This window comes from Curcuma longa, chromosome 20 (genome assembly GCF_044706935.1).
Source record: "Curcuma longa cultivar G26 ecotype Majalengka, Jawa Barat chromosome 20, ITB_CL_G26_1.1, whole genome shotgun sequence".
Lineage (NCBI taxonomy): Eukaryota > Viridiplantae > Streptophyta > Magnoliopsida > Zingiberales > Zingiberaceae > Curcuma > Curcuma longa.
Window position 1 is genome coordinate 7,545,788 of NC_133880.1, and position 72,089 is coordinate 7,617,876.

Genomic DNA, 72,089 nt, shown 5'->3' on the forward strand with positions numbered 1-72,089 from the left:
AAATAAAATAAAATTGGAAGTATTTTTCATCAACTCTTTCATTATCATATATACCTTTGAACTCTATAGGTGAATGATACAAATTATACTATTTTAACAAAATGAAAAGCAAAACTAGAAAATCTTTTGATGAATAGTGCAACAATTGTAGATTCATCAATATATTTTTGATCGTTTGATCTACCATACATTTCTACTAAATGAAAAAGATTTTAGAATAAAAATAGATTCTTCAAATATGAATGCAACATTTAGGGTTTCAGGTGAGCATACATTTTTGTATAATTAGAAATAAAATTAGAAATTATAATCACTTAATTTTCATTCAATATTTATTAAATTTCCTTTTATTTAATAAGTCAATCTATATATATATATATATATATATAGTTACCCTGTAAATAATTAATGATGTACGTAGATAAAATAAATATAAATTCAGTTATTTTTTCAAATGAATGATGTCGTTTTGAGTAATTCAAGTAAATCTTATTTAAGGATAAGAGCAAGCCAAATCAGAAATAAGTCAAACAAATCAATCTCTTTTGCTGCTAAAAGTTAGCATGATATTTTCGATATAGAAGATAATCCATGGACTTATTGAATTATTATCATTAATTTGAAACATATATGCCAAATACAACAACAACAACCAAGCCTTATCCCACTAAGTGGGGTCGGCTATATGGATCTATATGGATCTTTTTACGCCATTGAGCTCTATCTCCTATTATATCATCATTTATATTTAAATAAATTTTATCTTGTTTTATTGTTGCTAACCAAGTCTTTTTTGGTCTACCTCGCCCTCGTTTGATATGCGTATTTGTTATAGTTTCACACCGCCTAACTGGAGCATTTATCGGTCGTCTAAGTACATGTCCGTACCACCTTAAACGTGTCTCACGGAGTTTTCCCTCAATAGATGCAACTCCAACTTTCTCTCTAATGCTCTCATTTCTTATTCTGTCCATCTTCGTATGTCCACACATCCATCTTAACATCCTCATCTCCGCAACTCTCATCTTTTGCTCATGTGCTCGAGTCATAGCCCAACATTCAGCGCCATATAACATGGCAGGTCTAATTGCCGTTTTATAGAACTTTCCTTTAAGTTTTAGAGGCACTTTACGATCACATAAAACACCTGATGCTCTCCTCCACTTCAACCATCCTGTTTGTATTCTATGTAAGACATCTCTCTCAATCCCTCCATCGGCTTGCAAAAATGATCCTAAATATTTAAAACTCTCAGTTTCAGACAACTCATCATCTCCTATTTTAATACTTGTCTCACTACGTTCAATATTGCTAAACTTAAATTCCATATATTCTGTCTTTACTCTACTAAGCCTAAAACCTTTCTCTTCTAGTGTTTCTCGCCAAGATTCTAATTTAGCATTTACTCCCTCACGTGTCTCATCTACCAATACAATATCATCTGCAAACAACATGCACCATGGTACGGTATCTTGAATATGTCCAGTAAGTTCATCCATGATTAGTGTAAAAAGATAAGGACTTAGAGCTGACCCTTGATGTAACCCTATCTTTATTGGAAATGCTTCAGTTAATCCGCCTGAAGTCTTCACTCTAGTCGTTACTTCCTCATACATATCCTTAATTAGGTCAATATATACTACGCTAACACCCCTCTTTTCTAGAATTCTCCATATAATTTCCCTTGGGACTCTATCATAAGCTTTTTCTAAATCAACAAATATCATATGTAGATCTTGCTTTTGCCCCCGATACTTTTCAATTAGTTGCCTGAGAAGATGTATAGCTTCTATTGTCGACCTACCAGGCATAAACCCAAATTGATTTTCGGTGACCATAGTCTCTTTCCTTAATCGTTTTTCTATTACTCTTTCCCAAAGTTTCATGGTATGACTCATTAATTTAATGCCCCTATAATTTGCACAATTTTGTACGTCCCCCTTATTCTTATATAAGGGAATTAGAGTACTTACTCTCCATTGATCTGGCATTTTCTTTGTTTTTAATATCATGTTAAATAATTTTGTAAGCCATTCAATACCTTGTTTCCCTAAGCACTTCCATACCTCTATCGGGATATCATCTGGTCCAACGGCTTTTCCATTTTTCATTCCGTTTAAAGCTTGTTCTACTTCTGAAATTTGAATTCTACGGTAAAAATTTAAATTTCTATACTCATTTGACCTGCTTAAATTACCTAAGTTAAGTTGATCACCTACACCTTCATTAAAAAGTTGATGAAAATACCTCTTCCACCGCTCTTTTATTTCTCCATCATTTACTAATACCCTATTGCATTCATCTTTAATACATCTTATTTGGCTAATATCTTTTGTCTTCCTCTCTCTCACTTTAGCTATTTTATAAATGTCTTTTTCTCCTTCTTTTGTATCCAATTTTCGATATAACTGCTCAAAAGTTGTATTTTTAGCTTCATTCACTGCTTTTTTAGCCTCTTTCTTAGCTAATGTATATTTTTTTAAATTTTCTTCATTCTTACAAATATATAATTTCTTATAGGCTATTCGTTTTTCCTTCACTTTTTCCTGTACTTTCTCATTCCACCACCAAGATTCTTTACTTGGTGGTACATGCCCCTTTGACTCGCCGAGTATACTCTTGGCTATTATTTTCAACTTTGATACCATTTTATCCCATGTCGTAGTAGGGTCACCGTATACTTCACCTAATACTTGTCCTTCTACCTTCTCCTTAAATATGTTTTGTTTCTCATCCTTCAACTTCCACCACTTAATTCTAGGAGTAGTGGATATTTTCTTTTTATGGATATTATGCTTAAGACGTATATCCAATACTACTAACCTATGTTGGGTAGTTAAACTTTCTCCAGGAATGACCTTACAATCTTTACAAATCTTTCTATCCCTCTTCCTAACCATAAGAAAGTCAATTTGCGATTTATTATTCCCGCTTTTAAATGTGATCAAGTGTTCTTCTCTTTTCTTAAAAAACGTATTAGCTAGTATAAGATCATATGCTATCGCAAAATCCAGTATAGTTTTACCTTCCTCATTTCTTGTTCCAAACCCATAATCCCCATGCACCCTCTCATATTCCTCATTTTTCACTCCAACATGTCCATTTAGATCACCTCCTATTAAAACCATTTCATTTGATGGAATATTTTGTAATACTTCATCTAGGTCATCCCAAAACCTTGATTTGGTATTTTCATCTAATCCTGCTTGAGGTGCATATACACTAATTACATTTATAGTGTCTTTCTCCACTACTATTTTGAGAGCTATAATTCTATCCCCCTTTCTATTTACTCCTACAACTTCATCCTTTAACGAACTATCTACAATAACACCAACTCCATTTCTTGTTTTACTCTTCCCTGTGTACCATAACTTATAACCCGAGTTCTCTATTAACTTTGCCTTTTCGCCTACCCATTTTGTCTCTTGTACACACAAAATACTAATTCTTCTCCTAATCATCGTATCTACTACCTCCATTGTTTTACCAGTAAGGGTTCCTATATTCCATGTTCCAAATCTTAGACTATTAATTTTCCTATAATTTTTATTCTTACCCAACCTATGGTGTGAGAACTTTTGCTCATTTAACACTACACCCAAGTTCTCATGGAGATGTAGCGGTCCTTGCCGAGACGTTACAGTCGGACCCTGCAACGCGTTCCTTCCGGGGAACATCCTAGCATTAGCACAATAGTTTAATGGATCCATTCATGAGTGTTTGCCTTAGTTTAACGCTGGCTGGCAACCTAACGCAACCCTCCTCCTTTATCCGGGCTTGGGACCGGCAATGATAAGGTAAACTTATCACAGGCGGAGTTATCTTAGGTTTTTTTTTTTAAATTTGAGTTTCATCATACAGGAAGATATTGACATTATGAAGGAGCATAATTTTGATGCTGATCGATTCTCAATCTCTTGGACTAGAATTTTCTAGCAATGGAAGCTATAATTCCTTCGTAATAGCTTGCACATTAGCTTAACTTTTAAAATACTAATATTTTTTTTCCCTTTGATATTGTAGATGGAACCGGAGCTATTAATTGGGAAGGTGTAGATTATTATGATAGGCTAATTGATTATTTAATACTCAAAGGTAACTTGTGCTTTTTCTTCTAACTAATAAATAAACAATTTTTTTCATATTTGCATATTTGTTTTAATATTCTATTTCAATTTTCTATTAGGTATTACGCTCAATATGTCAATCTCTATCACTACGATCTTTGTGTAAGTAGTTAAGTAGAATAATTACTCATATTGTCAAAATTGACTATGCTTATTGTATATCTAAGAATTTCTAATGTAACCAACCGAAAGATGTCATAAATATTTAATTTAGTTTACGATCATTTTGTTTAGGGATGCATTTGCAGACTATATATGTTGACTTTTGCTTTGAGAGATATGGTGATAGAGTGAAAAATTTATTCACATTCAATGAGCCAAGAGTGGTGGTAGCTCTAGGTAATGATACTGGTTTTCATGCCCCTTGAAGAGCCACTGTAGCAAATTTAGAGAAAACTCAACTACGGAGCCTTATATTGTAGCTCATAATCTCATCTTATCTCATGATGCAATAGTAAATAGATATCGTGAGAAGTATCAAGTAATGCATTCTCTGTTAAAATTGATGGAATTAAAATATCTCCACGATGGTATGATATTGTCCACTTTGGGACTAAGTCCTCATGCCTTTATTCTTGGGCTCTCCCCAAAAGGTCTCATACCAGTGGAGATATTTTCTATCCTTTTAACTCCATGATCTTTTCCATGTACTTTAGATGTGGGACTATGTTTGCACCCTTGCAACCCAACATTCTCAACAAGTTTTATATATTGGTGTATTTCATTATCACATAGCAGTTAATTCAAAAAATGTCTTATCAAGTATATTAAACTCATTTAAAAATTGTAATAACATAGCTTGTATATAACAAATTAACAAAACTTATCTCATGATAGATTTTGGTATATGTACATTGTAAATGCAAATAATACTAAAAAATATTTTCTTTTCTTATTTAGAAGGAGCAACAAGGGAAAATTGGAATTCCTCTACATTTTATTTGGTACGAGCCTCACATTTACTCTGACAAAGATAAAATTGCTACTCAAAGAGCTATAGATTTTCACATCGGATGGTAATTATAGATGCAAGTTTGGTTTTCAAAACCTAACTATTACTATGGTTACCTTTTCCGACCTAATTTAATTTACCTTTTTTCAAATTCATTCACCCTCTAACATATGAATGCTATCCTGAATCCATTCAAGACATAGTTAAAGAAAGACTATCAGAGTTTACTAATGATAAAAGGAGCTGGTTAAAGGTCCATATGACTATTTGGGAGTCAATCAATACACAATCTATTATGTTAAGGATAATATATGCTACAATCAATACTAAACCCATTAGTTATCAAGATGATTGGCACATTGAATTTAAATGTGAGACATATACAATCATTTCTTTCTTGACAATGTTAAACTTAATAAAATGATCTATTAGTAATATAGTTTGCTCTATTATTTTTGCAGATGATCAAAATAGTGGTCCAATTGGACCAAGGGTAAGAAATTAGCATCTTATGATTATGCTATGAAATTTTAGATTTTGACTTAATGTGGACTCATAATTGATAGAAGGTAATTGTTTATATGTCATTAGGCTCACTCGAATTGGCTCTACATAGTTCCATGGGGTTTGTACAAGACAGTGACATATGTTAATGAAAATTATGGCAACCTAATCATCTTTCTATCTGAAATGATAAATATTTGTATAATAGATTATATTTATTCTCTAAACTCAAAATTAATTGATTATAATCTTAGGTATGGATCAACTTGACAATGTCACACTTCCACGAGGCTTGCTCAGAGGCAGAGGAAGGTGATCCGTCAAAATCAGATTCATGAGGAGCAAATGGGAGTGACGTAGAGTTCAACCGGATTTAGTTCGCAGAGTGAGAGGGACGCCCAGGGATCCCCAAAAACTATCCAATGCCAAAGAGAGAGAATGACTTAACCAAGGCAGAGAACAAGAGTAGGGAAGAGAAGGCAGAGCATAGAAAGAGAGCAAGATACTCAAAGGAGACATTATTATCAAAATTACATTATTGAGTTAAAAAGAGTCATTGATGATGGTGCTTCACTGATTGGATACTTTGCATGATCTCTTCTTGATAACTTTGAATGGAGACTAAGATATTCATCAAGGTTTGGTATTGTATATGTCGACTTCAAGAATAATAAGCGCTACCCAAAAGAATCAGCTCGTAGGTTGGCTCCACCATTGCATGAAATGGCTCTGCCCTTGGGTGTTTTCCCTTTGATATGGTGCAACTGCAACAGGATATCTAAACATTCATAGTTTGAATCCTAACTACGATACATGACAAACTATTTTACTTTGTTTATTGAGTGAGAAATTATTCACACTTTTAAATTTATCTGATAGACAAACTAAGAGAAAGTTACCTGCCTCTAGGACTAGTTGAGTCCAAGCTCATATACCTGAATTATCACAAAAATAATAATTATTGATGTTTTTCTCAATTAGACGAGGATACTAGGATTTTGTACATGATTAAATTTTGTGTAAAGTCGTTAATGCAAGCTTAATTTCTTAAATAAATAAACATAGTATGAACGCATGATTCAATCAAATCAAACTTATGCGAGTTCAGAGTTAACTTTGGCAAAAAGAAAAAGGAAAAGGAAAGAAAAATAGTTAGTAGGTTCAAAAGTAACGTTAACGGAGCATATGATTCTTGATTTCTTAATTTCTATATAATAATTGAATTAATTATATACATTAAAAGGCACTTTTAGTGAAAACATATATGTTGGCATGTAATGCCAGTAGTAGGCAAAGGAAATCATATTAGCTAGTTGGTGAGATTTAGTTGCCACATCAAATAACAATACAGCTCACTTTATCTGTTTATTTGATGGATTATTTCGGTCCTTGTAATGTTTGTGGCAAGCAAATCAAAGATTAGTCAAGGATTTGGGATTTTTTAAATAATTATTTCAACTTAAAGATATGATGGATGACCTACTTGTGGGACAATATGAACACTTTATTCTTTTTGTCCTATATATATTCTTCTTGTCTTGAAGGAATAAGTAGGAATATTAGTTCATCAAATCATTTCTCAAACTTTAGAAGAAATAATGTCACTTATGCCGGGATATTGAAAGGGTTGATAGATTTGGCATTTCTTTGATTTTGGTTGATTTTGTCTAATTCAAGAGTATCCTTTAAATAATAGATCATATCTTCAAATATCCAAATTGAAAAGAAGTTTTGGATTTTATTATTGAGAATTTGACATCCATTACAAATTCCTAGTTATGTGTCAATATATAAGCCCTCTATATAAGAGTTTGTAGGGGATATGTAGAGATCGGGACGGAACTAGGAATTTCATAATAGGGGCGAAAATATGTATTTACATTGAAGGGGGTAGTCGAGTCTTCGCTCCCCATTCATCTTCATTTCTATACCTCTTGCATTAAAAAAATCGAGAGGGGCAGTTGTCATTATCGCCCCAACTTCGTCCCTTGGGTATATCTTTAAAAGTCAAGGATATTGGGATACAATCAAAGTTTCACATTGGAAATACATAAAAAAATTATGAGTTTATAAAACCATGAGAGCTTAGGTCCAAAGTGGACAATATCATACCATTATGAAGATAGATATTGGTTAATATGATTTCATTGGTACTAACAAGTGGTATCAGAGTCATGGTCTATGTAGAACCATGTGAGGACCCTCATTTTTGAGAAAAACCCCTCGGTCCACCCGACCTACTAGGACTTCTCACATGGTGTCTGGTTCTCTTGATTCAGACACGGGAGTACCCACTTCCTTTGTTTAAGGTTCAAACCACATGGTTAGATCTAGATCATGGCTCATTCGGCGGTTAGTCCGGTGAAGAGCGGCCTCACTCTGATACCACTTGTTAAAATCGATAGAATCAAAATATCTCCACAATGGCATGATATTGTCCACTTTGAGGCTAACCCTCATGGCTTTGTTCTTGGGCTCTCCCCAAAAGGTCTCATACCAATGGAGATACTTTCCATCCTTTTAAACTCATGATCTTTTCCATGTGTTTTAGATGTGGGACTATGTTTGCACCCTTGCAACCCAACACAAAGGAGGTAAGGGAGGCTCGGATCACGGAGATAATGGTAGGGGAGCTCCCAGTAAGGGGATTTCGGACCCGGACCATAGGGATAATGGTGGGGGAGGAGGGCTAACCCTCATGGCTTTGTTCTTGGGCTCTCTCAGACCATGGGGATAATGGTAGGGGAGCTCCCAGTAAGGGGATTTCGGACCCGGACCATAGGGATAATGGTGGGGGGAGGGAGGGCTCCCAGTAGAAGGAGTTCGGACCATGAAGATAATGATAGGGGAGACTCCCAGTAGGAAGAGTTTGGATCCGGACAATGAGGATAATTGTAGGGAAACTCTCAGTGGGGAAGTTCAGATCCAGACCATGAAGATAATGGTAGGGGGGCTCCCAGTGGTCCTTTATTTGAGGGAAGGATTGTTAGGATACAATTAAAGTTTCACATTGAAAATACATAGAAAAGATTATGAATTTATAAAATAGAAGATATTTCCATTGGTATAAGGTCTTTTGGATTGAAGCTAAAAAATAAAACATATGAGGATTTAGATCCAAAATGGATAATATCATATCATTATAAAGATATTTTGATTCCATAGATTAATAATGAATTTAGTGCTTAGAAGGTGGCAACGTATATATAAGATTCCTACAATTTTTTACTATCTCTAGCTATAATAGTTTAGTATATTAAAATCCATTAGCCATCATACTCACATGATATGCATTTAGTGCTTAATCCTTATGCATCTTCTCACTCTACAAATTAAATAAACTTGTACTTTGCATCATTTTAATATTTTTTAATATACCTAATATTAAAATAATACCAAATTGAACCTTTAAATAACTAACTCAATCTATCATAAACCAAATATATATAAAAGAATATACTAAATATCCGAAACTCATTCACATTAATCCAAGTATACTTGCAATTTTTATTTATGATCTAATTAATTTTAAAAATAATCTAGCTTAATCTCATAGATCGATCACTGTGTAAATTCGAGACTTGGAGATTTAGAAAGTGGAGGTCCACACAGATAGATGCCCCAACTAGCGGTTCGAGCACCACGAGAACATTACATTGTGATAATGCCCAATAGGTGTCTCCAACCGTGGCCGCCCTCGAAGTATATATCCGTCTTACTGCTGACCATCCCACCTAGCGCCGGGGAGGAGGGCACACAAATATCTATAAATATACACCACGTTGGCATATCTATCATTTCACATAAAATTTGTCGGATGTCCATTTACGAATCTAAATTTAATTGATTAACAGATTTGATAGTTATGCCCACCAAAAAAGTGGGTCGTTAATCGTCAGTGCCCCTAAAGGTCAAGAGAACTTGAAAAAATCATGTCAGAAGTGGGTCCCATAAATTTTTTTATTATTTTTTTATGTGTTATAACGGGGCAGCATTGCAGATTAATTAAAAATTCATGTATTTCATGTAATTTCATTGTATGACTTGAGTATGAAATTGATGTTCCGGGACATAGCTGAGTTGGTTATGACAGAGCAGATTTATAGAAGAAGGCAAAGATTCGAATCTCGATAAAGCCGAACAATACCCTCCTCCGTCGTAACCAACTATAGTTTCTTGATTTTAATTATTGTTAACTACGTGGAACCGCTGGGATAGTCCACCTTTTACAGAAGAGTATGAAATTAATTATTGTTATTGTAGATTGTTTATAAGAATTGTTATAAAAAGGGAACAATTCTTTTTTTTTACTAGGTCAATTTTTTCAGAATTTTTCTCTTTTATTTTATTTGCTTCACTGCTATGATCTAGAATATTAATGTATCGTACGTGTTTATTATGTTATGGAGAAGAATTCTTATTCATTGTAGGTCTTCTAATCATTATATATATATATATATATATATATATATATATATTATATATATATATATATATATATATATATATATATATTTGGCTCAGTTTTATTCTAAATTGTTATTGTTAACAATATAAGCCCAAAAAAAAATCAATAGAATAGTCATCATGTTAAATAAAGTTATTATCGATTCATAATATTTTAAATATTTTCAAGTTTTTTATAAATGTTTTTAAGTGATAAAGACTTTATATATGGGAGAGATATTCCCCCTAAGCGAAGGTCAGTACATGAAGTAGAGCCCTACCACAATTAGTACATACCTTCAAAAAATAGTCTCTTGCAATGCCATACAAATAGTTAGATGGTTCCATCATTACTTTCAATTAGAGATCGAGAAGAATAGGTCGATATCCAAAGTGTCTCTCAAGAATTATATTTATGCTAAGAGTTCTCTTTTACTGTTTTTTTTTAAATTTTCTACGACAAGAAACTTCAACTACAAGATTTGTCTCTTCGGCTAAATAATTGATAGGTATCCTCCCCAAATTGTACACTAGCAACATCTTGATCGAATTGCAATATAAACGAAAGCTCGCTTCTACCAACTCACTTTGAATTTTGAATATAAATAAAGTTATTCTAATAATTATTTTTTATATTAGAGTAAGTTTTAGTAGAATTATTATTGGGAGCCTATATCTATATAAGGCTGTCTAAATTCACACATTATAAATACTCCATGCATAAGATTAAATCATATCTCACATAGATTAAAATTTGGCTTATAATTATATGTAAGCACACCAAATATTGTTCCTAAAATACAATGATTGAACCAATTCACATAAAGATTCCATGTCAAACTATAATCCATGAAATTGTTAAAGCTACAAAGATAGCTCAATCCAAATTAAAATATCAAAGCATTTAGATTAGACTCTCTCTCTCTCTCTCTCTCTCTCTCTCTTTTTGAATTTAAGCATATTTTAAGATCTCTCAATTAGAGATGTTAGAGTTTATTCTCTACTTTAATGTTCCCCTTCAAATCCAACATCATTTGTTTAGATGTGAAGGTTTGGTTTAAGATTATGTTAAAACTTAAGAGATAATTCAATTGAACCATCACTCTAATGAGGGATAAACTTTTTAAACCCGAAATTCAAAATACACGTGTGTGTATATGCGGCGGCGGCGGCTAGGAGGGGATTATATTGAGAGGTTAATTACTAAATATTTATATGTTTATCTATTAACTAATTTTTCGATGTTAGAATTGATCCTAAAGAAATATCAATTCCTTATGAATTTATCTTAAATTCTAATCTTTTGACTCAATTTTATCCTAGTTTTTCCATGGGAGCAATCCCGTTTTCACCTTGAATTGATCAAAATACATAGAATTTTTTACTTTCATAGAGGAGTAGATCCAATAACAAGTGATCTATGACTAACCGATATTGTTCACCATCATTTAGCTATTGTTATTCTTCAGGATGTGAGATTAAAGTATACAATTTTTCTCACCGTCTCATTTCCTATCCTTTTAGCATTCCTCCCATATCTAATATCGTTTAAATGGGGTAAAAGTTTACTGTGTTAAAGTTCAAAAGGTTCAATCCAACTTAAAATTTTAAGGAAATTACGTAGAATGCCTCTTATTGTTTAAATATATTCTCAAATTACTTAATTATTGAAATATTAGTATTTCTTTTATTATAATTCATTCATCCATTAATATTGGATTCAAACCTAACATCAAATTTTGTTAATGTTATTTAAATCTAAATGAAAGAATTAATATTATTAATAATTTTAGCATACATTCTTAATAATATTTTTTATCATGTGATAATTATTTATTTAAATTTTGTGTTAAATTTTACATAATATTTTGATTAAAATGCTACGGATTAAATATGGATTCAATATTTTAAAAAAATAAATTTAATAATTTATAATCATCATCGTTGTTGGTGCAATCGACCTTTGGTTAAGATTGATCAAACTCGAGTTGATGTTTAAATGTTTGATCAAATGTTAGTTGGCACGAGACAGAAAGTTCAAGTAGCTCACAGTTAATTGAATATTTGGTGATCGAAAGTCCAACAGAAAATTAATAAGTGGAAAGACCAAGTGGATCATAGTTGATCAAACACTTGGCGGTCGGAAGTGTAACATAGAGATGACACAAGAAGAAAGTCTAAGTGGATCACAATTGACCGAACACTTGATGGTTGGAAGTCCAACAGGAAGTTGGCGTGAGGTGTGAAGTCATAGCAAGTTAAGGTTGATTGGATGTTAGAAAATGAGAAAGTCTAAGTAAATCAAGGTTGATCAAATGTTAAGCAATGGGAAGTCTCGAAAGGTCAAGGTTGATTGAATGTAAGACAAATAAAGTCCTGATAGGTTGAGGTCAACTGAAAATGCATGAGACAAGATAAGAATTCAATTTTGATAAGGCTGAAACAGGAATATTAGTCGATCAATGGAGTATATCAATCAACTAATGGTCCTAAAACTCTAAAAAAATATATAGTTGGTGTAGGATCGTGTAACACGCTAGAGGGGGGTAAATAGCGCAGTCGTCGCTTTTTCGTAAGTTCGTTCTATCAAAAAACTAAGCAGCGAAATATTAAAAAATAAGAAGGGACACACATTTTTTTACTTGGTTCCTAACCCCCCAGGGCTAGTACGTCCAAGACCTATGTACGGCAGGTGCTTGTCCACTAATGGTCTCCTTTCTGAAAGTTCGTTTGGAGGCAGAGAAATCCGTCTTACAATCCAATAAAGAATAACAAATAAGAACAGAAAGTAAGACAGTAAGAAATTAAACCAAATACTTGAGTCGCCGATCTGGAAGTCCTGAGCGCCGCGTACTCCTCCTGAATCTTCCCTGGTTGTAAGAATCTGTCCTCGTTCGCGTTCAAAATCAACACCAAAAGGAGAGGATGGCTTGTAGTTGATATCTCTGGTTGTGCACGTTCACCCTTCTTATATAGTCTTTTCCATGCGACTGGAACTCTTATCCGGTCGACTCCATGCAGACTACCGATCTACTATCTTTGCAGCTGACTCGGCGCTTCCGGTCGACTGGATTCCTCTTTCCGGTCAACTCCGTGTTGACGTAGATGATCTGGATGAGCTTCGACTTCCGCAACGTTTATCCAATTCTGAGTCGCCTGGATTCCACAATCCGATTGCCTAGACCATCCGGTCGACTAGAACTTAGGATAAGGTTGCCTGGATCCATCTGACTCAGGTTTGACCTGAGTTGACCCTAGGCTTGATTCAGCTGCCTTTGTTTGCTTCACTTATGCTTTCTCTATCTCGCTTCCAGCTCCTGGTTCCTGCAAGACAAGCATACAAACAAATCACCTAAACTTTACTCTGTCGGTCTAACTTTGAATTTCTATCAAAATCTTGGATTAGTTTGACGCCTACTGTTCCCACACTAGGAACGCGCCCTTACCCACTCCATTCAGGAGACTTTGTCAACAAGTTCTCCAGACTTGTTGGACTTCCCTCTTAGTTGTGGTCCTCGGCCCTTAGGAATTTGCTGTTAGGTCCCGATTCTCCTGACCACCTAGACTTTCACCAAGCCTCCGGTCCTCCTGACCCTACTCGTTTTGACTTTAGCCACGCTTTTCGGTCCTCCGACACTGCATGGACTTGCACCTGGTGCACTTGACTTTGCTAAGACTTCTGTCTGATCCTCCAAACTAGGACTTGTCTTTGTCTAGCCTACAACTAGGACTTTCCTTTGCCTAGCTTCACTCACTAGGATCACTTCCTTGCTCAATCTTCTAGATCAGGACTTTCACTATCTAGTCTAACCGACTAAGACTTCTCGCTAGTCATCTGGTCAATCTGACCTGACTAGACTTCTCACTCACATCCAAACATCAGGTCCTGTTTGGATCAACCCTTGGTCAAATTGACTAGACCTAGGTGTATTGTCAAATATCGAAATTCTAGGCAAGATCTAGTGCTTCTTGCACTAACAATTGCTACAATGTTGCTATAGTAACGATGGACAGTAATTGTGAATAGTAAATTACTATGATGAATTGCTATAGTACAATCGATTGATGATATTTTATAATGTACAAAAAATTCAATATCGATTGAAAAACTCGACTGATGAGTTTGATTAGTCGACTGATGACATTGTGACAACGAACAGAAAGTTCAAAAATCGATTGAAAAACTCAATTGATGACATTAATCGATTGATGATAATATCGGTTGACTGATACCAATCAGGAACCGAATAGAAGCACATTGATTCGACTGCGAGATTCGATTGATTAAATAACAGTCGATTGATGGTAATGAGCAGTCGATTGATGATAATGAACAATCGACTAATGATAAAATGGATGGAACCGTTAAGCTGATAGATTAAAGTAACATTCGAATCTATAGTAGATCAATCGACTAATAGGTAAGATCAGTTGATTGATTAGTGAAAATCAATCTCGACTTAACGGCTATAAAAGAAGGCTTTCGAGAAGATTTGGTGTCGATTCTTAGTGGTTTGAGAATGAAGTGCTGCTACATTTTCAGACTAACAAGAGGCAATTCAAAACAACAATAAGCATTAAGTAAAGTTCAATTGTACAAACGTGGTTGTTTCGATTTCTTTTGATTTCATTTGTATTTTTGTATTTGCATATGTTTGTTGCAAAAACATGTTATAAGAAATTTCTCTATCTTTGAAAGGTATTTGAGAATAAGAAAATTAGTGGCGATAGTCCACTAGGACTAAGTCTTGGACATAATCGCCTTGCGAGGCGATGAATCAAATAAAAAATTATTATTTTTGTATGTTTTCTTTTGTCTTGTATTGTTTTGTTTTCGTTATGTACTAACGACTTATAGACAAATATACAAATTCGAATCAGAACGATCAAAATTATTCACTTCCCCTTTAGTTCGTACGCGCCATATAACAATTGTTATTAATTTTGTCTCATCTTCTAATTAGATTGTTTTTATTAATTTTAATTTACTTTATATTTTATTTTTAGAAAAAGTAAACATATTCATAAAAAAAAACTAAATATAAGATAAAATTTCAATTGATCAATTCTAATATTTTTCTATTGAACAAAGTTCATGATCATTTTTAAAAATATTTTTTTAATATATTATTATTATTATTATTTTATATTTAATGCATGACATGCACAAGTTTATATTAATATGAAGTTGGTACTCGAATAATAAATTATCACAGTAAAATAGGAATTGAATCTTTAAATCATCATAGGACAGAAATTGAATAAATAAATATTTGATGTAATAGTAAATGTAGATTGAGAGGATTCTAGACCAATGGGCGAGAGTTTCAATATGTAAATAGCATTATTAGAGGGAATTTAACCTTTTCACTTTAATTGAGGATAAAGAATAGTTTGATAACATGTTATTGTTAAGATAAAATAAATAAATACATTTTTTTAATAAAGTATCGAGGGTACATTCTATTTTGTTCCCATAAACTAAAGTTTTATTTTATTTTCAAAATGTATTTTATGTAACTTTTAGGTATTTAGGAGTGAGCAAAATCTTAAAAAAATTAGAATGTTTTGATTTATTCTGTTCAATCTCAAATTTAAAATTTAGTTAAATTGATTAAACTGAATCGATTTAATATATCAGTCGAGTAATACGTTAGGATCAATCGACTATCAATGTAGGTATATGATAAAAAAAATCTCTAAACTAGTGTAATCATAAAGTCACAACTCCTTAAGATCAGTCGACTATTGAATTGATAAATTAGATAATAAATTTAGTAGTCAAGTGCCACAGTCCATATATAAATCAATTAATGATGGAGTAGTCTACTATCGATAATTTAGTTGGCTAACGAATTAATCGATTTTATATTGATTTACTTTATTCAATTTTAATAATAAACTTTAAGCGGTTCAATTTGTTCCAAAGAATTTAAATTAATTCGATTTTAATTAGTTCGGGTTAATCCAATTGATTTTAATTGAATGCTCAACTTCACCGTCTATTCAAATGATTTTAGATAAATTTCAATTTAAAAATTATAGAGGATGATTGAAGTCAATTAGAGAACTCAAGGAGGTGAATTGATTTTCTTTAAAAAAAATCATGGAAAGTAGTGTTGAAAAATATGAATTTTTGTGAGAGAAAGATTTAACAATTTTTTGTTGAAAAATATGAATTTTTGTGGAATTAAATTAGAAAATAATTCTAAATTTAACAACATATTTTATTTTAGGAAATAAAAGATTTATATTAGAAAATTCTAATTATTTTAGGAAAATAAAATTTCCTAAATTGAAATTTCCTTAAGGAATTTCTATAATTGAAAATTTTCTTAATTTAAATCATATATTTCTTAATATACAAACTATAATACGAAAAATATTTTCCACGTTCACTTACATAGCCTCACTCTGATACCACTGTTGGGATCGGCTAGGTGCGTTGCACGTTTTTATGCATATCAAAACATACACAGCGGAAGTAAAAACAGATAATAAACTAATTATTACAGCACTCACAACGCATGCATGCAATATACAACAAATTTGTATAATAGCAGAAAAATAAAATTTTTCAGAATAATAATTATTCTAGGTATACCTTATTGGGTTGCAAGGGTGCAAACATAATCCCACATCTAAAGTACATGGAAAAGATCATGAGATTAAAAGGATGGAAAGTATCTCCATTGGTTGAGGCCTTTTCGGGAGAGTCCAATAACAAAGCCATGAGGGCTTAGGTCCAAAGTGGACAATATCATACCATTATGGAGATATTTTGATTCCATCGGTTTTAACAAGTGGTATCAGAGCGAGACCGTTTTTCACCGGACTAACCGCCGGATGAGCCATGATCCAGATCTAACTATGTGGTTTGAACCTTAAAACAAAGGAAGTGGGTGCTCCCGTATCTGAATCAAGAGGACCTGGTCAGGTGAGAAGTCCTAGTAGGTCGGGTAGACCGAGGGGCAAAAAGTCCTAGTTGCGACTAGGTGAGAAGTTCTAGTAGATCGGGTGGACCGAGGGGTAAAAAGTCATAGCTGCAGCTAGGTGGGAAGTCCTAGTAGGTCGGGTGGACTGATGGGTAAAAAGTCCTAGTTGCGACTAGGTGGGAAATTCTAGTAGGTCGGATGGACCGAGGGACAAAAAATCCTAATTGTGGCTAGGTGGAAAGTCCTAGTAAGTCGGATGGACCGAGAGGCAAAAATTTCCTCAGTGATGATGGATGTTCTCAAAATCAGGATTTCGGTAACAATGGTTTCCACAACCAGTGATAACAAGCAACAGTAAATGCTTCCTCAGCCGGTCACAACAGTGAACAATGAATAGCTCCTTCACCGTCGGCAGCAAGCTTCAGGAAAATCGGTAGCAAGGAACAACAAGACTCCTTCACCGTGAGCAGCAGGGAACATCAAGGCCCCTTCACCGTGAACAGCAGGGAACAGCAAGGTTCCTTCACCGTGAGCAGCAAGGTTGTTTCCGGCGAGCAAACTCCAGCAAAGGCCGTGAACAGCAAGGTTGTTTCCGGCGAGGGAAGAACACAATCAGGAAAAAACAGATTAGAGGAGGAAGAAGAAGATGGAAACAGATTTTCCTTAGCCTCTTTACCGTCGGCATCTTCACCATTTAAAGAAGATGAAGCCGAAACCTAGCCTCAAATCTTGCCTTCTTTGCCACCCAATCAGTTAAGGAAGAAAATCCTATCTCCTTTCCATGTTTGTGCGCCGGTAAACAAGGCTCCTTGCCTTCTTTGCTTGTGGATGATGCACGGTAGGAGGCGGTGGACTTGCGTTTGTACGTGAGGAAGAAGAGAGTGAACCGGATGTTTTAGGTTTCTCTCTTGAAGCGGTTTAAACCTGGTTCAGCTTGAACCGGGTTTAATTCAGGTTTAATTTGGTTCATAAACAAATTCGTATAATTAAGCAACCAAACGAACTCCGATTTGACCCAAACAAATTTTGTTTGTTTCGTCTTCTCAAGACGAAGCCCGTCATGCCTTCCGTTTTGCCAAAATACCTTCCAAACTGAACCAAACCAAGTTGGTTCAATTTTGATTCAAAATTTATTTGTCTGGTTCACTAACCAGATTATTTCCGATTTTATTTAATCCATCTATATAAGATAGAATCCATCATTTGCCTTTGTCCGGTCTAACCGGATTTCTTCTGTTTTGAAAATCCAATTCTCAAACTCATTTTAAGTCATTCCAAACTTGTAATGCGTGTGACCCAATAGCTTTCCGGTTATGTTGGCCGTTCGAAATTAACTCTTAATTTTGAATCGATCATGAGTGGCACCTAGTAGTATATCATAATCTCCAATTGATCGAAAAATCAATAACTGATTCCAAAACAATTTCTAAACCCTTCAACAGCTTTAGTGAAACGTGTCTCGTTCCTTTCACCGTCTTATACCCGCTTAGTTCAGGACATGGTCTGTGTGTGTCAGTCCCCACTAGGCTGACTACGTCACACCTAGCCCAAGCTTACTTCCTTGTTCTGCGGATTCGAGTTACTCATACACGTGTTCAAGAATACGTGTTGCTTTGGCCAAAGACTTTCAGTAACAATCCAAACAAGCGGTCGTAGGGTATACGTCTCTTTTACAAAGAGTAGTGAATCCTCTGTGGGCTTTTCAAACACCTTCGAGACACTTCAATTTATATCCAATCATCTCGGGTCCACACCTCCTTGAAGATGCTTGCTTAAGATGTTAAAGTATAAACTTCTGCAACCAAGGTGACTTGAATACCGCAAGTCTAAGGAAACTCACACTTAAACTGCACTGAGAATTTCATTGACATACAAAAGGAACCACATAAAGTCTCACGGCAGGTCACTCCAATAAACTAACTACCTTTAACTAGCATACACGTTTAACTCTCAACATTTAATGTCTCCAGCTAGTGAGAGCTACTGCTTGGTAAACCAAGGAGTATAAACGTGCTAGTCTCAACAGAATCGATGACGTCCGCGTTCATCAATTCATCGACTAGGGATAGTTTCAATACTTTTATAATTACACATATAGAGAAACTCACAGTTTGTGATCGTATCATAAATTCTCTCATGCTATGAAATGTATTGTGGACATTCAGTGAACAAGTTTAAGATCCAATCAAACATATAAAATATGCACTTAAACAGTGAATTTATTTAATAACAAGTATAATTATAAGACGATTGCATTAGAACACCTCCCAAATATAACACTTTATAACTTAAACAAATTTTAACTTGAATATCAAAGTGATGGACTATTCGATACTAGTCTAATCCTCAAATATGTTTTAGGTCCTCCTCATTGTCTTTATTGGCTACTTTTATAGAATGTACACGTCAAATCTTTCCTCGATGGATAATTTAACCATCTACGATACGATATTTGACCGGATCAAATAGAAAATTATTCTTTAGATTCGGAGGGAGCAGAGCGATTTGCAACCAGCTTCTAAATTTTATTGTGTCGATGATAATGACATGATCATTGAGAAAGAAACAATAATAATAGACGGTGCAAGAAATGGCCCAAGACCGCGCAGCCACCGCCGCCATTTCCATTCTTGACGTCACTCATTACTTCTCCTCCCTTGGCCTATAAATGGGATAAATGGTGGCCGATGCAGAAGCCGGAACACACGATTTGCAAGCTCACCTCACTCTCACCTACTTGCGTTACCCATCCCTTGTTGTTCTCTTCCTTCCCCTTCCGCAGACGACAAAAATAATTCAGCTTTGGATTACGTATCCAGCAGAGGAAGCTCGCTCTGTTGAGATGGTGGTGGTGGTGACGCCGTCGGAGGAGGAGGAGAGAGCCGCAGGACTGATGGTGATGATCAGGGAGTACGAGGCGGAGCGCGACCGGGAAGCGGCGGAGAACTTAGAGCGGATGTGCGAGGTCGGGCCAAGCGACGGTGACAGTAGCGGCATGTCCCTCATCACCGACCTCCTCGGCGACCCTCTCTGCCGCGTCCGACACTCACCGCCCTTTCTCATGCTCGTTCGTCCTTCTTCCCCTTCTTCTTTCCCCTGTTTTGCTCGTGTTCTTGATCGAGTTGTATTGGTCTGTACAGGTGGCGGAGATTGCGATTGGGCCGGAGAGCAGAGAAATAGTTGGCGTCATCCGCGGTTGCGTCAAAATTGTAACTTGCGGAACCAAGAATCCTCGTCACGCCTCCGGCGATCTCGCCGGCGCTTCCCTTGTTCCCATTTATGCTAAGGTGGCCTACCTCCTAGGCCTCCGTGTCTCCCCCTTTCATCGGTAACACTCACGCCTGCTGATCTCGGACGTGATTTAGAGTAGTTTTGGAACTAATTGACTGTGTTGATTGATTGATCGCGATAGGCGAAAGGGGATTGGGTTGAAATTGGTGGAGAGAATGGAGGAATGGTGCAAGGAGAAAGGGGCGGAATACGCGTACATGGCGACGGAAAAGGACAACGAGGCGTCGATCCAGTTGTTCACCGGACGGTGCGGGTACTCCAAGTTCCGCACGCCGGCCATCCTCGTGCAACCCGTGTTCGCGCACCGCCTCTCCCTCCCCGGCGACTCCGTCGTCCTCCACCTTCCCACCGCCGACGCGGAAGCGCTCTATCGCCGCCGGTTCGCCGGCACCGAGTTCTTCCCTCGAGACATCGACGCCGTGATCCGTAATCCTCTTTCTCTCGGCACCTTCCTTGCCGTCCCCGGCGACTGCACTGCCGCGGCGAGGTGGCAGGGCGTGGAGGCTTTCCTCGCCGCCCCGCCGCCGTCGTGGGCGGTGGCGAGCGTGTGGAACTCCAAGGCGCTATTCCGGCTGGAGGTCCGCGGGGCTGCGAGGTGGCGGCGGGCGCTTGCGCAGGCGACCCGCACCATCGACCGGGCCCTACCCTGGCTCCGCATCCCGTCCGTGCCGGACATCTTCCGCCCCTTCGGGTTCTACCTCGTCTACGGCCTCGCTGGCGACGGCCCCGAGGCGCCATCACTGACGCGGGCGCTCTTCCATCACGCGCACAACATGGCACGCGCCGACGCCGGCTGCCGAGTGGTAGCGGCGGAGGTGGCCGCGTGCGAGCCGCTCCGCAGCGGGATCCCTCACTGGCGCCGCCTCTCCTGCGCCGAGGACCTCTGGTGCGTCAAGCGCCTCGCCGGAGAGTACGGCGACGGCGGAGCGATCGGCGACTGGACCAAAGCGCCGCCGCCGGCGTCCATCTTCGTCGACCCCCGGGAATTCTAATCCCATAACGTAACGGTGGACCCAGAACACGGGGGATATCCGTTATGTAAAGCGACACGAAACGACCTTTTACATAACGCTTTTTTTTTTCTCTCTTTAGATTACGATTGTAACGGTTGGGAAGGGGAGAGAAAGATACACATTCCATGGAAATGAAAAGAAAGAAGATCACAAAAGAAAGATTTGAAGGAAATATAACTTGTCCTTTTGTAATCTAATGTGAGGTGTTGAGGAGATGTAAGCTTCTTTTTTAGTCATCAACTTTTGATAAGGAATTTGGGCACATTATGTCTACATATCTTATGGCCTCTTTTGGATTAGGAATATAATCTCTTTGTTCCTTGTTCCCTTCTCTTTCTAGTTCCTAATGGTGTTTCTAGGTCCTTTGGAATTGAGATTGAAATTTCTACATTTGTTGTTGAGATTGATGTTGCACTCATATCTTGGGATTATTTTTTTTAAAAAAAAAAATTAATATGTTGCCTCAAATGATTTTTATACCATAGGGAAAAAAGTTGGCACCTCCTCAATAGAGATTTTAGCATGTGCCTATGTTCAAAAAATATCTCAAGAAACACTAAGCAATAAATACATGATCATAATAATAAAGGACCATGATTAAGATATTGTAGATATTCAACAATAGTCAAGTTCATTAAAATCTATCACTAACTTGTTTATAGAATACAGTTATACAAAGCTATATTGCACTTATAACACTATTGGAATTTAATAAGCATCGAACTAATTGTGTGAGAAATGAAAAAAAATCATCAGCAAATCTTAATGCCTCAATTATTTAAAATTAATTACCTTTTATTCATATTTAGCTTCATCTCACTATGTCATTAGTAAATTGATTAAGAACTTAAGTGATAATATATAATTTTAAAAAAAACATAGTTATCTTAAGATGAACCTTGATGATCTTATCATGTCAAAGGAAAAAAAGTTGAATGTAACAAATGCATACAAAATATAAATAAATTTGTCCAAATAAATGAATAAGTGAACATGATTCACTCTAAAATCTAGTTTTGTGTTCATCCTCATTTTTGTATTCTGCATCTCTTGTACTAAAATTTGAGAGAGGTCCTTAGCAATAACAATAATTGTGTTCCCCATTGATAACCAATATTTTGATGCGTTATTTAAACTCTTATACTTGTCGTTTCTATTCTCTCATATACTTAGATCATTCAATTTATCATATTTTATGAGTAGGATATATTTTGAGCTCATGATTATATTTCTATATATTTATGATGTTAATTCTTAAAATGTGCATTTAATTTTGTAGGAGCTCAAGAAGAGCTATGAACTCGATTAACCGGACCAATGCTAGCCCAAAGAGTTCATCAATTGGAGGCTTGGTTCAATTCAATTAACGATGATTGATTGTAGCAAAGGTGAAATCTATCACCCCAACATTCCTACATGGTTGGCCCTACGACTATCTATGAGGAGGTAAATCAAAAAACTACAGTTAACCTCTACGGGGATGATATTAATTAAAGATGATTCACATTCAAATGAAACTTGGATTAATGGGGAGTTTGGTTCATCTAACTCAATGAAAGGGTTCACCTCCTAATGGACTAAATTCCGATCAAAGAAGAAAACCCCAATTTCAAGTCCAATTTCACTCCTTATTGGATTCGGGTTTAAATCTTCTCCTCAACCCAAATATCCGGATCCACTCTTCTCCTCACCCGCATCCCAAAAACAGAATCGCGACGCTCCCTTTTCCTCACGCGACCCCGGCGCCCTCTTCCTCCTCACCGCCGACCGAGTTCTTCCCCGCCATCTCCACCACAACCAGAAGTCAAGGGGATTCCCTTCTTCCGGCCATCTTCCTCATCCATCATCCCACTTCTCAACATCTTCCCCAATCGCAACTTCCTCTCCAATCCGCGACCTCATTCCCGATCTCATTTTTCCAACTCCGAAGGCGGGGATTCCCTACCATCACTGGAGACTTCTCTTCTACCACCTACGCCATCCACTGAGGTCAAGGGGTCTCCCTTCCTCAACATCCAATTCATCTCCCATCTCAATTCCGACGCCGACCACAAAGCTCAGGAGTTTTGATCCATCGGAGGAGAAAGGGGTTTCCTCCTTTATCCGCCCAACATCAGATCCGGCCACGATCAGCCGTCATCCACAGAATCTCCATATCCGACTACAGCTTCTTCTCCGATCTCATCATCTGGCCGCATTCCTTAATTCTTCCACAGATCCGGACTGCTCCATCTTGATTCGATCCGCCAACCGCAGTTCATCCATTCCGAGATCCAACAGTAGCTACCCGTTTATGAAATAGAATTGGTTGATTTGCTTTTGTATTGGGTTGTCTACTTTGATTGTTGTTTGTAGTTGATTCGATTTCCCATATTGAAATGCTCGCAACATGTTTGATGAAATGCTTCTTTCAGTAGCTAAATTTTAGATTTGCAATAATGTTAGTTTAGTTATTTGCATTGTCATTCTTGATATATATTATATTACTTGTGCTTGTTAGTTGTGCTTTTAATTTGCGATGTAGCTTAGTTTTAATTTCATCATCATGATTAGATTAGGAATACTTTGCTTTCTGCTTCCGTAGATTAACTTGGATTATCTTCTTTGCTATCATTAGTTTTAGGATCTCAAACCTAAATCTCATGTTCGAATAATTTAATCGAATTTATCATGCAATTACTATATTCGTTGGTAGATGATCTGAATTATCTTATACTATATTAGTATAGTTAAGGGGTTCGATATTAATTTAAATTATAATCGTATCAAGATAATACGATCTATCACCCATCATGCATCTCTAGACGAAGATCACGGTCATAGCAATTGATATGAATCTTGGTCATCTTCTCTTATTCTCGGTTGTTGACAATATCCTTTCCCTCTACTACCTTTCCTTCAATAGAAGCCTGATCGTCCCATCTCTACCATTCCTAACAAGAGGAAAAAAAAATATTGTCGGTGTCTCCTAATTTCTCTTTAGTTCTATATTTTAATTAGATATTTATATCTTAATCTCTTTTTAAGTATATTTTTATTTAATATAATTATTAATATCGATATAGCATACTTCCCTAGGGTTGCGCTGAGTTGTTGACAAAGCATCCAAAAATATTCACAATGTGATGGAGAGCAATTGCTAGATTGATGAATTTTATTATCTACTTATAATTTTATGTAATGCTTGAAGTCTCCACTCCATTTGATGGGCTAATATGTGAATTAATATCGCATACTATTGTCATTAAAAATTGAATCACATTAAGTGATCTAATACATATTGTATGAAGGGAGTTTAAGTTATCGGATGTGTTGGTGCAATTAACCTCATGTTAAAGTTGATCAAACTCGATTTGATTCGAGTTGAGTTTCGATGTTTAATCAATATGTTAATTAGATGTCATACAAATCAAAGTTGATCGGATACTTGACGGTGAAGAAGAGTCAAGTAGATTAAGATTGACTAGATATTTGACGGTAGAAAAGTCTAAATGGATCACAATTGATCGGACACTTGACATATAAGAGGAAGTCAATATGGATCATGAGGACCGGACACTTAGTATGAGATGAAAAATTCAAGTGTGTTATGAAGGATAGGACATTTGACACGAGATAAGAAGTCCAAGTGGGTCATGATTGACGAGACACTTGATATGCAAAAGAAAGTCTAGTTAGATCATAGAGGATCAAACACTTGACACGAAATGGAAAATTCAAATGGATCATGGAGGATCAAACATTTGGCATGAGATGAAAATTCAGATGGATCATGGAGGATCAGACACTTAGCACGAGATGAGAAAGTTCAAGTAGGTCATAGAGGACCGGACACTTAGCATGAGACAGAAAGTCTAAGTAGATAATAGTTGACTTGATATGTAGCGACGAGAGAAGTTCTAATAAGTCATGATTGATCGGATATTAGACATGAGACAAGAAGTCTAAACAAGTTAAGGAAGATCGGATGTTTATCAATGATGAAGTCTCAATAGGTTAAGGTTCATTGGATATTGAGCAACGAAAAATCTTGACAGGTTAAGGATGATCAAATGTTAAGTAAAGGAAGATTGGTAGGGTGAGGTTAACCGAATATCAAGGAAGAGGTGAATTCAACTTTGAAAATCCTGAAATTAGGATTATCAATCGATTGCTACGAAGTAGCAATGGATTGATAAATCATTAACCTTGAATTTGGGATTTGCTGCATGATCATTCGATTGATGAGATTCATCAATCAATTGGTAAACCCTATACCTTGATTTTAGGATTTGTTGCGTGATCAATCGATTGTTAAGGCTCATTAATCGATTGGTAAGCACAACAATCGATTGCTAGGGTTTAACGATCGATTGTTCAAACTGCAGCAATGAACAGAAGCTTCCCAAATCGATTGGTCAGTTTAACTGGAAGCAAGCAATCGATTGGTGATCAAGTAAAAAGAGTTGTTTTGCAAGTTTAAACCATTGGATCTGATGTGACAATCGATTGATAAGTAAATCCTAAAGTCAGGGTTTGCTGCGTGATCAATCGATTGATAAGCACAGTAATCGATTGCTCAAACTACAGCAACAAACAATAAGCTTCCCAAATCAACTAGCTAATTTGGCTCGAAGCAAGCAATCAATTGATGTGACTCACCAATTGATTGATCAAGTAAAAAAGAGCTATTTTGCAGATTTAAACTATTGGATTCGGTATGACAATCAATTGGTAAGTAAGACCAATCAATTGAAAGGCGGAAATCAGCTCGAATGTAACCTTATAAAAGAGAGTTTTGAGGCAAATCAACAACGTCAATTCTTAGAGGTTCTGAAGCTAAGTGTTGGTACATTTCTGAATCAACAAGAGGTAAAATCAAGCGATCAATAGTAAGCAACATCGAGTTTAATTTGTGTAAACTTGTTTAGTTTAAATTGTATTTTGATTTTGATTTTATCTTTTTATTTGCTTGCATCTTGATTGAGAACAGGTTGTAAGAGATTTTTTCATCTCCAGAATGTATCTATGAAGGAGAAGGATGGTGGGAACAATTCACTAGGACCAGATGTTAGTGTTGGGTTGCAAGGGTGTAAATATAGTCCCACATCTAAAACACATGGAAAAGATCATGGATTTAAAAGGATAGAAGATATCTCTATTGGCATGAGACCTTTTAAGTTGAGCCTAAGAATAAAATCATAAGGGCTTAGGCCCAAAGTGGACAATATCATGCTATTGTGGAGATATTTTGATTCCATCGGTTCCAACAAGTGGTATCAGAGCAAGGCCGCTCTTCACCGGACTAACCGCCGAAAAAGCCATGATCCAGATCTAACCATGTGGGTTGAACCTTAAAACAAAGTGGGTGCTCTCGTGTCTGAATCAAAAGAACCAAACACTAGGCAAAAAGTCCTAATTGTGGCTATTCCAACAAGTGGTATCAGAGCAAGGCCGCTCTTCACCGGACTAACCGCCGAAAAAGCCATGATCCAGATCTAACCATGTGGGTTGAACCTTAAAACAAAGTGGGTGCTCTCGTGTCTGAATCAAAAGAACCAAACACTAGGCAAAAAGTCCTAATTGTGGCTAGGCAAGAAGTCCTAGTAATCGGGTGGACTGAGGGGCAGATAGTCCCACATCTAAAACACATAAAAAAGATCATGAGTTTAAAAGGATGGAAGATATCTCTATTGGCATGATGCCTTTTGGGTTGAACCCAAGAATAAAATCATGAGGGCTTAGGTCCAAAGTAGACAATATTATGCCATTGGAGAGATATTTTGATTCCATCGGTATCAACAATTAGATGTAGCCATCTTGAGAGACGATGAACCAAGTAAATCGGTTTGTATTGTGCTTATGTTTTCTTGTATTTTGTATAATTGTATTTCCACTGTGTATTAACGAATTGTAAACAATCACATGAACATGATCAAGCTATTCACCCTCCCCATCTAGCCCAATGAGTCCTAACAGGATGTGGATTATATGGGTAGAATTTAATAATCTGATTCATTAATATTAATTAACTGTTAATGGGTTATGAGCTTGAAATAGGAATGGTCCCTATTGGAATGGACTAGTATAAGAAGACTGATTTCAATTGGGAGGAAACTGATTTCAATTGATTACATGAGTTACGAAGAAATTAGAACTTCTTCAAATAAGTAACATTTCTTTGAATTGCCTCATCGTCGACTTTAAATTTCTTTTATAGTCATGCTCAGTGAAACATATATAATATATTATAGATTATTGCATGAGCAATTTCTTTAGATAATTTGCATAATATTTGTTGACATCACTTTAGAGTTATCTTGTCATTGTCGCTTTATTCTTCGGAATGGTTCCTATTGGAATGGACTAGTATAAGAGAAGGAGGACTGATTTCAATTGGACACGTTGAAATTAGAATTTCTTCTTTTTCCTTTTCTTTTACGAGGATTATGATTATTGCATGAGCTCCTGCAGAAGATATTCCATTACATTCATAGGAACTTCATTTCACCAATAAGTAACATCATCTTTGAATTGCCTCATTGTCGACTTTTAATTGGGTGGATATTTTTATAGTCATGCATGCTCAATGAAACATATATTATAGAAATAGTAATAGTGTTATAGATTCGATGAAAATTAAAGAATCTCAATTTCTTTAGATAATTTGCATAATATTCATTGACACCACTTTAGAGTTATCTTGTCATTGTCGTTTTGTTCTTCTCATCATTCTCTTCTTGTTTAACCTTTTCATTATTTCTCTCTATCTATTTTTTTCCTAATCTTCTTTTGTGGTCACCCCAACAAAGTTAAATAAGGGGATGAGTTAGTGAAAATGAGTTAGGGGTTCAATATTTTTTTCCTATTCTCCTCTTGTAAACAAGAGAAAGCAAAAACATTTCATTTCTTAGCTTTCTACTAAGCAAACTAAAAGCAAATTTCCTTTTCCCTTTTCCTTTTCCCTTTCTCCTCCTTTCCCTTATATTGTCTTCCTTCCAAATAAACAAAGCATAAGTGTGTTGGGGAAAGAAATTGCAGTGATAATTTGTATTATTTGATTATGGATATGGACTCATGAATTATATATAATTTAATTCAAATAAGGCCTATTTGAATTAAATAAATGCATAGGAAATAATTATATTATCAAATATGATAGTTAGTTATTGAACTTTGAACCTATATTATCTTTGAGTTTCACATCATATATTGAAATTTTTAATCAAATTTAAATATTATGAAGTAATTATCTTACCACAGAAAACTAGACTATAGGATATGGATACATATTCTTTTCTCCTACTCCGATTTCACTGCTCTTCTTTATTAATGATGTGCTTTGATTGGTCTTTCCTCACTTTACCTTCCCTCATATTGCATCTCCTTTTTGTGACAAAATCAAATGATTAGACATGGGATGGAACCAAACGAGATTGATCGAGACAGGCTTGTATTAGTTGCTACCACCGAACTTGTGTCCCTACGGTGACACAATGGAAGTTACCCATATATTGGTCAACAATTCAAATGCTATATTTTAACAATGCTGACCACTACCTATCGGTACTTGAAACCATGAAATTCACAATAACTGATATCTAATACTGTTACCATGTTTCTTCTGCTGCCTGCAACAGAGAATCCAGATCTGCTAATATTATTTAAGCAATCTAATAATTCGTTTTCCACATTAAAATATCTTAGTTTTATTCTGTACTATTTTTGTAACAACAGATGAGTTTCTTGTAGGCCCTAGATTCTTTCTTTCTTTCTTTGGAGTTCCATCTTTTTCATTGTTTCCTTCCTCAAAAAAAGATGAAAAACAAGGGATATATGAAAGATTGAAGAACACACGCATATATAGAGAGAGACAATGGATGACTTTTTTAATGTTTACCAAGTTTCAATTAATTTTCGCTGTAGCGGTGGATGAGTTTCAAAGGATAGATGCTCAAATTTATTCATTCAATTACTGATCTTTCCATCAGATGAAACTGAAGAAGGATGATTCATCTGTTGAATTTATCTTGCTCCTATTCTGTCCACAACTTATCCTTTCAGAAAAATCAAGCATTAGATTCAATCTTGTAACACTAAACATCGACTAAAGGGAAGATAAATCTGAATATATACAAAAGTAAAATTAAATAAAAGTTTATTTGTAACTGTAATAACCTTTTGCTGCTGTGTATTCTGCTGCTATTTGATGTTTTCTAGGTGTTTCCTGTTGAATTTGTCATTCTTTCTCTTAAACTCTAGTGTTGCTAACTTGAATTAGACACGCGATGTGGCTTTTATGCTTTTGGTACTTGGAGTAGCTGATATAGAGATCATTCCATGCGCTTGAAAATTTAGATGTAAAATTTGCACATGCACCTTCCATTGTCAACCATACACTAGCAAGATGAAAATTTTTAAACAGACTTCTAATTGATGAAAGTGACAAGAAATAGAACTAGTTGATGAGCTGAGCTCGTTTAGGTTTAACTTTTTAAGGGGTGTTAAATTGATCCAATGGCAACCATTTATTTAGTATTTATAAGTAGTTAATCTGTAGCACTATTATATCAATATACCTAAATATTGACTCTATAATCTGTTTTCCTTGACTATTTCTGCTATCCATCCGACATTCAACGAAGCGCCACTTGCATTCCGTCTGCATGCTACACCTCAATAAATAACCAAAATAGATTGGATTTTGAGAAGCATATCCTATTCAGGGTTTGAGTTAGGTTTGAGACTTGAAGTGGCCAAAGTTGGGGATGAGCAATGGTGAGGATGAGAAGGCCAAATAACATTCAGCTGTGAGCTTTGTCTATGCTATGCCCAAGAGTGTATGAATAGCATAGAGAGATGGTTGTTGATGTAGGGGAAAATCATACAATGTGAAATGAGGACTTGGAAAAAAGAGAAGAGGGGCAGGGTGAATATAGAAGAGGAAGAGAAGAGAAGAGAGGGAGGCGAAAGAAAAGGGGTATGTGGAAAGGAGAAGAGAAGAGGATCAATTTGCTATGATACCAATTGAAGGATTAAAAATGGGAAGAGATGGAAGAGGTTGGTGGGAGAATTGGAGAATAGGGCAAACTAGAATGGATCTCCTTTATCATATGCTCTTGTTCAAAACAATCGATACCTTTATTATGACAGTATATAGACACACCTTTAGATACAGAAAGTATGAAACCATCCTTGTCTACAATTACTCTTGAATCCTTATTGATATCTATTCTTAATGCCTTGTATTCCTGACAGTACATTTGTTTTGACTTTTAGCTATTGCTAGCATCAAATATTTTCTCTATTTTTTTTTGAAATGAGAATCTTGTTTGTTTAAAAATACTTGTAGAACAAAGTGAAATCTGATGTTTGACTACAGGAGGATGAACAGCAAGACTTTCAACCAAATGAAGCTTACCCTGATCATGAAGTTAGCCTTGCTGATGAACAACTAATCACTGTAACCACTGCAACCCGATCCTTTTTTGTCCCAAGTAAAATTGATCTTCAATTTTCTACATCTTTCTGTCTTTTTGTTCCACTTGCAGGATGAAATAGACACTGTTAGCTCTCCAGCAGTTGCTGTCTCCAATCAAGAGTTTGAAAATCCAGAAATAGTTTCAGAAAACCTAAATCCTAGGGATGTGGAGCAGAAAGAACACCAATATCATTCGCGTAGGCCTTACCACAATAATCGAGGTGGAATTCATGGTGGCATAGGCGGTCCTGGAGGCCGGAGGGGTTATCGTGGTGGTGGTCATGGTGGCCGAGGTGGGAACGGCAGCTACCAGAATGGCCGGAGTCAGTACTATGACTCTAACTACTACCCTAGAAACTATTATAATGCTAAGGGGAGAGGGGGTCGATCTGGTGGTTCAGCTAATTATACTAATCATGGAAGTCAAGTCCCTTCAAACATTGAGTTGGATTCTAGTGCCTAGATCTAAGAACTAGCTCTTGGCAAAGAGGTAGCTATTTTACCTGAGGGGCACTTTTGAATCTAAAATCTTCCCGTTAAGGCTCAGGCTAGAACCAACTCACTCAATCTGTGGGCTTTTAGTGTTATATATTGAATGCATCTCTCTCTGGATGTTGGGTAATGAATCTTGAACTACTGATAACTTGTTTAGAAAACACTAACAGATAAATTTGTCTAGAGAACAGATCTGTCTTAGTTGTGGTAATTCGATATCCTTGTTTTACCATTATTGTTTTGTTCTGTGCCATTTTGGTAATTGATTGAGCAGAGGAACTGTGCTGCATTTGGTGGGTGATTACGCAGGCTATCAAGAACAGTCGTTATTTTGTTATTTTTTATTAGCCATAAGATTTGTTTGGTTCCATGACAACTTGGAAAAAGAATGAATCAACTAGAATGGAGTGTTTTCCTTCACAGACATTATAGTGGATGATTGTGACCAATAATGGTCTTGTGTTTGTACGAATCGGAATACCCTCGCAATGTTTTCGATTTATTTTCGAAGGAAATGAAATGATAGTAAAATGAGAATAGGAATAAAAATTAAAAGAGAAATAATTTGGTTATAATATTAATGATATAAATATTTAAGTTATTTATTTGCTCAATTTAATATACTTAATTTATTTGTTTAATTTATTCTATTTACTTCAGTAAATGGAATTTACCATTCTAGCGGTTTTATATGATCGATTTTACGATCATTTGTGAGTTAATAAATTAGGAAGTTGCAATTGATTACGATGAATTTATTCTATTTACGAAGCTGCTCTAGCTTGATTGATTTTGTTAGTCATTGATTTGTTAATGTCATCTTATGAAGTTTTTTTTTACCTTTTGCTAACTTATTTGCCTTGTTATTTATCATCAATTATATATTATTAATATAATATTATTAGCATAAAAAATTTAATTATTAATAATAAAATAAAATTTATTAAATATAAATGAAAATATAGTAAAAAAGAATTTAAAAGAATGAGATAAAAGGCTTAATTAAAGTCTCCTTGTACTAACAGAAATATTCTTAGTTTTGTATTGTTTGGAAGGAATAAATCTAAAAAAGTTAATCGATTTTTTTTAAAATGAAGATATATGAAATCCATGATAAAATTAATATTAGTATCTAAAACAGTTTGGTATGACAAAATAAAAATTAAATATATTGAAAATTGAAAGGGTGACATATTAAATCTATTCCGTTTTATATCTTACACCATTTTTATTTTTAAATTTACAAATTTGGTAATTGTTTTATTTTTTTTATAATAATACATTTTCATCTAAGAACCGTTCAAATAATGACGTGGTGGTATTGCGACACGTCAATCAACAAAAAGTACGCATGGTCATGGCAATGGAGAAACGTAATTCTTCTTGTCAGACTTAAATCAGACGCAACATATCCTAACAACTAATGATATTCAAGTTACTTTTATTTGATAGGATGAAATATGAGATTGGATGATTCATTTTAAAATTAATCAATATAAATTAAATATTTAATATAAAAAATTCATTTTTTTTTGTAAATAATGTAAAGATGGGTAAAAGTTCGATTAAACTGATAAATTGATTAAATTTAAAAATTTAATTTGATTATTTAAGAATTTTTTAAAAAAAATTAATTAATTCTATTCGATTTTGATTTTAAAATTTTTTATTTAATTAAATCAAATAAAATAAATTAATTTTAAAAATCATCTATAAATGTACTTATAAATTTTTATTTAATTGATAAATCTTTTATAATATTAAAAAATTATATTATTATGATAATTTAATTTTCAATCGAATTAATTGATATTTTATCGATTTGGTTTGTTTGATTTTTATTTAAAAATTTGATCAGGTCGGTTAGTTCAAAAAAATTCAGTTCAATTTAATTTCGATTGATTTAGTTCAACTCGATTTTAATCGAATATTCAACCATACACATAATTACATCCTTAGAAAAATATCATAAAAATTATATTTCTCAATAGGATAAATAAATATTGTCAAAATATTACTCTTCTACAACAAAAGGTAAAATTCGCCATCCTAACTTAGAAAAATATCATGAAAATTATATTTCTCAATAGGATAAATGAATATTGTTAAAATATTACTCTTCTACAATAAAAGGTATAATTCGTCACCTTAGCGGCTCTACATAGTTGATCCCATGACCATCTGTGAAGAGGTAAATCGATATACAGTTGACCACGACAACTCTCGACTTCGTCGAGATTCAAACCTTTGTCCTCTTCTACAACTCTACTTCGTTGTAACCACCTCACTAAGCCAGGGACTATCCCTTAAAGAGTAAAAAGTTTTTTAAAAAAATTCTCTTCGTCATTTTCCAAAATAAATAAATAAATAGGCCTTCAAGATAAGCTCAAGCAAATTATCCAATAATGTAGTGAAATGTGATCCACAAATCAGTCTAAATGGCATAAATATACGTGGTGCCAACAATTAATGTCGACTCCAGCTCTCAAAACCAACCCATTAGATTCAGTCTAGCTATCTAATAAAAACTTAAAAAAATATTTATAAAAAACTAAACAAAAACAAAATCTTCATTTGTTTTTAAATAATTTTAAGTATATAATTAAAAATCTTGAAGTGTATTATTTAATCCCCTCATCCATCTGTCTATGTACAAACCAAACTTCTTCTTCATTTCCCCCTCCTCTCCTGCTCTGCGCTTCCTTCTTAAGCTTCTCCAAAAGCTCTGCCATGAGTAGCCCAAAGGGTGACACAGCTCAAGGTGCTGCATCAACTTTAATTACTGCATGCTCTTCATGTTTGGTCGATATCGATCGATCAGTTAGAGTCAGTTCTGATCTACTGTTTCTTTTCATATGTGATATTATTTATGATCTTGAAGGGCCTCCTGTGATGGCTCGCCCACACTATGCTGCTGCTCCAGCACCAGGAAGAACTTCCAGGTTTCTTGAACGATGGTTGGTATACCTTCACTTTAATTTCCCTATTTGTATCAGAACATCTTAATTTGATCTGGAAGGAAATGACAGAAGAAGAAGAAGAAAACTCAAAGAATTAATGAAGTTTGCATATTTATCGTTGATATATGGATATATGTTGATTTGACTGCAGCGTCTCTATATTGTGCTTTTGCTGCCTCTTGGACGGGTGTTGCAGCGGCTCCTCAATACTCGTCTTCTGATCATGCTCTCGATCGTTGGAATTGTCTTTTACTGCCCTTTTCCTTTTCTTTTTGTTCAGATTCAGATCGAATATATTGTGAAGTAGATCTAGTTGATTGATGATGAATTATAAAGAGTACATGATATTGTTGTTTTTAGGAGAGGGTGCCCATGTAGAGATTGTTGCATAAAAGATGAAAAGACAAAAAGTATTTTTTTTATTAAAATTACTAAATTATAAAAAATTAATTTAATTTTAATTTAATTTTTTTGAAAAATAGCGAGTAAAGTGATATGAATTATACTATAATTTTTTTTTTAAAAATTACTATTTCACTATGAATTTGAAAAGAAAAAAATATTTTTTAAAAAACTTATAAAATTTAGAAATTATTATAAAATTTATTTTTAAAAAAATAAAGATGCTATTTATATAAATTTAAGAGCAAAGTACTTTATATATAAATATAATAATTTTGGTAAAACTATTAATTTTTACCAAAATTATTAAAACAATTTTGGCTAAAATTATCACTTGATAAATATTAAATTATTTTATTATTTTAACAGTACTAATAATTTCCAATGACATCCTATTCTACAAAGGTGGAATCCGATCTATTTCTTCTGTAAAAAAGCGGCCCCATACGATCGGCCCCACGACCATTTGTGAGGAGGTAAATCGAGAAACTGCAGTTAGCCACGATGCAGGAGGGTATTGCCTGGCTTCGTTAGGATTCAAATCCTTGTCCTTTGCAAGTCTGCTGCATAACCAACTCAGCTATGCCTCGGGGGCTTTCCAAGGACATCCTAGATGCATGCATGTATCTATTTAATGATTTTTATCTATTTAAAATCCGAGGAGAAAATGGCCATGTATCTATAACATGATTTATCATTTTTAAGTCATTTGATCAATTTGAAATATGAGTGGACTCCGACGAACTCCATCTATCTATTCATGCTCAAATTTTAAGGATAAAAAAATAATATAGTAGTTTTGATCAAAACTATTATGTTTATTTGTTTATTATTTAATTAGTTTGAAGTCATGGATAGAATTCAATAGCCTCCTAGAAAATATTTTTTATTCAAATTTAAAATTTAAAAGGAAAATAAACATATAACAGTTTTAGTTAAAATATTTATATGGTCCTTTTTTGAAATCATTTAATTTGATCACTTTGAAATTACCTTTTAGTTGATGAGAAAATTTCCATGTAGTTTTGATTAAAAAAAATACTATTATTAGTTGTTTTGTCAATTTAAGCAAGATGGACTTCAATCTCCTACTATGCATCTATCTTTCTAAATTCAAAAATTGATTAAAAAATAATCATATAACAATTAACCAAAATTATTACATTCGAGTATTTTGATCATTTTAAAATTAAATATAAATTTAAATAGTCTTTTACGATGTATCTATCTATTTAAATTCATTTTTTTAAAAAAAAATTATGCAGTAATTTTAAAATTGTTATCATCCAACTTTTTCCATTAAGAAAAAAAACTAATTAACAGAGTGACTTAGAATCTTATTCTTGGTGGCTTCTCAAAGGTCCTTGATCGCTTTCTCAATAAACTCAAAAGTGAATCCGTCTTCTCTATAAATCAATCCACTCTTCACTCTCCTTCCTGTGCTTCATTTCACTCTTGTAGCTCTCTCAAATCCTCTCCCACTTCTCTGCCATGAGTGGCCCAAAGTATGCCTATCCTTATCCAGCTCAAGGTATGATCCAACTTCCTCTCCTTATTCATCCAGTTAAATTTCTTGCAGATTGACATGAAGTAAACACAGTCACTGTGTAAGCAATACTCACCTGAATAGTAAACACTATTTAGTTACAGATACATATTAAGAAGATTCAGTAAGAGACAATTCTGATAATTTTTCCAGGGGCCACCTGAGAAGAGAGCTTGGCTTTCTTGCAGGATGGTCTGCATCTCCACCTTTCCTATTTCATTTCCTCTTAATAAACTTCGATGATGTTTATTATTTGTGACTGTGTTGGCTTGCAGCCTTGTTGCTTTGTGCTGTTGCTGCCTGATTGATGAGTGTTGCTGCGACCCATCCATAATATTCGTCAGCTAGCTAATCGTGCTGTCACTGAAATGTTCTCATGTTCTCTGCCTTCTCTAGCAGTGAAGAATTAATCAAGTTATTGGCAGCAGTTGTGGTTGTAAATATTTAATAAAACTATGAATCATCAAGTACCTCTGTTGTGGAGCAGTTCAACTGTTGTAGTTTTTCTACTTTGAGAGACCTGAACAGAATTGTAAGTCTTCCTTGCATTTGACAACTGAAACTTTAATTATTTCAGTTTTACATGAAGAGCAAAAGAAAGATTTCTTCAGTTGTTCCGGTTGAAACCAGCGGCTGGACAAGTCACCGGACCTTCCCCGTCGTCGGCGTGGAACAGGAAGATGGGTGGAGTGCTGTAAGACCTCCAGGACCTGCAAGCACAAGGAACGTGAGTAGGAAGGCCAGGGGGGTGCCTTGGCACGACCACTCCGACGCTCAAGTCAGGGACAGCAGCAGCAGGAAGAAGATGAACAATAATGAGCTTGAGCGTTTAGAAAGTAGAGAAGTTTCGAGAGAGATACCTGCCGAGGGGAGTGGTCGTTTTAAGGAGAGATGAGCGTGTATCTGTCACGTCACCATTAAGAGGATGTCTCATCATGATTAATGAAGTGTCAGGGACAATCAAGTTCCCTGTCCCATCACTGGTAAGTAATCATCTTGTCATGGCCCATGCGGGTGTCAGAAGGATGGCGATAATAAATGGGGATGTGGGCTTGTCAGAGTCATGATGGGATATGTCAGGGCACTGTGGGGCGATCCGGCGATTCGGCTTGATGGGAGGTTTGAAGGGCAAGGGCGGTGGTCGGCTGGCGATTCGGCCACTCAGTGACTCGACAGCGCATCACACATAGCAGACGGAGCAGCGCAGAGCAGGGCATGCAGAGCCTGAGACAGTGCCTCTAGCACATGCGTGGCTCGCGCAGACAGCGCACCACGCAGACGGAGCAGCGCAGAGCAGGGTAGGACATGGCCGAATGGCCGAATGGCCGAGTGGCCGAGTGGCCGAGTGGCCTAGTGGCCTAGTGGCCGAATGGACGAGTGGCCGAGTGGCCGAGTGGCCGAATGGAGGATTCGACCGAATGGAGGATTCGACCGAATGAGGATATGGCCGAATGAGGACATGGGATGGCCTCCTCGAACCAGTAGAGAGAGAGAGAGCACTTGGTCAACCAAGCCTAAAGATGCCGCCTATGGGCCTTTGGGTGAGATCCGGATCAGACTTGAGTAGAACCAGAGGGACCCTATGGGTTATTCCCGTAACATCAGTCTATTCCCTCAATTGTTGCATTTAATTGAGCACTATGTTCTTCACTGTCAGTGATTTAAAGATTTGTGCTTGGGGGAGCAGATCTGAGTCAGCCATTTCTTTTTAGATATCAAATATAAATAAAAATTATATAGTCTTTGATTCTTATCATTTCAGAAATATCTTACATATATAAATATATAATTAAATTATTTGAACCAATTTTATAAGTAAAAAAGTGCATTTAAACAGATACAGAAACATATACAAATATTTGAAAAAACTAAAAGAGGATCTTAAATGCATCTATTAAGTGAAAGAAATTAATGAGCATATTGAAAGAAGTTAATGAACATGCGTTACAAGAGTATAGTAGAACTGAATGAGGATAAGAAATTAGTTGTATGGTAGAAGATTCCCAAGGTTCTTGCCTAATCCAATAATTATCATTCTTGTTGACACATGACAATCTATAGCTTTGCTATTTAATTCGAAGAACAAATGTCTAGCTAGCAACAAAACTAGATGTCATGCAATTGCAGATAACTTTCGATCGGTATACATATAAATTTTCACAGAAGCAAACAGCTAAGCTAATTGCATTACAATGGCTATACTATATATCTTTTAGCATAATTTCTTTAGCAAAAGGTGGAATCCACCACCCTAGCAGCTCCACACGGTCGCTCCCACGACCATCTGTGAGGAAGTAAATCAACAAGCTGCAATTGACCACAATGGAGGAAGACATTGTCTCGGCTTCGTTGAGATTTTTTAATTCGACCTTTGCCCACTTCAATAAGTCTGTCCTGTCATATCCAACTCAACTATGTCCGGAGGCATCCTTGAGCATAACATATCATATAGGTTGTTCAATCATTCCCTTTATCAATTGGATTTTTAACTGTTCTACTTCATCCTGGATATAATTAACTTCCACTGCTAGTGAGTCACATAGGTAAGCTTGTTGCCCAGTTGCAATCTGAATCTTTCCACCTCGAATTTTATTGGATGGATCGTCGCCGGAGAAGCAGCAGCTCCTCGTGCGAACTTATGAAACAGATGGCCTTGCAATAGAAGCGGCTCAGCATTGTGTCTCTGACCAACAAGATTATCATCAAAGAAGAGAGGAGAAAGAGGATCGTCAAATCATCGAGAGAAAGATGAGGAAGGTATAGATCAGTACGGTAAATAGTTATTGTTTTAGGTATGCAAATTATATTTTATTTTAAATCTTATATAGTGTGATCTTGGATGGAGAAATTTACATATGGTGCAAAAGATAGAGTTATGGTAGCCGACAAAGAAGGTGAACAACAAGCTTCATTATGACTGTTCCGATTAAATACCACGGATGGTCAAGTCATCAGTCAACGAAAGATCCGACGTATATGATCTCTGGGAGGATCTCGATAGAGAAAATGAAGAGAACCTGAAATACACTTCAACAGGAAGTTAGATTGGTTCCAGAGAGTCACGGCAGACCACTCCGACGCTCAAGTTAGAATTTTATCAAAATAAAAAAAAAGTTCTTTCTAAAAGGAAGATGAAAAGGAAAGAGAACTAGAGAAAAGAACCTAGAGAGCCCAAGAGAAGATCTTTTTTAGGATTTATATAGTCATTGGGAGAATATCTCCATGTCGACTAAAGCGGCATCATTATAGGAGTGTATGAGGAGACCAAATCTGACAGGCGTGCTTTCATTTTTTTTTGGCATTATGTGTAGAAAAGAGGATATCAAAGGGAATCAGATCTGACAACCTCATAACTGCTCTTTTATTCTTACTAGTATTTCACCCGTGCAATGCACGGGACGTTATTTTATATAATTAACAATTAAAATTAGTAAGGGTAAGTGTTTAAATAAATAATTAAAATACAAATAGCTAAATTGGCTATAGATTGTACAAATAGAAAAAATTTATAAATTTTGAAAAACTTCCTTAAATACAACGTTTGTTGTTGAATTTTTCCACAAAATACATGAAAGCTTATTGTTCCTAAAAATAATAAAATAATTGATTATTAAAAAATATTAAAATACTGGATGTAAGATGTCATGATGTCATTGACAAAGTCTTTCCACAAATTAAAAGAAAAATAAAATAATATTTACGCCGAACCTTCTAAGACAAAATCAAGAAGCTTTGTAAGACGACCACCAAATTCTTTACTTTGAAGAGAGTCTCATGCAACCATTTTGCCAATGACATCTTGAGAAAAATATTTTTAAACTATAAGATAAAATATTCGATCAATTAATCATGGAACAAAAAAATAAATTAACGTACCAAAAAGTATGTTCTCATCAACAGAATCTGTCTTTTTCGGTTCACTAAAAGACTTGAATTCATAAATCACCGATGGAAATGTATCATCAAAAATTTCGCATACAGAGTTTTTGCAATAAAATTAATCTTGTATTTATTTGTTGTTGTCTTATACTTCATTCGATTCTATGCAACAATAATATTTTTTATGGCAAATACATGACCTTCTTTGAGAATGTGTTTCACTCTCTCCATGATCGGACGTTTTATTGTTCCATATATGCGTTCATCCTACAAATATATAGAAAGAGTAAATATTTATATTTTCTAATAATAATCAGATATATACGTAAAAAAAATATACAACCTCTTTATCATGAAAGACACACTCCAAGCTAAAATCTTCGTTGTTTCCATATGCAGGTAGATCGTAACAACGAACTAATCGGAGTTTCAACGCCCATTGCATTTTCGAAGGGTTAACCTCTCGGATGAGATTAAACAGAGGAGTCATTTTTTTATTTCAGCCTAAAGTGAGTGAGTGAAGATATTACAATCCTAATTTATAGAGTGTATGCAACCTCACCCTCATTTGTAATATGTGGTATTTTTTACCATCAAAGTTATTCAATATATTTTGAGAATATGTGGTATTTGATAGGATCTTTAAATTATTCAATATATTTAGGAATCTGTGTTTTACCATTTAATAATAATAATTCGAGCATTAAAGTTTATGCTTAATATGGATTAAAATGCATTTAAAGATATGTGGTATTAATATAGATTAATATGGATGAAAAGTTGTATTATCAATCAATTATAGCTGTGTAAGTTTGTTTCATATAGATAAATATGTCTATTTATAGAAATGTTTAGGCGGGAAATTTTTAGGCAGACAACTCAGTTTTTATATATATTGTTCCGGCTAAAAACCGACGATAGTCAACCCACGGGTCAACAGTATGCCACCTCAACCGTCAAGGGTCCCACGGGAAAGAAGGCCTGCAAAATCACTGAAGAACGAACGGGTTAGCTGGCGCCGGGAAGTCCCGGCAGGCCACTCCGACGCTCAAGTTAGGTTTCAGGTGGAAAGTCGTGAAAACGAGGAAGATAGTCGTGAGTATGAGAAGAATACCATGCCTCTTTCATACCTGTGAGAGGACTTATATACCTGTGAAGAGAACCCTCCACCTGTCAGCATGGCAGACTTTGAAGGTATCCGGGGGGACAACTTCTGATACTATCTGACATCTGTGTCAGGAAGATGGCATCTGGGGGACAAGGGCAAGCTGTCTGTAACCGTCTTCTGACGTGGCGATACCCCTGGCTTTTGTCGTTTAGCCAGAAAAGGGGAGATGATTGCCACAGGGAAGGAAGATGCCGAAGACATGAGCGTAGCCCATTCCTTGCATATCAGTTTGCACGCTTCTTTGTCTGTAGTGTGAATTAAACTTGAGCCAGGATTGTTTATCGGAGTGGGAAATTATCTGGGACCGACAACAGTCGGGTTTACCCAGGACCAAGCGTGGAAAGGAGGCATTGTCCGGGCGAACCAGACATTGCGGGTGAAAGGCCGGGTGGACCGGGGTCCGGGGATGTGGATCCCGGGAGATAGCTCGGCAGTGTAGTCAATGTTTGGGCCGAGGTGTAGATGGTACTGGCCGGGTGGACCGGGGTCCGGGGATGTGAATCCCGGGAGATAGCTCGGCAGTGTAGTCAATGTTTGGGCCGAGGTGTAGATGGTACTGGCCGGGTGGACCGGGGTCCGGGGATGTGAATCCCGGGAGATAGCTCGGCAGTGTAGTCAATGTTTGGGCCGAGGTGTAGATGGTACTGGCCGGGTGGACCGGGGTCCGGGGATGTGAATCCCGGGAGATTACCCGGTATACTTCTCGTATTCCCTTAGCCGAGGGTACCTTCCTCGAGATTACGGGTCCCACTGTTGTCCACGTTAGCCACTTGGTTGACCTTTGGGGCCGCCTATGCCTGGGTCAGATTTCCTTGACCGTGGGCCCCTGTATCGGCCAAGCTGGGCATTCTATTGACCGACTGCGCCACGTCAGGCCTGGCAAGACCTACCACATCACAAGTCTCCCTGCCAAGTCTAGTCGAAGGAGGTATGCCGACTGACTAGACATCAGTCTCACCGGACTTTCTTCCTATTTTGCACCGTTGGCATGTCGGAACACGATGGTATCCAAAGAGACGCATACGCCTGACGCCTCGCCTGCAGTGTCAGGCACGTGCTTAGGGGCCGTATTTGTTTCACAACGAGGTTTACTGCAAAAGTGTGGTGTGGATTGAATCTGGGAAATAGAGCCCGTTCATCGAACGGCCATGTGGTGCCTTCCATCCTTATATATATACAAACCCTACCGGTTATCTTTTGACACCACCTATACTTCGGCATCCTTTCCGACGATTCATCGTTGTGCTTGCGGCGATTAAGTTTCTGCCTCACCCTCTATTAGCGATGTCTTCAGAAGCACTATGGTATGAACACCAAGCATCTCATTTTAATGAGGAGTTCTTGACAATGCTTCAGGAGCAGTATCCCATCCCATCGGATCATGTTGTTGGTTTTCCTACGCCCGGCGATCGCCCCTGCCGGCCTCCGAAGGGTTATGCCACTTTCTTTCTGGACCAGATGCTCAGTGGTCTGCGGTTTCCAGTTCCCACCTTTTTCTATGAGCTAGCCGGCTTTTACCATATCAACATCGCTCAGCTATCCCCAGAGTCCTTTCAGCTCATCTTTGGGACTATTATCGTTTGTCGCTTATATAGCATTTACCTTACTGTGGCCTTGTTCCACTCCCTGTATTCATTAGAGAGTTGTGAACCTGGCGTCTTCTTCTTCATTGCAAGGCCAGGGTTGGGGTTTCTGAGCAACCCGCGCGTGGCGGCAAGAGGATGGAAGGAGCGTTACTTTTACATCAAACCCCCCCAGGGATATCCATGGGCGAGCCGCTGGGCTCAGAGTCTTTCGGCGTTTCAATATGGTGGAGAGGTGCCTGCCAACGGTGCGCTGCGCAGAGCCCGTCAAATACTCGAGGGCCTGAACTTCGACGTAGAGAAGCTAGTCAATAATGAGGCGTTAATGTACCGTGTAGGATTAAGCCAAGATAATGTTCCTCTGGGGGATAATTTATGTGAGTATGATGTGCACCTGTTCCTCCTTTGGTGACGTAGTTTTTAACTCCTTGCTATCTTACAGACTTGGTCATGCTGGGCCATTCAGTTAACCAAAACGTGAAGTGGGAGTTAGCTCATCCTAATAATCTTAGGGTAAAGGAGGATCCGGCTGATGATTCTTGGTTCGAGATTCCGACGCGAGTGAATGTCAAGAAGAAAAGCATCTCGAAACCTAAGGCTGGCAGGGCGTCTGGTGCCCCTAAAGTGCAGAAATCAACGCCCCCTGAACTGGTGAAGCTAATAGAGGGGCCACGAATGACGAGGTCAAGAAGCGCTCGACAGACTGTGAAGGCTGAACCGGTGTGGACAGCGCCACCGCCAAGGGAGGAGACGCAGCCGCACGTATCTAAGGAGATAGTCTCGGTTACGACACCAACGGAGGAACAGACATCGCCGATAATCCCGCAAGCTCCACCCCAACGGGCTCCAGCACCCTTGCCACAACCGCCACAAGGTCGGCCTTCTGCCCCAGGATTAGTAATTCATTCGTCTGCAGAAGGTGATGGCCAGAAACATCCTTCCGGTGATGCTTCCCTTCCTCCTCCCCCGCCAGGTTCTCCAAGGGGAAAAAAGCGGGCTAGGGAGGTAACTCCTCCTGAGAGCTCTTCCTCAGGAGGTCAGGAGGGAGTACTTCGAGAGACTTCTCCCCCAGTGTGGGCTAAACCAGCCCCCGGATTTTTCCTGGACTTGCCACAACCGGGAGCTTCCAACTCTGTAGTGTATCCAACGAAATTTCGGGGGGATGTCCATTGGGTAGATGCTCCTGAGACCGCTAGGGATCGATTACAGCGTTATGAACATGAGGTGCTTCCCAAGTTAGGCCTGATTGATATCATCGATTGTCTATTTGAATCGCACGCCAAGGTAGGTCACCCCATAGTTATTGCACTATTTTTCTAATTATCCCTAGCTCTTATCCTTGGATTGTAATTGCTAGGACGGCCTAGCGAAGGAGGCGATCCGACGACGCTTACTAGAGCTGGAAAAAGATTACGTCAGTAAAGAGGAGGAGCTGGCCATCCTTCGAGGTCAGCGACCACCGCCCAAGGCTCCTGTCGTCACCTATAAGGCAATCACTGAGCTGCAGGAAGATCATGAGCGCGAAATCCAAGCTCGGCAGCGGGTAGAGAGAGATTTTGCAGAGTACAAAACCTGGCACAGAGGCCTCTATGATTACATGTTAACTTTGCAGGGACGGTCTTCAGCTGATCAGCGGGCTTTGGAGGATGCGCTAGCGGCCGAGCAACAAGCTAGGGACGACCGATTACGTGCGGAATGTCGCCTAGCCCAGGAAGAACAAGATAGGAAGGCGATCGAGGCTCAACTAAACTTTGAAAAAACGGGCTTGCAGGAAGAAGTTCGCAGACTGCGACAGCAACTGGTGGAGTTTCAGTCTCAGGCAGCGGGCCTACAAGTCGATCTAGAGGAGTCCCGGGCTAGGGAAGCCGACTTACGAGCCAATCTATTGGAGCTAGAAAGTAATCAGAACAGGCGATGCAAGACTCTGTTTGAAGTGGGGGTGCAAGGAGCGATCCGGCGTTTATTCAAAGCGGGGGTGATTAAGCGTGACATGGATCCTCAGCTTTGGGACCTGCGCCAAGTGTGGGCAGCTCTTCCAACTTCAGTGAAAGCTGCCTACCCTGGAGTTTGGGCAGCCGGGACAAGCACTTCTTCCGGCATTACGCCTGCAGCACCGCGCCAAACCTTAGGGACAACCGATGCTCCACCTGTTCTTGCTGTACCTCCTACTGGCCAGGATCCTAGTGTGATTGGATCGGCCACCGTGCACCCTCCCTGTATTTCTGATGAGCTACCTCGGGAGATTGATCCCGATCTATAAAGAGAAAATCTTTACTGTTTATGCTTATGGCATCCCTTGCCTCATCTCTAGCATTTCAGGGTTGTGTGAGGAATAAATTTCCTATTGTTCGAGAGATTCTTCCGCTGAGTTGATTTCCCGAGCTAACTACGTGGTTACCCTCGTCTAATCTCCCTGCTTTCCGTTAGCGATTATCCGGTCCCTGGAGCTTATGCCATCGGCAATTTTCACATTTCGGCCTCCCCGCTGCGTTCCGACATTATCATCTAATTTTGAAACTTTCCCGGGCGAAGAAGCTTGGTATGGTACTTATTGCCTCGAAAAAGGGGACATACCTTTTTGTCCTGACAGGCAGCATTCCATTAATGACGAGTGACGTGCAGGGTAATGTGCTATCCTCGTCTATTCTTGTCGGTGAACACGCGTCAGACAATGAGACGTTGCTGACACAAGTCGGGCGCGCGGGGGCCGTACCACTAATCAACACCGTCGAAGCTTAACCGTCACGATCGGACGGCTCCCTTTATGATGACGAAGAGACGCTGCCCTTTAAAAGGTCCGGGTTCCTTCGTTGCCGTTCACCGACTAGGTTATTCGTCCATACCGGCGAGCGTTTGTGTTTCGTTCTCAAGTAAGTTCCGCCTTTCCTGTTTCTTCCTTCTTAGTCTAAAATACCATGTTATGAATTATTTTGCATTTTAAAATTTTTTATTTAATTAAATCAAATAAAATAAATTAATTTAAAAAAATCATATAAATTTTTATTTAATTGATAAATCTTTTATAATATTAAAAAAATTAGAATATTATGATTAATTTAATTTTTATCGAATTAGTCAATATTTTATCGATTTAGTTTGTTTGATTTTTATTTAAAAATTTGATCAGTTCGGTTAGTTCTAAAAAATTCAGTTTGATTCGATTTCTGTTGATTTGGTTCAGTTCGATTTTAACCGAATAGTCAGCCAAGGTGGAATTCACCACCCCTAACGGTCCTACATAGTCGGTCCCATGATTATCTGTGAAGAGGTAAATCGAGAAACTATAGTTGACCATGACGGAGGAGGATATTATTCGATTTCATCGAGATTCAAACTCTTGTCCTTTCTTTTCATAACTTTGTTTCATCGTAACCACCACTAAGTAAAAGTTTTTTTAAAAAAATTCTCTTTGTCATTTTCCAAAATAAATAAATAAATAGGCCTTCAAGATAAGCTCAAGCAAGTTATCCAATAATGTAGTGAAATCATCCAGCAAAATCAAGTTGAAATGGCATAAATATACGCAGTGCCAACAATTAATGTCGACTCCTCTCCAACGATCAATTAGATTCAGTCTAGCTATTCTAATAAAAACTTTTTAAAAAAATTTATAAAAAAACTAAACAAAAAAACATCTTCATTTGTTTTTAAATAATTTTAAGTATAGAATTAAAATCTTGAAGTGGATTATATTATTTAATCCCCTCATCCATCTGTCTCTGAACAAACCAAACTTCTTCTTCATTTCCCCCTCCTCTCCTGCTCTGCGTTTCCTTCTTAAGCTTCTCCAAAAGCTCTGCCATGAGTAGCCCAAAGGGTGACACAGCTCAAGGTGCTGCATCAGCTTTAATTACTGCATGCTCTTCATGTTTTGTCGATATCGATCACTTAGAGTCAGTTCTGATCTACTGTTTGTTTTCATATGTGATATTATTTATGATCATGAAGGGCCTCCTGTGATGGCTCCCCACACTATGCTGCTGCTCCAGCACCAGGAAGAACTTCCAGGTTTCTTGAACGATGGTTGGTACCTTCACCTTTAATTTTCCTATTTGTATATATCAGAACACTTAATTTGATCTGGAAGGAAATGACAGAAAAAGAAGAAGAAAACTCATAGAATTAATGAAGTTTGCATATTTATCGTTGATACATGGATATATATGTTGATTTGACTGCAGCGTCTCTATATTGTGCTTTTGCTGCCTCTTGGACGGGTGTTGCAGCGGCTCCTCAATACTCGTCTTCTGATCATGCTCTCGATCGTTGGAATTGTCTTTTAATGCCCTTTTCCCTTTTCTTTTTGTTCAGCTTCAGATCGAATATATTGTGAAGTAGATCTAGTTGATTGATGATGAATTATAAAGAATACATGATATTGTTGTGTTTAGGAGGGTGCCCATGTAGAGATTGTTGCATAAAAGATGAAAAGACAAAAAGTATTTTTTTAATTAAAATTACTGAATTATAATTTTCTAAAAAATTAATAAAAATTTAATTTAATTCTATTTTTGAAAAATAGCGAGTAAAGTGATATGAATTATACTATATTTTTTAAAAAAATTACTATTTCACTATGAATTTGAAAATAAAAATATTTTAAAAAACTTATAAATTTTAGAAATTATTATAAAAATTATGTTTTAAAAAATAAAGATGCTATATATATAAATTTTAGTACTTTATATATATAAATATAATAATTTTGGTAAAAACTATGTTGACCAAAATTATTACATGATAATATAACAATTTTGGCTAAAATTATCACATGATATAAATTTTAAATTATTTTATTATTTTAACGGTACTAATAATTTCCAATGACATCCTAGATGCATGCATGTATCTATTCATATTTAAAATTTAAAGAGAAAAAGATCTATTTCAGATATCGATCATTATATGTGGATTTCAATGATTTTTATCTATTTAAAATCCGAGGAGCTGAGAAAATGGCCATGTATCTATAACATGATTTATCATTTTTAAGTCATTTGGTCAATTTGAAATATGAGTGGACTCCGACGAACTCCATCTATCTATTCATGTTCAAAATTTAAGGGGAAAAAAAAGATAATGTAGTAGTTTTGATCAAAACTATTATGTTTATTTTTTTTATTATTTAATTAGTTTGAAATCATGGATAGAATTCAATAGCCTCCTAGAAAATATTTTTTATTCAAATTTAAAATTTAAAAAGAAAATAAACATATAACAGTTTTAGTTAAAATATTTATATGGTTCTTTTGTGAAATCATTTGATCACTTCAATCTCCTACTATGCATCTATCTTTTTAAATTCAAAAATTGATTAAAAAATAATCATATAACAATTAACCAAAATTATTACATTCGAGTATTTTGATTATTTTAAAATTATATATAAATTTGAATAGTCTTTTACTATGTATTTATCTATTTAAATTCATTTTTTTAAAAAAAATTATGCAATAATTTTAAAATTGTTATTATCCAACTTTTTCTATTAAGAAAAAAAAGCTAATTAACAGAGTGGCTTAGAATCTTATTCTTGGTGGCTTCTCAAAGGTCTTTGATCGCTCTCTCAATAAACTCAAAAGTGAATCTGTCTTCTCTATAAATCAATCCACTCTTCACTCTCCTTCCTGTGTTTCATTTCACTCTTGTAGCTCTCTCAAATCCTCTCCCACTTCTCTGCCATGAGTGGCCCAAAGTATGCTTGTCCTTATCCAGCTTAAGGTATGATCCAAACTCCTCTCCTTATTCATCCAGTTAAACTTATTGCAGATTGAAGTAATCACATTGTGTAAGCAATACTCACCTGAATAGTAAACACTATTTAGTTACAGATACATAATAAGAAGATTCAGTAAGAGACAATTCTGATAATTTTTCCGGAGCCACCTGAGAAGAGAGTGTTGGAAATGTGAATGGAAACAAGGAAATGGAAGGATGGAGAAAACCTTCATATGAAGGAGTTTAGTCCCACATTGATAGTTGAGTGACAACTTGGTTGGTTTATAATGTATCACAAGCATTAATGTTGTGAATAAATGCATGGGAAGATGCTCTCTCTCATGTGTGGGTGCTCAAGGGGATGTAAATTTAGGATCTAGATTGCACTAATTGCAAGGCAACTCATGTGTGAGCGCAATCGGTTAGGACATAATTTATTTAAGCAGATCAATCAATATTTTATCATCCCGTTACAAAAAATAAATTAATGGACGGTTAGGACATATGCGCTTGATCATTTTGCTGGTCCTGTTTGTTGTATCCTGAGAAACAGACGTTCGTCGTGACCTCTAAACACCGCCGGAGGGGATAAATCTGTTTTAAGAAAATCGCATTGAACGCATGCTTCGACATCATCTTTTTCGGCAACTCAGCTCTCGGTAGTCTGCTCTCAGCAGTCGACACTTGACAGTCTGCTCGCGGCACTCGGCAATCTACTCTTGACAGTCTGCTCTCGGCAGTTGGCACTCGGCTCTCGGCAGTCTGCTCTCGGTAGTCGGCCACTCAGCACTTGGCTCTCGGCAGTCGGGCACTTGGCTCTTGGCAGTCTACTCTCGGCAGTCGATCACTCGACATTCGACTCTCGGCAGTCGGGCACTCGGCTCTCGGCACTCTGCTCTCAATAGTCGACCACTCGACACTCGACCACTCGGCATTCGATCACTCGGCGATCCGGCACTCGGCCACTCGGCTCGACAATTCGGCTCTCGGCAGTCGACGACTCGGCCACTCGGCTCTCTCAGCAATATTTTATCATCCCGTTACAAAAAATAAATTAATGGACGGTTAGGACATATGTGCTTGATCATTTTGCTGGTCCTGTTTGTTGTATCCTGAGAAACAGACGTTCGTCGTGACCTCTAAACACCGCCGGAGGGGATAAATCTGTTTTAAGAAAATCGCATTGAACGCATGCTTCGACATCATCTTTTTCGGCAACTCAGCTCTCGGTAGTCTGCTCTCAGCAGTCGACACTTGACAGTCTGCTCGCGGCACTCAGCAATCTACTCTTGACAGTCTGCTCTCGGCAGTTGGCACTCGGCTCTCGGCAGTCTGCTCTCGGTAGTCGGCCACTCAGCACTTGGCTCTCGGCAGTCGGGCACTTGGCTCTTGGCAGTCTACTCTCGGCAGTCAATCACTCGACATTCGACTCTCGGCAGTCGGGCACTCGGCTCTCGGCACTCTGCTCTCAATAGTCGACCACTCGACACTCGACCACTCGGCATTCGATCACTCGGCGATCCGGCACTCGGCCACTCGGCTCGACAATTCGGCTCTCGGCAGTCGACGACTCGGCCACTCGGCTCTCTCAGCAATCGGCGATTAAGTCACTCAACTCTCTCCGGCAAAGATTATCTAACAGAGAGCTTGGCTTTCTTGAAGGATGGTCTGCATCTCCAGCTTTCCTATTTCATTTCCTCTTAATAAACGTCGATGCTGTTTATTATTTGTGACCGTGATGGCTTGCAGCCTTGCTGCTTTGTGCTGTTGCTGCCTGATTGATGAGTGTTGCTGCGACCCATCCATAATATTCGTCAGCTAGCTAATCGTGCTGTCACTGACATGTTCTCATGTTCTCTGCCTTCTCTAGCAGTGAACAATTAATCAAGTTATTGGCAGCAGTTGTGGTTGTAAATATTTAATAAAACTATGAATCATCAAGTACCTCTGTTGTGGAGCAGTTCAACTGTTGTAGTTTTTCTACTTTGAGAGACCTGAACAGAATTGCAAGTCTTCCTTGCATTTGACAACTGAAACTTTAATTATTTCAGTTTTACATGAAGAGCAAAAGAAAGATTTCTTCAGTCTATTTCCTCAATTGTTGCATTTAATTGAGCACTATGTTCTTCACTGTCAGTGATTTAAGGACTTGTGCTTGAAGGAGCAGATCTGAGTCAGCCATTTCTTTTTAGATATCAAATATAAATAAAAATTATATATTCTTTGATTCTTATCATTTCAGAAATATCTTACATATATAATTAAATTATTTGAACCAATTTTATAAGAAAAAAAGTACATTTAAACAGATACAGAAACGTATACAAATATTTGAAAAAACTAAAGAGGATCTTAAATGCATCTATTAAGTGAAAGAAATTAATGAGCATATTGAAAGAACTTAATGAACATGCGTTACAAGAGTATAGTAGAATTAAAGTGAATGAGGATAAGAAATTAGTTGTATGGTAGAAGATTCCCAAGGTTCTTGCCTATTCCAATAATTATCATTCTTGTTGACACATGACAATCTATAGCTTTGCTATTTATTTCGAAGAACAAATTTCCAGCTAGCAACAAAACTAGATGTCATGCAATTGCAGATAGCTTTCGATCTGTATACATATAAATTTTCACAGAAGCAAACAGCTAAGCTAATTGCATTACAATGGCTACAGTATCCTTTAGCATAATTTCTTCAGCAAAAGATGAAATCCGTCACCCTAGCAGCTCCACACAGTCAGTCTCACGACCATCTGTGAGGAAGTAAATCGAGAAGCTGCAGTTGACCACGACGGAGAAAAATATTACCTCGACTTCGTTGAGATTTTTTAATTCGACCATTGTCTATTTCAGTAAGTCTGTCCCGTCATATCCAACTCAACTATGTCCCGGGGACATCCTTGGGCATAACATATCATATAGGTTGTTCAATCATTCCCTTTATCAATTGGATTTTTAACTGTTCTACTTCATCCTGGATATAATTAACTTCCACTGCTAGTGAGAGTGACATAGGTAAAGCTTGTTGCCCAGTTGCAATCTGAATCTTTCCACCTCGAATTTTGTTGGATGGAGTCGCCGGAGAAGCAGCAGCTCCTCGTGCGAACTTATGAAACAGATGGCCTTGCAATAGAAGCGGCTCAGCATTGTGTCTTTGACCAACAAGATTATCATCAAAGAAGAGAGGAGAAAGTAGACCCGACCACGGTTCAGAACCGACGGTTCGACGGTTCGGAACCGCCGGTTCGACGGTTCATGGCAGGTCGACCCTTAACCTTAACCGCCCAAGACGGTTACGGTTCACGGTTCGGAACCGCCGGTTCGGTTCACGGTTTCACGGTTCGCGACGGTTCGAGATTATTATATTAAAAATTTTAAAATTTAAAATTTATTAAAAAAAGGGCTTGCACTTATTAAGTTGCCTACGTATCCCCTTAGGGTATAGGGGAATCAAAGCCCACGTAGTTCTTTTACATTTCACCCTTTTACATCACTCACTTCCATTTCCTCCCGTTCCTCCCGTTGTATTCGTTCCTTCAGTATCAAATTCTTCGGCTTCGTCTTCTGAAAGTTGCATTCCTTGGATTCTTTTCTCGGCTCTGGTCCAATCGTCGAGTAATGCTTGGGCTTCCAATGAGTCGGGAGACATAGTTGATCGCCGTTCATCTAATATGTTGCCGCCGGCACTGAATGTCTGCTCCACAGCAACAGTTGACACTGGACATGCTAAAATTTCTTTGGCAATTACGGAGAGAACGGGAAAGCTTTGAGCCTTCTGTGACCACCACTTTAAAATATCGAAATCTTCACTATCTGCTTCATTAAAATCAAAAGAAGTGGTAAAATAATTCTCAAGTTCCTGTGTGGAACTTGAGGATCCTCGTGGACGTTTCGTCCGTTCTTTTAATAAAAGTTGTGCTTTTGAAAGTTTTAAATTAGTACTAATAGTTTGTTGTTGTGTTTCAGAAATATTAGTTTGTATTCCATATTTCACATAATATTGATTATAAATATCACATAAATAATTTCTAATAATATATATAATATTAGCTGGATCAGGAGAAGAAGGATCTTTAACAGGAATTAAAGCGTCATAGTATAAAGTTAGCATTTCTTGTAAAACTTCTAATTTAAATCTAGGATCTAAAGCAAATGCAACTAAATAAATTTCAGGAATTAAATAAAAATATTTTTCCCATTTAGTTTTCATAGCTAATATACAAGAAGTTAAAGCTTCATTATTGATATGTTCATTTAAAATTAATACTATACTAGAAAAATTCACTAAAACTAAATGAGCAGTGGGATAATAAACACCGGAAAGTTGTTCGGTTGCATCATTAAATACTTTTAAAATTTCACAAATATTACTACAAATATTCCATTGTTGTGAAAATAAATATATATTAGTATTACTATTTTCTGCAAAAAATAAACATAATAAATCTTTATATTGAAATGAATCTTGTAATAGTTGATATGTGGAATTCCAACGTGTTGGTACATCACGTGGAAATTTTTTAGGTCTCATTCCATTAGCTTTACAAAATCTACCCCATTGTTTCATCATAGATGGATGAGACCATAAATATGAAATTGCGATTCTAATTGGTTTAATATAATTTTCTAAAAGTCTTAATCCATCTTGAACACATAAATTTAAAACATGACATACACAACGAATATGAAAAAATAAACCACCAATAACAGGTTGGCAAACAAATTTTAGTTCATCTATAGAAGCGGTATTAGAACTAGCATTATCTAATGATATTGAAAATATTTTATGAGTTAATCCATATTCTTCTAAAATTAAACATAATAATTGTGCAATGTTATGGGCAGTATGTGATTCATCAAAAACTCTATAAGCTATCAACCTTTTTTGGAGGATCCAAGAGCTATCAATCCAATGACAAGTCACACCCATATAAGAATGAGTTTGCCAATGATCACTCCAAATATCGGCACATAAAGAAACTTTATTATTTAATTTACTAAATTCATCAATTAAATTCTTTTTTCCTTGTTTTACTAATTTTTTAATTGTACGAGTAAGTGTAGTCCTAGGAACACGTTTAGCACATGGATTAAGAGATTCTTTACAAAAATCTTCAAATGTGCATTTAGATCCAAAACTAAAAGAAAGATGTTCTACGGAAACAAATTTAGCTAATGACTCTCTTAATTTATTATCAGAATATAAAAATAAATCGGAATCAGTACTACTACCGCTAGAAAATCTAGATAATTGTGTTTGAGAACAGTCGAGTCCATATTCTGTCGGGTGCTTCGTTTCTACATGTCGTTTTAACGATCCATAGCCGCCGCCGGCTTGGAATTTGTAGGAAGCATTGCAATGCTTGCATTTTGCACGCATTTCTCCCGATGGAAGAGTGACTTTCTCAAAATGTTTAGTGAAAATAGAAGATTTTAGAGGAGGATGTTCCCGAACCTTAGAAGTAATTGCATCAGTACTTCCTTGTGTTTCGGGCGTCGGAAGGTGTTGGGCCTCGATCTCATCATCGGTGGATTGAATGTTGGGGATCCTCGTGCGCTATTTCTTTTCCCCTCCGAGATCGATGTGAAGAACTTCCACCGCGGCCTCCTTCCATTGTAGTCGAAAGATGGAGTCGGAACTCGGAAACGCGTAGAGATTAGAGAATGCGAACTTGCGAAGTTGAGAATGAGAGTTAGAGAGTAGAGAAAGTGTGTGAAAATGATGAAATGAACTCCCTATTTATAGAATTTGGATCATAACGGACACTAAATCATAGCCATTGATCAAAAAACGGTCAAATGATCTTAACCGTTGAAAAAAAAAAAAAAAAAAAAAAAAAAACCTCAAACGGCTCCGAACCGCCGGTTAACCGGCGGTTCGGAGCCGTTGGAACCGGCGGTTCGGAGCCGTTGGAACCGCCGGTTCCAACGGAAAAACAAAAAAAAAAAAATTAAACGCTTGAACCGCCGGTTCAACCCGCCGGTTAACCGGCGGTTCGCCGGTTCAAAAGGCTTGAACCATAACCGGCCCGGCATCCGGGCCGGGCCGGTTCGGCCCGGCTAACCGGGTCAACGGGCCAACCGGCCCCGTTGACCCGGGCCGGGTCCGGAGGGCTGGACCCGGCCCGTGGTCGGGTTTTGAGGTGTCGAGGTGGTCAAAGTGCCAAGATGACCGAGGTGGCTGAAGTGCCGAGATGACTGAGGTGGCCAAGGTGCCGAAATGGCTGAGGTGCTGAGATGTCGAGGTGGCCGAGGTGCCGAAAAGCCGAGAGGTCGAGTAGTTGAGTTTCGAGTGGTCGAGTATCCAAGAGGCAGAAAGGTCAAGTGGCCGAGTGCACAAGAGGTTGAATGGTCGAGTGACTGACTTGCAAGGTGCTGAGATATACCAAGGTTTGTACATATGTCTTCGAATAAGTTCTATTTGCTATTGACTTTTGACTTAATAGATCAGCTTGATTTTTAACTATATGTGTCACGTAAGAACGGTAAGATTCTGCCACATCAATGACCTTTTCACAAACAAGATGTGCAAGTTGTGTAACAAACAAATGAACCCTAACCACGAACCAAAGAATTATCACTAGTCTAGCTCTTTGATGGTGGTCGAGTATGTTTAGTGCAAAATGATGTGAAACATCCTCAAATATTTGGCACATATGAACCTTTATCGCCACCACATGTTGTATGCCTACCATGCAACTTCAAGGCACATTGTCTAAAGGATGAAAGGATCTTTGCTTCCATGATCACTTAAGAGAATGAGTCCTTGCAATACGAGGGACTTAATGGTGGAATGATCGTTCCATAGTACTACACATTTTAAACTCCATTTCCTTGTTTCTTCCTCTAGGACTAGAGTAGCTAGCTGGAAATGTAATGTGGTGCCTAGGTGATGGTGCTGGCCTGGGCAACCAACCTAAAATTCACCATGCTCAAGTGCTATTACAATCATTCGGATAAGCTCCAATTTCCACCATCAAGCCTATACTTCACAATGATACTTGTTTGTTACAGCAGCACAATTCACAAAGGACCAAAGGGAATCTACAATGAATTCCCAAATAAAAGCTACAATGATTTCCCAAATAAAACCTTACAAAGGAAACTACACAAAATTAAAGCAAAGAGATAAGTGAGTCGCCACGTCAAAACGTCATGATAATCCCACGATTTCTTTCCTCAATGATAGAAGGTCCACATTCTAGCACTGATCATACAAACACATGGATGAATCATTTTACATTAAAAAACAAAAAGAACTGTTTCAATGATATTAGTTGATCTTTGTCGATACCTGTGAGGTGGCGAACTAGATGTTTCATCGGGCTCAGGAGTTTCCCTATTAATGAAAGCTTGATTTAGAAAACAATCTAAATGTCACAAGAAAATCACAAAGATCAGATAAACAAGAGAATCATATCTATGCTTGAATTTGAGACTAGATTCAACGCATGACAAAGCTTGAAATATACTCAATCGTATGCAACAAGTTGAGATCTAGTAACATGGACTATTTTCTTCATTAAAACTGCTACAAGGATTAATATCCTCTAAGGTGATGTTTAATATTAATGCCACTACATGGCAAAGAAGGCAACAATGAAATATGAACCTGTCGGTTCATCTGCTATGGTACATGAAACATGTTGTACAATGAATTCCTTCCTCAGAAATTTCCATCGACTAGTGAAGCTGAGAACTCAGGCATCGATGAGTCTGAGCATCCCATCTACATGCCTTGATTTTCAGTCCCAAATTAGGAGCAGAATGAGATAGCTAATAAACCATCCCAACTAAACCTTTACCTTGTGAGCATTGACAGGCGTAAAATTGGATCACCCATTTGCAAGGACTGATATCAAAACAATATGATGAGATATGGTCAAGTACGACAACCAAACTGTTCATTAGCATACTGCCTAGATGTTATGCTCATCTTCATCTTTGGTTGTAGGGCCATCTTCAAGACCTGTCCCTGGGGCAAGTTCATTCAGGTCCAGGAATCTCATTCTTTGGACTCCGTTCTCCTCCTGTACATTATTGTATATTTTTTCTACTGCTTGTTTCTCTTCATCTCCAGCCTTGATATGATCTGAAGTTATTTTGTTATTTGCTATTTCTTCACTGTCGACTTCATGCGAATCTTGACTTGCTGTTGAAAGTTCTAGATCATCAGATGCATCGGAATTTGCATCCGTTCCATTTGATTTGCCTGGCTGCCCTGAACCTGTATCTGTGTCAGAAAGTTCATACTGTCGGTAATTTATGCGTGATCGCACTGCTCGCTTACTACGTCTTAGGCCTGTCTGGAGTTCATCAACTGACCTCAATTTTTTTTCTTGCCTAGTTCGTCTTGGAAACCTTTTATTACTTTGTTTCTCATCCATATCTTCACTAGTACTTAAAGAATATTCCTCTTCTTCCTCCTCATCTTCTGCATTTTCCTCCTCCCATAGATACTCCTCATCGCCTTCTGAACCACTAGATACCTTTTGCTGTTTTCTACTTCGCAAATATTCCTCATCATATACTGCTTCTCCTACTATGTCGTCATCACTGTCCATATCTGCATCAAAATCTGAAACAGCATCCACAAAATCTTTTTCTGAATACCTCTGTGGTCTTTTCCTTCTCCTATTGCTAAGTCAAGAGGTGCAAAAATGGGTGAGCTTTATCATATACCAAAGAATCACTAGGAGTAACAGTTTTGGTACCTGCGGTCAAGTGTCTCATCCTGCAGGTCATCATCGGTTTCTTCATAGTCATTTGATTTTGGAGACTCCATGTCATCATCATTAGTTGGTTCTATTTTAGTTGGTTCTATTTGAGAAGAACCATTCCATTTACCATTTGCTGTTAACTCAGGCTTCTCAGTAACTGGTTTTTTAACAATATTGTCAGGAGAGCTTTGTCTTCTCCTGAAACATAAAATGCAAAACTTGCACTGTTAATGTGAATCCTATATTTTTTTTGTTCGGTTTCATGAACAAAATGTTTGGCATATATACAAAGAAATGGCATACATACTTGGTTATTTTAATAGCTTCACTAATAGAGCGATCGTAGTCATCTGGAAATTAGTAGAACATTAAACTATCATTAATTTGTGATTAAAAAATGTAGAAAAACAAGAAAAGGCAATTACAGATCACAATAATCAACTTTTACGATTAGAACCGTTTTGTATGTCAAAAATTCGTTTTACACCAAATCACCAAAAAGAAACAAGATCTAAGCTACCTGTGAAATGCTGTGGCATAGGCTACTGCTCAGATTCAGATTGAAGCAAACAAAATATTAGTTCCTAGAATCATTTCAACCTTTTTCATGAATGTTTTTCATGACCAATGTCTGACTATATATAGACAATAAAATTCAACTTATCTTTGAACATCCATACAACTGGTTGACCAGACCAACGAGTCTTTTATTTAGAGTAATTACTTGTATTCAGTGGCTAACAGCTCTTTCAAGATGATTCCCAACACCAATTACCCACTGCAAGGTCAAGCAAGATCTCTAGCAAATCATGACAGATCACAATACCAGAATGGTACAGATATTGCAAGCAAATAAGGACTTTTGAGGAATTGGAGAAAAAATGACCAGCTAGTAGTGAGCTAATGCAATTACTGATCCTTGAACGATAGGTTACGTGCATTCCTATTTAAACATAAAAATAAGATATGGTGGCACCTTCTCTCCCTCCTATCATCTCTTACAGAATACTTACAGAATAACTAACTAATCAACTAGGAACTTAGATTTGATATAATGATAAGATTATTAGACTCAATAACTAATAACCAGGTAATTTATCCCTATTCAAAAATAATGAAAATGCAGTGTAAGTAAATATAGATGTACCACAATGTAATAACGCCTTAATGCTTTATTGAAACACGTCGATCTAATAAGTAATTATTTGAGCATTCCCTCTCCAAAACCCAATTAATCAAAGAATGAAGACTAGCACCAATAATTGCACAATTTTGAAAGCCTAAGGATCAAGTGAAGCATAAGTCCATGAATCATACATTTCTGTAGATTCTACAGTTTAAGGATGGCAGCCAGAGGGATATGTTTGGTTATCAATGACTAATTGTACTGTTTAATCAGGACTGGCCATCCCTTGATGGGTTTAAAATGACTTCAGGTATAGTAGTAGATACCCATGATGGGTATGAAGCAAGTTTATGTTTGGAGGCTTGGGAAGTAGGTTCTCAAAAATAATAATAATAATAATAATTTGTTAATAGATATATAAATATAGTAATATACACTATTAAACTTCTAATTTCTCATTTTTAAAAAATATGGTTGAGTTTTGTCAAGTTGTCCATTTTTATGGGTATGGGTGCACATGTTATACCATGGAAGGCTATATGGATAAAACAATAGACAATTATAAGAGGTATGAGATGAGTAAGAGTATGAGCTTCTTGATAAGTATGAGTATGGCATTCAGTAGTGCAACTTTCATGGATACCTACTCATTGTCATGTCTGCAACTTCCTGAAACCAAAGAGAATAGGAAAAGGTGCGGAAGAACAATTAGCTCACAGATATAATATTAGGGGGGAAAGCTATCATGACGAGGTAAGAAATCAGTGCAACTCAGAAATTTTCTAAATCATAATAAATAAATGTCAAAACATTAGACAAGGGACCATACCATTAGAATTGTAATGGTCTTACCAAATGTATATGTGACAGGTTTTCTATCACGAAGGGAACGGCCTGATGAAATCCCATCTGCAATAAAAAAACTATCAAGGAGGATGGCTTCTCTGTGCTGTTTTTTCAACAGCTTCTCCTTTTTCTGTGGTATAACCAAAATTTCATAAATTAGGAATTATGGAAGAATGATAAGCAGTGCATATACACGAGAATTTGCAGCAGAAATATATCAACTAAGGGGCTATTTGGTTGCCTGCAGGTAGCATTTGCAGCATTTACTCTATTTGCAAGCATCTGATTGCTTGCAATTTGCAAATGACCTGTAAGCTAGGAATCTATGAGCAGTTGGGCACTAAAAGCTGCAAAAACAACTGCAACTCAGTTTGCAAGCTACATGAATCAAATCAAAATTACAGTATATGAAAAATAAAAACAGAAAAAATATATAAAAATAAGGTAATAAATTTTAATCTAGTGCCAGGTATCTTTTATTTAAGGAGTTGAAATAATATAAATCAAACTTACACATAAATCAAATATTTAAACAAACGATATAGCATGGTATCATGATTTCATTTTTAAAAAAACTACGAAATTCTTAGAAATATTGTTTTAGCTAGCCTTATAGATATGGCATAAACATTATGTCATCATGTTGTTCTTAAATTAGCAAATAACATAAATATTACATAATGGAAATGTTTTTTCTACTTTTTTATATGGTTTTAAATAACTAGAATGATATAAATAATAATTATGCTTTATTTTCAAAGAAATAATTGTGGTATTATAATGTTCTAGAAGTTATATTAAACTAAAATAATTAAAAACAAACATGCAAACAACACTATGTTGAATATTAAATATCTTTTTGTTGTATAGAAAACAATTTTATCACATACCTAGGACTACTTTAATGGACTTGCATTTTATATTACATAAAGAACTATTGGTTACAACAATTGCATTTGCAAGCGACCAAAGAGCACTCTATGCAGCATTTGCATTTGCAAGCAATGGCTAACCAAACAACCCCTAAGCAAGTAAAAGGTGGAAAGAATCATATACTTTGTGAATACTCTCAATCTCTGGCAGGGAGTCAATTTTTAATTTCTTCCCAAGAGAGACTTCTGTTCTATTCTTACTGGAAAAGAGTTTGTCCTGCAAAAAAGCATTGAAAATAAATAAAAATAAAATCAAACACACATAAAGAGAAATGGAATAATCATCAAATAAACTATACAGATCAGTCAGTCGGTTGGCAGAAGCACTGTAAGGACTCAACAAAGCAGAGGCCACAATTAGACCCGTTACTTGGTGTAACTAAAAATTAGTCCACATGCTGATCTATTTCAACAAACTAGTAGTGTGGATTCTAACATCTAAATAGTGGTTCACCACATAATATATGATGGCCTAGTGACCAAAATTACTACTTTTCTAATTCCCACCAAAAAAATTCCAACAGCATGAAACAAAACTTAAAACCTTAGTATGAAAATAAAAACAATTTCCCTTAATCATAAAACATAAATGTAAAATTATTGAACAAAATGCTAGGTCAGTCACTTATATCATTGAATATATAGTATAAAAAAGAATTATATGATACCATTGAATCAAGAAACCATAAAACCACAGAATTTTAATCATTTTAAAGACAAAAAATAATAAAGGGCAGAGGTCTGGTTCAATGCAAGAGACTAATGGAGGTGACTAAATAAGTAATAAACCTAGAGAGATTAAAACTCAAATCACAGTCACATTGATAACACAAAGGTACACTCATTTAAATTGCATTAGAGCTCTTAGACTCCTAAAGTTAAACTATCTGACATATTTCGTAGGCACAATGTATTATGGGTAGACCACGATGTAGTCTACACTGCAAAATTTCATCAAGTTATATCCTCAACCCCCAAAAGATTCAACAGTTTTCTGCAATAATTGAGGAATGGTAAATGGAGGCATCTTTACTGTTGAGAGCACCCTCTAAGATCACATTATAGGATCAAATTACATAACAATAAAGAAAAAACAATTTGGGATTGTTAACTGGGAACCAAAATCACAGAAGCAGCCCACAGCTAATTGTGCTCAAAGGAGTTCAGTAACCAGAAAAGTGTAATAACAGTACAACACTATCATTTGATGAAGTAACGGAAGATGAATTTACTCTCACCCAGATATTTGAAAATGACATTGATGAAGAAATTAGCAGTTTCTATAGTTTCCCTTTTTTAGTCGATCATATAACTTTCTTTTAGCTGCATTATGCTACCTAGATACTTAAAATGATAGTGCAACAAGTGGAAACCAAAATGGAGGAACTCACAGATACTTCTTGAAATTCATCTAAGTTGGTTGCAACAGTTTCCCACTGCAGAGAAACAAGGGGAATTGTTGAAGATCCCTTCGCCCTGGTGTTTTTTGTCTCAACTCGTCTTATTTCACGGTATAATCTGTGACCAACAATAGGATCATCTTCATACCTGCAAAATAAAGAAATGAAGAAATTGCCAATGTTAATCATTATATGTATAATACAACTAAATGTGCACAATAATTATATTCTAAATCTAAACATAATAATGATACCAATAGGAAATCCCATGTGAATCACCGCCAATTCTTTCTTTACGGAAAGCTGAGAGTTGGATGCCATGTTTCAAAGAATTATCAATGAAATTCCGAATGTCCTCTTGCTGCATAGTGGAAAAGATTAACTCAATGCCAGCATATTGTGGACTCAAACAATAGTAATTTAAAACTCAGTTCAACAGAAAAAAGACTCTTAGCTCCATTATGTGACAATTAATTGTTGATAAAAAATCATAAATTGTATTAGCTGAGTCATACTAGTTACAGAATGACAACCATCAGTGTTGTTCAAATCGTGATCCAGGTTTTAGTATCACATCTTTCTACTGTCTAGAACCTGCTAGATTACAATCAAGGCCATGTTTTAGGGGATTGGGATGTATCAACATCCAGCACAGGCTGTAGGAATGGTTGGGTGAAAGATCCAACCCAATTCGATATATGATAGGACTTGGGTGTGGTGAGAATAGGCAGATGGCTCAAACTTAACCAATAACAATAGGTTCCTACTTACACGTATTAAATGAAAACATTTTTCTCCATGCTTTTTAACATCATGCACCTTCCTAATTCTTCTTTCACCCAAACCTCTCCACTCCCATAATTGCCCCCACTGTCACATGAACTTTCATTTAAGTGGAGACTCATTTAGAAAACATAGATCATACTCTTTATCTCCTTCAATCCAAACTAATAATAATTAGATTCAAGATTAGTTTTATAAGTGTATGGTACAACAATAAATAAAAAGCTATCATCAGAGAATAGGTGGAATACACATATTACCACTAGGAATATTCTATGGAAAGCGATGAGAACAACATTTCCTGATCACATAATGTAATTTGTACTTTATAACAATAATTTGATGTTAATTTGAAAGGTGGGGGAAATACTTGGCATTTTCATTTTGTCTAAATCATTTTCAATTAGTATAAACTTCAAAAGGAACACCTTTACTAATGCAGCTTCTAATTTGCAAGTTTCAGTGCACTTAGTTAAGGGTCAAACTTTATTAGGTGTTTCACAGTAGCATAAATTGAACACTGTGAACTATAAGTTTATAGGTCCTTGTCATCTATGACTAAAGTCCCATCTTTCAATTTAATTTCAATTATCTCTGTAGGAAAATACTAAGTGTTCACAGTAGCATAACTTGAACCCATGAACTATTAGTTTATAAATACACTTCATCTATAAGCGAGTCAATTTTAATTCAAATGATGATATTGGGAGGGGAAACCTCATTATAATTCGAAACAACCAAAGGCAACAAAAAACACTAGAAGTAGCCTTAAGAGAATATAATGCTTTAATTCTTTGATACAACATAATTCATCTGCATGAAAACAACTCAAACATCGAACTAAGCCATTTCGTAAAAAGCAAACATTTCAAGACTGAGGCCCACACCAATTGAAACATGAACTATTTAACTAGTAGATGAAGATCATACATTAGACTTCAATAAGAGAATATAATCAGAGTTCATGACGCACCTCAACACGGATATCACAGAGTGCTTTTAAAATCAACACTCTTGTCCTGGGCTGAAGTGTTCTATATTTCTCAATTTCCGTCCTGAAAAAAAAATGATCTAAAATCGTATCACCTAGAGAAACTTGAATAAACATTGTGTTTGGTATGTTGTATAACCTTACCCATGGGATGCAACAATTGGGATCTCACCCTCAGCAACCTGCATAGATAAACCCTTGCTTAATTATTCCATTATATTTTTTTGTTACAATGCCATTAGCAGATGAATTTAAAATGTCATTGTACCCAATGCCACCAATCTCTTAACTTTCTGCAAAGCACAGTAACCCAAGTTGTGCGTCCTAGAGCCATGCGAGTTACCGGAGGGATAGCCTATTGACACGAATGGGAAGAAATACACAATGTGAAATTTTTATCGAACCTCTTAAGAATCAATTTACTCAGGTATTGGCATGTAAGCTATGTAAGATGAAATGCCCAGCAGTAACAGCCAAAAACACACTAATATAACAAGAATAGAGATTGTTTTTCCATGCAAGGATGGTACTCACAACAAGAAACTGTCATTAACTGAACAACATGTTGGAAAGGAAAAAAATATCATTAGAAGAGCATCAGGCAACTTAAGAAGCACGCATTAAACTTCGCAGAACAGGATACGCAAACCAAACTGCAGCTGCTTAGCCTTGGCAAAAAAATTTACGGTTCTTCAAGATAACATGAGATGTAATTTTAGGAGCAGTCGATAAGGAAGGTTAAAGCTACAGCATTTAAGTCACAACATGAAAGTACGAACCTTTAGCAAAGGCATGTGCACGTCATCCAGCGTGCTGCTCGGCGTCAAAAGCGCCGTCTCGAGCTCTTCAGCTGAGAACTCTGCGGCAATGTTCAGCAGCGGTCTGAAAACCTAGGGAACCAAACAGGAAAACAAACCGCATCCCTTAGAGATCTGGCAAAGGAAGAAATATCGGTCGAAGAGGAGGAGCTTAAGCAGCAGGAGATGAGCCTAACATGGAGGAAGTTGAAGATGGAGGCAAGCTCCCACATGGAACGGAGCTCCCAGCGGGGAAGTTGAGGCGGAAGCGGAGGCTCGACGAGCGGGGTGATCACTCTCCCGGTTTGCTGCTGCTCCTCCTTTTCCCGGCGAGTCACAGGGCGGCGCTCAGGCTGCGGAGGGCGGGCAGCGGCGGCGACGGAGGGGGATCGGGAGGTGCAGGCGCGGGGAAAGCGTGTTTTTCGGAGCGAGGGTTCGGCGGGTGGCGGAGAGGGGCGAGGGTCGTCCTCTGGGGGGGAGGATCCGTCCGCGTCGGGGGGCGGCGAGGCAGGTGGATCCTCCGTCATGGAGAAGAGGAGATCGGGAGGGTGGGAGGCGGATGCGACGGCGGAGCAGGGGTCAAGGGAAGGGGAGGAGGAGGGCGGAAGGAGGCGATGGCATGGGGAAGAGGCGGAGGCCATGGAGAGGGAGGGGCATGAATTGGGAGATGTCACACTGCGCGAGGGTATTAAGGGTATTTCGGCTTGGCATCTTAAAATAACTTTTCAAATTACACGACTCCACCCCTAAACCGGTTTAGTAGTAGATACTGAACCGGAATTTTAGACCGCTGAGTTAGCTGATTAAATCACATGTCCATCCAAATATTACCTTGGTTAGTTAAATTATTAAAATTTAAAATAATAAATTATATAATATAAATAAACACTCAATTTTAATAAATAATTCAAATATGAATTTAACTTTAATAATACCAAAATGTGCACTTGTTCTCCAACAATGCTTCTCCCCTAGCACTTTAAGCTTAGTCCGTAATTTAATTTATTTAGAACTGTTAATAACTTTTAATAAAAGATCATTGATAATTTTTAAAGGTTCAAATTTATTTTAAATTTACATTGTTATATTTATTTTAAATAATTCTTTAAATTTATTCATATTCTTTTTTTATATTTAATTTTTTTAAAGTTATCAATGACTTTTAAATTTAATTTGATCTAAAAAACTTTATTTTTTATTTTAAAATATTTAATAAATTTAGGAACACTAGAAAAGTAATAGTGTAAATTTGAACATTTTAGTCATACTTCATTCATAGTAAAAAAAAATCAAATTCAATAGAAGTGGACTAGTGGAGCATAATAAATTAACATAATTAATTACTTTAAATTCATGTTAATTACTTTAATAAATTAACATTTTTAGCATTATAAAGTATGGAATAAATTGATCTAATTTTTTAAAATTAGTTTAACTGACTAATTTTTCTCAATCAATTAATGATCTGATCAAGATTTGCCTAAACCCTCAAGGAATAAAATGCATTTGTATGATAAATGAAGCATATATTTTTATTTAATAGTGGCACATTAGATGCTACATTTAGTTGATAAATGTATATATTTATCAACACAAATTTACAATAATCTATTATTTTCATATCTATTAGTAGCTCTTGGGCATAATTGAGTTGAGTTAGTTATGACATAGCAAAGTTGTTGAAGTGAATAAGAATTCGAATCTCGATGAAGATCTCGACGAAGCTGAAATAATATTCTCCTCCATCATAGTCAATTTCAACTTCTCGATTTATCTCTTCATAGATAATCATGAAATCGATAATATAAGACTGCTGAGGTAATGAATTCCACCTTTGAAGTATTCCTAATTGTCATACAAGCATGACACTCCTTGTACTATACTACTATCTACACCTATCTCGCTTCTGCATGCCACCTGTAAAAAACCACCCTAAAGCCATGAAGCACTGCATGGTTCATCGCAGCTGGATGAAGCCTCATCCTCTTCTTCTCCCTCAATCAACAGATCGGAATAACAACTTCATTGCCGCTGACTTCTCTGAATCCTTCACTCTCGGCTTCGGATCCCCAACGCTAACGAGGACGGTGTTATCGTCTGTCTCAACCTGAACAGAGCATACGTATTCTTTCTTATGTGCAGGACCCTGCTCCTTCACGATCCTGCATGCCAGTTGCTCGATCGTTAGATTACTTCACCTGAACAAAACCCTAAAGAAAGAATTCTGCAGGTTTCTTGCAGTTGTTAGATTCATTAGCTGATAAAGGGAGGATTTTGGATTACTGACCTATATACAGGATGTCCCCAATGGTTCTGGCCGCACAAACTGTAAAGTCTCTGCTTGCATTCATCGTCTTTCTTCCCTGCTGCTTCATTTCCGGTGGCTACAAAGCAAGAGTCGGCCACCAGCCCGGCTGACAACAGTCGCAGCGCCGTCCGCGCGGCGTTGATCCTAGCCATTGCTTTCTGCTCCGAGGAAGACGTGCAGACAAGCTGTTCGTCCACGAGAACGGAGATGATGTTCAAAGAGTCCTTTATCTGGTTCTTGATGCCGACCCTTCGGCCGTGCTTTTGGCAGAACATGTAGAGGGCGGCCACCGGCTGCTCCACCACGGTCTCCTCGGTGATGATGGGTTCCAGTATCCCCCGGAAAACCTGATTTTCCGAGTTTGAATCTTGGAGCGGTCAGCGGAAATTAGGGGAGAGAAAAGAGGTTTTCTTGTTGTTTTTCTTATCAAGATTTTACCTTCCAGAAGGTCTCGAGGTTGTAATGGCAGTCGATGTAAACGGCGGCGGCAAAGGACTCGACGATGTCGGCGAGCACTTTGGGGGCCTTGATGGAGCCGCCGTGCTGCAACCTCCCTGCGTCCTCCATCGCTTCCTTCATCACCATCGCCGTGAAGTCCTCCACCTGACCGGAGACGAAGTACATTAAGGTTAGCGCAGTCATCAAAAGGAAATCCGGGAAACAGAGGGTTCGTTCACGAACCAAGTGGTCGAGGGTCGCGGAGTTGTGGCGGAGGAAGCGGTAGAGGCCGTGGCGGACGGCAACGCGGGCGAGCTTCTCCGTGGAGATGTTGGCGGCACGGAGGAGCGTGAGGGGGCCAGGGCCGAGGGTGGGGTTGGTGAGAAATAAGAAATTGGTGACTGCGAGGCCGAGGGCGGCGTCGCCGACGAACTCGAGACGCTCGTACGAGGGCTGGCCGTCGACGGAGGAGTGGGTGAAGGCCTCTTCCAGCAGCAAGCGGTCCTTGAACTTGTAACCGTCGAGAAGGCGCTCGATCGCCTCCACCTCCATCGAACACCTCGATTCCGCCGCCGGTCGCCGTCAAATCCTGAAGGCGGCGCTTGAACCAGTAGCCGGTGGCGCTGCAAATCCGCCTCTGTTCAATATATATAAATCCTCCCAAAGCGCCGTTTAGAATTATTAGGAGCCACGTCAAATTTTGATTATTCTCGATCTATATGCGCACCTTCTCTTACCTAACTTTTAATTAAATTTTTATTTAAATTTTAATAAATAATCCTCTAAATTTATTTATTTTTAATTTTAATTTTAAACTTTAATAAAGAAAGTTAAAAATTATAAAAATAAAGTTAATAAACCATTAAAAATATCTTTTCTATTTTTTAATATAGTCAATTTTTTAATATCTAATTATAAAAGATAAAAAATAAAAATTAAATTCATAATGAGAGTTTATTTTATTAATAAAAATAATCAAAAATAAAAATAAAAAATTATTTTGATGCTAATTAAAAATCAACACTACAGTTTAAATACAACATCGTTGTTATGTTGATTTTTAAAAATTAACATTACAAGTGGTGTTGGTCTTCAGAAATCATCACTATATATTTTGAAAAGTTTAAATCATTTTGAGCATTATTGGAGTGCCTTAAAAAAGAGGGTTTATTTGGATGCAGGTTCACCTAATAAATCAACAGGAGTTGGAATGAACCTGATCGGAGCTCTCTAGGTCGATCGAAACCCATTGATGGATCTAGACGATTTGAATTTATGAAATTTCACAATGAGATGGAAGTGTGAAAAGTGTAGAAGGTAGATATAGCGAGAAATCCTGATCTTAAGTCTCTTATATGAAGTCATAGGTCTATGTCAATTTGTACAAAGTCTGAAATTTTCTAAACCTTTTGAGTAATATTGAAAATTTTTTATGATGACAACAGATGACACATTTGGATTCCTGGGCACTATAGAAACCTACATGAGTTGGAATTAGCCCAATAAGAGCTCTCTAAATCCATCAATGAATTTTGACATAAATCCATTGATGGACCTAGATGACTTGGATTTCTGAATTTTATAATAAGATGAAAGTGTGGAGTGTGTAAAAGGTAGATATGGTAAAAAATCCTGATTCTAAGTCTTCTACATGAAGTTATAGGCTCGTGTCAATTGGTACAAAAATTTAAAATTTTCTAAATCATTTGAGCAATGTTAGGAATCTTTTACAATGATAACAGAGAGCACCCTTAGACTTCTAGGCATGACAAAAACTTACAAGAGTTGGAATGGATTCAATCAGAACTTTCTAGATTCATCAATGAGTTTTGATCGAAACCCATTGATGGACCTAGGGTATTTAAATTTTTAAAATTTTGCCATGAGATGGTAAATGTGTCCAATTCTTGTCCTAATACACGTAAGCGAAATTATGGTGGTATACCAACTAGCACAGACTGTCGTGCTAATTTTTAGAGATCAGATCAGCACCATAGTGTATGATCAAAACCAATAATGTGGTGTTGATTTCTAAAGACCTGCACCACTTTGGTATTTATCTTCAAAAATCAATATCTTCCTCGGGGCCATGGTGCTGCGGTAGGACATCCAAGTTGTCATCCAGGCACCCGCGGTTTGATCCCCAACTACGGTGTATTTGTAGGAATTTTCTTCCAAATGAGGATTGTAATCAAAGGATGTTGGGCATCTGGGTTGGCCGCTGCTGCGCTTCTCGATTTACTCTGGTGACCGGTAGGAAACTTCCGTGGGGCCGGGATGATCACCCTCAGAGATTGAGTCAATGCGACTAACTGGGATTATCATTTTTTAAAAAAAATCAATATCATAATATGTGTTAGTTGGCACACGATTATAACTTCGTTTACATGTATTAAGATCAGGATTTGACATTATATATACCTTCTACACACTAACTTCTCCCATCTCATGGTAAAATTTTAGAAATTCAAATACGCTAGGTCCATTAATGGGGTTCGATCAAAACTCATTGATGGACCTAGAGGGTTCTAATCAAACATATTCTAACTCTTATAGGTTTTTACAGTATCCGAGAATCTAATGGTGCCCTCCGTTATCATTGTAAAGGATTCCCAACATTGCTCAAATGATTTAGAAAGTTTCAAACTTTATGTCAATTGACACAAGCCTATAACTTTATGTGAGAGATTTAAGACCAGGATTTTTTACCATATCTATATTTTACATACTACATACTTCCATCTCATTACAAAATTTCAAAAATCCAAGTCGTCTAGGTCCATCAATGAGTTTCGATCAAAACTCATTGATGGGCCTAAAGAACTCCATTCGGACTCATTTCAACTCTTGTGGTTTATCAGGTAAACCCGAGTCAAAATAAGTCATCTTTTAATGTTTTAAGATCCTTTCAATAGTACTCAAAATAATTTAAAATTTTTAGAACACTATGGTGCTGGTCTTTGAAAACCAGTACCACCTTGTGTGATCAGAACCAACGCTATGGTGTTAGTTTATGAAGATCAGTCTGTGCTAATTGGCGCTTGACCATAACTTTGCCTATGTGTATAATTGGACACCATATACACCTTCTTCTACACACTAACCTCTCCCATCTCATGATAAAATTTCAGAAATTCAAATACCCTAAGTCCATCAATGGATTTCGATTAAAATCTAGAGAGCTCTAATTGGATCTATTTCAACTCTTGTAGGTTTCTACAGTGCCCAAGAGTCTAAGGGTGCCCTCCGTTATCATCGTAAAAGATTCCCAACATTGCTTAATTGATTTAAAAAGTTTCAAACTTTATGCCAATTGACATATGCCTATAACTTCACGTAAAGGACTCAGAATTATGATTTCTTACCGTATTTATCTTTTACACAATCCACACTTCTATTTCATTGTAAAATTTCATAAATCCAAGTCTAGGTTCATTAATGGATTTTGATCAAAATCCATTGATGGACTTAGAGAGCTCTGATCATGCTCATTCCAATTCATGTAGGTTTCTACAGTTCCCAGAAGTTCAAATGTGCAATCTGTTATCATTGTAAAGGATTTTCAACATTGCTCAAAATGTTTAAAAGTCTCAAATTTGGTATAAATTGACACGAGCCTATAACTTCGTTTATGTGATTCAGGATTAGGATTTTTCACCATATCTACTTGCTACACAATCAACACTTTCATCTCATTGCTAAATTTAAAAAATCTAATTAATCATCTAGGTTCATCATTAATGGATTTCGATCAAAATCCATTGATAGACCTAAAAAGTTTCGATCGGGCTCATTCCAACTCTTGTGGATTTATTATGTGAACTTAAGTCCAAATAAGTATTCTTTTACTATTTTAAGGCACTCCAATAATGCTTAAAATGATTTGAAAATTTTAAAATACTATCCTATAACTTCGTTTATGTGATCCAGGATTAGGAGTTTTCACCATATCTACTTGCCACACAATCAACACTTTCATCTCATTGCTAAATTTAAAAAATCTAATTAATCATCTAGGTTCATCATTAATGGATTTCGATCAAAATCCATTGATAGACCTAAAAAGTTTCGATCGGGCTCATTCCAACTCTTGTGAATTTATTATGTGAACTTAAGTCCAAATAAATATTCTTTTACTATTTTAAGGCATTCCAATAATACTTAAAATGATTTGAAAATTTTAAAATACTATAGTAATGATAATTTTTGAAGATCAACACCACTATGATATTGATCTTCAAAAATCAACACCATAGCGATGTTATATTTAAGTTGTGATACTGATTTTTAACTAGCACCAAAGTGATGTTTCATTTTTATTTTTTTATTTTTATCAATAAAATCAACTTTCATTATTAATTTTATTTTTTATAATTAGATATTAAAAAATAAAAGGCATTTTTNAAATAACTCCCCTCTTATGAAAGGGAGTTAACGATTACAAAAATATTAGAATAGTAATAGCGATACCGCCCTTTAGAAATTAAGTACAAAATCGTTTAGTTTTACCGAAGTAATGTAGATGCTGACTTTTGGTGCAACACTTCGGCATTATGACGGCATCCTGATTGTTGTTTTGTGTGCAGATGGTCGTTGATTGTCTCTGGAATTGTGTCCTGAGGTGTTTCCCTCGATGTTCTTTTATTGGGCTATCCGGGTGCCTGGAAACCTTTCAAAGCGCCTCCACGCTGTCCATCGATCCATCTCGGCACTGCTGACTCAGCACTTCTAGGCGCTTGTATCCCTTTTCAGGCGCCTGTATGCAGACGTAGAGGTTCCAGATGAACTTTGACTTCCATAATGCCTATCTAGATACAGGGCACTTAGAACCGATCTAGGCGCTTGGAAGCTGAGGTGTTCTAACCACTGGGACTCTGTCACCTCATTGCTTCGTTGACCCTGTTCCGTTGACGTTCGATCGTCTAGAACCAATTTGGGCGCTTGGACTCTGATCGCCTGGATTCATATAAGGGCACCCAGAACCAAAGTTTCTGCCCCTTATTTCCTACATTACAAGTTAGCACAAAACCAAAAGTAACAGGATAAAATAGTTTTATAATTATTTTTATCTTAACTTCGAATTTCCAATTAAATCCTGGGTTAAATCGACGCCTACTGTTCTCACACTAGGAATGTACCCTTACCCACTCTACTTGGGAGAATTTATCTGTTTGCCAACCAATTCCTATAGACTTGTTTGACTTTCTTCTTAGCTTGATCCTTGACCCCCAGGATTTCCTGCTAGACATCTGGTCCACTTAAC

The 72,089-nt window shown here is 36.9% G+C and overlaps 3 protein-coding genes, 3 long non-coding RNA genes and 2 pseudogenes across 7 annotated transcripts; 5 read left to right on the forward strand and 3 right to left on the reverse strand.

Annotated features, from left to right (window-relative positions):
* The first annotated feature begins 4,366 nt into the window (after positions 1-4,366).
* On the forward strand, positions 4,367-17,687 carry LOC141812984 (beta-glucosidase 1-like; annotated as a pseudogene).
* Positions 17,688-19,595: 1,908 nt separating this feature from the next.
* LOC141813726 (putative N-acetyltransferase HLS1) lies at positions 19,596-21,533 on the forward strand. The gene is made up of 3 exons (XM_074701708.1): positions 19,596-20,034; positions 20,108-20,295; positions 20,380-21,533. The coding sequence occupies exons 1-3, from the start codon at positions 19,645-19,647 to the stop codon at positions 21,248-21,250; spliced, it is 1,449 nt and encodes a 482-aa protein (XP_074557809.1). The 5' UTR covers positions 19,596-19,644; the 3' UTR covers positions 21,251-21,533.
* A 9,043-nt stretch (positions 21,534-30,576) lies between these two features.
* Positions 30,577-31,455, forward strand: LOC141813984 (uncharacterized). Its single transcript, XR_012600418.1, has 2 exons — positions 30,577-30,713; positions 30,802-31,455. It is a non-coding gene; the product is annotated as an uncharacterized LOC141813984 (long non-coding RNA).
* Positions 31,456-33,884: 2,429 nt separating this feature from the next.
* On the forward strand, positions 33,885-34,553 carry LOC141812902 (uncharacterized). The gene is made up of 3 exons (XR_012600365.1): positions 33,885-33,987; positions 34,108-34,183; positions 34,338-34,553. It is a non-coding gene; the product is annotated as an uncharacterized LOC141812902 (long non-coding RNA).
* A 1,534-nt stretch (positions 34,554-36,087) lies between these two features.
* On the forward strand, positions 36,088-36,504 carry LOC141813141 (uncharacterized). The gene is made up of 3 exons (XR_012600386.1): positions 36,088-36,119; positions 36,288-36,326; positions 36,410-36,504. It is a non-coding gene; the product is annotated as an uncharacterized LOC141813141 (long non-coding RNA).
* Positions 36,505-46,704: 10,200 nt separating this feature from the next.
* Positions 46,705-47,167, reverse strand: LOC141812985 (uncharacterized; annotated as a pseudogene).
* An 8,779-nt stretch (positions 47,168-55,946) lies between these two features.
* Positions 55,947-64,721, reverse strand: LOC141813647 (DDT domain-containing protein DDR4-like). Of its 2 annotated transcripts, none has more exons than XM_074701612.1 (12): positions 64,278-64,721; positions 64,063-64,173; positions 63,552-63,638; positions 63,428-63,465; positions 63,266-63,347; positions 61,764-61,870; positions 61,501-61,657; positions 60,234-60,326; positions 59,184-59,307; positions 57,513-57,555; positions 57,200-57,403; positions 55,947-57,119 (listed from the first exon to the last, which is right to left on the reverse strand). In XM_074701612.1, the coding sequence occupies exons 1-12, from the start codon at positions 64,719-64,721 to the stop codon at positions 56,405-56,407; spliced, it is 2,205 nt and encodes a 734-aa protein (XP_074557713.1). In that variant the 3' UTR covers positions 55,947-56,404. The 2 variants fall into 2 exon arrangements, with proteins under 2 accessions (XP_074557713.1, XP_074557712.1); XM_074701611.1 differs by having other exon boundaries at positions 55,947-57,125.
* A 1,355-nt stretch (positions 64,722-66,076) lies between these two features.
* On the reverse strand, positions 66,077-67,378 carry LOC141813648 (ribonuclease 3-like protein 2). The gene is made up of 3 exons (XM_074701613.1): positions 66,827-67,378; positions 66,368-66,735; positions 66,077-66,242 (listed from the first exon to the last, which is right to left on the reverse strand). Exons 1-3 carry the CDS (start codon positions 67,376-67,378, stop codon positions 66,077-66,079), a joined length of 1,086 nt encoding a protein of 361 aa, XP_074557714.1.
* Positions 67,379-72,089: the final 4,711 nt, after the last annotated feature.

Coding starts and splice junctions, on each gene's coding strand:
- LOC141813648 (XM_074701613.1), bottom strand. CDS start 67,378: ATGGAGGTGGAGGCGATCGAGCGCCTTCTCGACGGTTACAAGTTCAAG. Junction 66,736..66,826: donor ACCTCGAGACCTTCTGGAAG/GTAAAATCTTGA, acceptor TCGGAAAATCAG/GTTTTCCGGGGGATACTGGA. Junction 66,243..66,367: donor TGGGGACATCCTGTATATAG/GTCAGTAATCCA, acceptor ACTGGCATGCAG/GATCGTGAAGGAGCAGGGTC.
- LOC141813647 (XM_074701611.1), bottom strand. CDS start 64,721: ATGGCCTCCGCCTCTTCCCCATGCCATCGCCTCCTTCCGCCCTCCTCC. Junction 64,174..64,277: donor CCATCTTCAACTTCCTCCAT/GTTAGGCTCATC, acceptor TTGGTTCCCTAG/GTTTTCAGACCGCTGCTGAA. Junction 63,466..63,551: donor TAAGAGATTGGTGGCATTGG/GTACAATGACAT, acceptor TTATCTATGCAG/GTTGCTGAGGGTGAGATCCC.
- LOC141813726 (XM_074701708.1), top strand. CDS start 19,645: ATGGTGGCCGATGCAGAAGCCGGAACACACGATTTGCAAGCTCACCTC. Junction 20,035..20,107: donor CACCGCCCTTTCTCATGCTC/GTTCGTCCTTCT, acceptor TGGTCTGTACAG/GTGGCGGAGATTGCGATTGG. Junction 20,296..20,379: donor CGTGTCTCCCCCTTTCATCG/GTAACACTCACG, acceptor TGATCGCGATAG/GCGAAAGGGGATTGGGTTGA.